This window comes from Pagrus major, chromosome 24, assembly GCF_040436345.1.
Source record: "Pagrus major chromosome 24, Pma_NU_1.0".
NCBI lineage: Eukaryota > Metazoa > Chordata > Actinopteri > Spariformes > Sparidae > Pagrus > Pagrus major.
In genome coordinates, this window is record NC_133238.1 from 20,069,840 (window position 1) to 20,139,432 (window position 69,593).

Consider the following 69,593-nt stretch of genomic DNA (forward strand, 5'->3'; position numbering starts at 1 on the left):
AGAACCACTTCCCAGTCATGTTGGTTGAATTTGCATTAGTTGTGATCACAACACCACAATCTCTCTGGAGGGACTGAAAATAGTAGAGCTTAAACGATGATTGATTGATTAAGTGTTAGTCAATAGCCATAAAATTAATCTGCAATCACTTTGATAACAAAATACAAAATATTGGAAAGGACCAGCTTCTCGGATACCAGGACCTGCTGCTTTTCTTTGTCTTATATGATGTAAACTGAATATCTTTGGGGTTTTATCACACTGGGGAATGTGACTTATTCGATTTATCACGAAAATAACCGGTGGATTAATCAATAGTGAAAATAACAATCAGTTGAAGCCTAAAAGTTTAAACCACAGCTCCAATACGTCCTGACCCAAACCACCCAAACCACTGCAAATCCCAGTTTCACGATGTTACTCATAAAATATTATTGATTACAAATGAAGTTGTAAACTGCAATAAAAATCAGAAGGCCCAGCGACATAATAAAAGTATAAAAGACTCTCTTTTCTATTTTTTGTTTAACGAGGGGTTAGAAATTCTTAAGAAAGTCTTGTTTTACCGCATGCTTTTTTCTCACCTATAGTCAAACAACTTCTACTACATGTTTCAGCACTTCATAACGGTCTGTCGGAGAAAAAATGATGGAAGACTGATCAAGTAATCAATCTCCCAGTCGCCTATGGACGTCTCTTCCCGTGAGTCCACAGAGTCACAGCGAGAATTAATGACTCTGTGATCACCTAACCTGACACTGTCACCTCCTGGAAAGTCAAATACATTGTGTAGTCTGATCCTGGCATATGTGCCGTTTGGTCCGACATGTGTTCAAGGTGCATGTAGAGTCACAGATCAGGTCAGGAGAACAACAGGGTCCTAGTGCCCTCATCTTCAAGATAAAGCTGTGTGTCATCAACGTATTTTAATGCTCATTTTGCAGCATTGCATCCAGAAAAGCTTGATGGAAACACAAATTGAAGCGCTTGAGGTGTTTTTTTTGGCTTTTTTTAAAAAAACAAAACAATTGAAAATAGCTGATGCGCTCTAATTAGATGGAACTACTGTAAGAATCAGAGAACAAACTGGTTTTCTTGCATGTTGTTCGACTGGAGTTGTTATTCGGTGCAGGTGAAATTGCTTTAGCCATGCTTGATGAGGCACTTTGTGTTCGCCTGGCTTCTCTCAGACATTCTGATGAGCAAAAACATCATGCAGAAGGAGTTATGAAGTCATATTGTAACGCTGTAACCCGTGTTTGTCTCTCAGATGTCTGGAATGGCCCTGACATGTTCCCCGCACAGAGAAACAGTCAGAAAGGGCCTGTTTTTCGATGCGGTGGTTATTTCTGTGCTGTTGAGGGCGATTCGGGGGACACTCAGGCATTCAGGAGGAAAACATTCAGAGATGTCTCTCCCTCTCTGTTTCTACAAAAATAAATTCTTACAGTTGTGTTTTTAGGCTAAAGTACTGCAGAGAAGAGAATGTATGAAAGCTTTCCTGACTCATGATTTCTCTGTTTCTCCTCCTTCAGGTCACCACGTCATGTCAGACAACTACCAACTATGAGCTGGTGAGTGTTATCATGTGCATGTGTGTGCGTTTGTGCAGTACGTGTTAGACCTTTTGTACAAATGAGACCATCGCAAAAGCTTTTAAAGAACTTCTTGGCCTGAAATCACCTCCATGATGCAGCAATCCTTCCTGTAATTGTGGCTGAGCCACACACAGGGAGTCCTGTGCGGTCGTAGCTGGAGGTCAAAGGTCAGACGCTATAACCATAAGAGCTTCCTCTTTTTCCTCAAAGGAAAATCCTGTCGGTACAAGTCGAACAAGACACCTTCTGCGTCCTGTTTTCAGCTGCAGAGGTGATAAGACTTTTGTGTTGATACGGTGATGAAGAGCAGTTTCTGCGCATCCAATTAAATGTGGAAAATGAACTATGCACATTACAATGACTGCACCGAATAAAAAAACTATATTTTCTTCTGTCGTAGAGCAACAAACAAGCGAATCAAACTGTGACTTTTAATGTAATTCAGAAATCTCAAAAAATAGCCAACAAAAGTGTTTCTGCAAGGACTTAAAGGTGCTCTGTGGAGTTTCCTTGTAAACAAACTTTCTGTTTACATTTACGGTTGCTCATTAAAATGCATCGTGTACATCTCTGAGGTCTAAAATCTCATTGAATTCCTGCCTCATTAACATGTGCAAAGTTTTTTTTTTTTAAAGTTTGAATCCTGCGTTGTTTACATCCTTCTTTACTTATCGGCGTTCTTCTTCTTCATTGCCTTTGTTGGCACATTTTTGCAGTTCTTGGCACGTTATTGATACAGATCAGTGAAAAGGGGTGAAAGGAATTTGGCTTAAGTAACCGACACCCTCTTTTTAACATGCATAAATAGTTTCCCTCCTCTTATGTGTTGCAGTGTTTAGCACTTTTGCATCATTGTTGCATTTAAAAATCTTAACATATTTACATTTTCGGACCTATTTTCTTTTATTTGAGAAGATACTGGACAGTAACATGGACTGGGAAAAAGGACCCCAGCTAGGTTTGAACAACAGCCCGACTGGTAATCGATTTTTGAAGCCAATACCAACACTGATATAAGGGAGTAAAGAAATCTGATATCTATACGTCAGCTGATATATATTATTTGTAATGGTACCATGACTTTTTGCATTTTTTGCAATGATCCTTCAAATGTGACAAAGATTTGTGATGATTCAGGATATTTTAGTTACCAATAAACCTTAAACTGGTAATGTAATCATTATAAATCAGGCAAAGCATCTTTTACTACATTATAATCCCAAAAAAATGTTCATATCAGCCATTATATATGCCGATAACAATAAATCTCTAATAGACCAATAATGACCGGTAATATCAGCCCACAGAATAACTATACGGTCAGTTTGGTTGGGAACAGCAACCAAGACAAAGACAAAAGTATCCACAGACCTTAAATCACTATTTTGGTTGGAGACTTTCTGACACTGTATTTAAATGTTTCATTGAGTAGAAGAGGACAGATACTGAGCTCCAGTCAAAGTGATTATTTCCCTTTTCCTCCAGGGGTTGCTCCTTTACAAGACAAAAATGTGATTTATGCCCCGCAGCACCGACGCTCGAGTCATTTTCACTTTAATGAGCCTCAAATGAGAGTTGTCATTCACGTCCATAAAGAATGCACGCTCGGCGAGCGGCGGGACATGATTAGAAAACCAGCAGGAACTGTGATTTGATCATTCTCCTGATTACTACTCAATATCCTTTAAAGTCAAATAAAATGCGGTGCAGTCGGTCCTGTTTTATATTTCAAGATTAACCGCCGATGATACGACCAAATTAGGGACATTCCAAGCTGCAGTAACTACTTTTTAGTTATTTACTTTGGACGCTGGCTTCTTTTAAATGACTGCAGCAGCTTGTTAAACAGTCCCTGGTATTGTTTATAGAGCTCGCATCAGCCTCAGACGCTGTGCTTTAACTCCAGTAAGACATTTTCCTTAACACATGGATCACTGTCAAGCTCTGTCTGTGTGTGTGTAGTCAGGCAAACACACTTTCTGTCCTGGTTGTGTTTCTCTATCCCTGCTTCTCCCGGTTAGTTTTTTAATTTCTTACTTTCTTACTGATTCTATTTAAGCTTATGAGAAAACGTCCTCACTTCTCACTTGATTTATTACCTCAGTAAACAGTTTCCTAATGAGTTTATGGTCTCAGTTGCCAGTTCTTCAACACAGCATGATGTTAAATTTGTAAATTATGGTCCCATTTAGAGTAAAATAAAAGATAAAGGAGGGTATGTTTTAGGGTGTGACTACCTGATTGACACCCTGTTTTCTTGGGTCCTCAGTCAGATCCAATCAGAATCCTTCCTGGCTTCACTCTCTCGTCCAAATATGGTCACTTCTGGCTCCAAATAACCGAGATGGCAACGGACGTAATGCCAAACCCGAGGCTTCGAAAACAACTATTTCCCCCTGAAATTCATGAATAGATGCTATCATTCGAATAACCATTTATTGACGGTAAAGCGTTTCAATCCACTGACTTGAGGTCATTAGATGTGGTTGAAAGCACCCGAAGAAATATAGTAAGGCAACCTTGAGTCAAATGAGTGCTTGTTTGTCTTTAATATTTTATCCCTACAAACCTTTATTTCAAAGAGTTACAGAGACCCATAATGTTCCTGATAAGTCCAGTTAAGCAGAGCCCTCATGATGACTGTATATGTATATCAGGCATCTCAGAGACGGGGGATTTTCTTCAGGGTTAACAGAATGACTGTGTGTCTGGTGTCTCAGCGACAGCCAGACAGGAAGAGAGAGGAGGACGTCTGTAAAAGATGTCGTCACTCCACCTTCTCCCTCCCTGATTTCTCATCCTCTCACTCACCATGTTGTGTCTTCCTCGGTGTGAATGAAACAATGACTAACACGCCGACTCTGTCTCGCTTTTTCTCCGCAGCCTCCCACTCCTCAGCTGCCATTAAAGCATGTAGATACACCGGTAAGTAACTCTTTCTTCTTCTATTCACGTTGGTGCCAAGGGGACATGGCCAAATGTATATGGACACCCTTTTACATGTATGTTTGTGTACTTTTAGTTTGTGCTTTTACTTAAAAATACCATTTCACAAAGACAGTGTCCCTGGGCACAAAGCCAGCTCCATAAATAAGTGGTTTTCACAGTCTGGTGTGCAAGCAATTGACTTGCCCGCACAAAGCCCTGACCTCAACCCCCCGTCTGACACCTCTGGGATGAACTGTGAGCCAGGCCTTGTCACCCAACATCAGTGGCTGACCTCAGTTAAGCTCTTGTGGCTGAATGGGAGCAAATCCCTGCAGTCAGGTTCCCAAATCATGTGGAAAGCCTGAAACCAGAAGAGTGGAGGCAGATTAATGCCCATGGTCTGTCCAACAATCACATACTTGTTCTGGTGTCCGTATACTTTTGGCTAGTGTAGTGTCCCTTCCTTCTCCCTTGAGTTTCCATTAAAGGAAATGATTAATGTTAGAGTGATTATCCATAGCCAAAAAGAAGTGACTCAGCTGCCATCCTGAAAGATGCTATATTTGCTGTATCGCCTTGTTTAGCCGAGAAACATCCTCTCACCACCTGTTCCTGCACACTGCAGAAGGTGGCAGCAGCATGCAGTACATACTGTACCATCGAGCCCATGAGTGGCCGAAACTGAAATTCACTGGTCTGCTGAGGGCAAAAAGCAAACAGCTACTGCAGCCTATTTGATTGTGAAGATGCAGAATATGTGGATTTCCTTTAATTTGCTGAAAAATACTCAGTTATTAGGGATCCTGCATATTTTTTTATCTTTTAAAGGAGACATAAGCTCATTTTCAGGTTAATAAATTATGTTGGGTAACTAGAAATGTTTTCAAGTGTTATTAAATGCATCAATTTATGAATTTATCTTCATTAAACGGTGAAAAAGTCCATGATTATTCCAGTAGCACGGCCCTGACTCAGTACAACCAGGTGGCCCGAGGTAAATGTTTTATCCCTCGCTCTGTTTGGTGCCAGTGTAAAGAAATATTTGGTGCATACCTCGCAAAATGAGAAAAGCTGCCGTGACATCTGTTGCTGCCAATTCTGTGCAAATTGTGTCTCGTCTGTGCCATAAATCGCTGCCAAGGCCTGGCTCGAGACTAGGCGTGCATGCATGTTTAGCTTGACATTGCTAAACTGTAAAGGGCGTGGGCACGGGCAGTGGGTTTCCAAGAAGGCAAGATTCCAGAAAAATAAGAGAGGAGAGAATAATGTAAAAGGACAACAGTTTATTCAAGGGAGCAGTCACGCAGGCCAACATTTGTTGGCTTGTTTGAATTGTTTTCAGATTACAAGGGCTCCCGTGTCTTTATTCTCCCTTTCATGAAACCAGAAGCAGCATTTATTCAGAAGATAAAAAGCAGCACTGATGTCTTGCATCCCTGTTTTCTCTCTCCTCTCTTTTGTGAGTCAGGACGATGAGTCAGTGTTTGCGTCAGATGTCGCCTGAATGTTTAGATCGGCAGCAGAAGTTCGGCGGTGACTCAGAACAGGATTATAAACACAGATCGGTCTGTGTACACCAGTCTGTACGGCGATTAATTCACAGTCTGTCTGTTTTCGCAGTGAAAGAGAGAAGACATAATAGTGAGCAGGGACAGATATCTGCAATTTACTGCAAAGGAATACTAAAGCAAAATATGTTTTCAGTCTCACTGACTGTAGCCTCGAAATGTTAGCGTGCTAGCTTATTTGTTATTAATCCATATGCTGATTTTTTTTTCAAACTTTCCCAAAATTCAACTTGACTTTATTAGCCTGCTTAGTTGGCTGTTTGCTTTTCTTGTCAGCAACCAGTAAGTCTACGCAACAAAGGTTAACAGCTAACCGTGCTAGTAACGAACAGCCCACTAGTTGGTTTTTAGCTTGCTCACTAGCTTATCTGCTGTCCATCCACATGCTGATCATGTGAATTTCCTTTGACATCATTGGCACATTACTTTTCTACCAAGTGCACATGTTAGATTCTGCTCACCCTCTTAAGTCAATTGCACAACAGCAAAACGATGGATTGACGGTCGATAAGTAGCGACATCCTCTTTTGCAACAGCAGGCAACAGGGTTTATGGGAAATGTGGGTGTGATTATGAGAAATGCGAGCACTAAAAATACCAAGGCAGAGGCTACTAATTGTCTTGACCATGGTCTTGTTTTTTTTTTACTGTAATTACAGAAAGTTGTCACAAACAGTCTGACAGTGATATAGTGGTGTTTAGGAGTACAGCCACTTTTAAGAAGCCACTTCCTATAAAAAAAAAAAGAATTAATTGCATCCTCAGCTGAGGTCATAATCCTGACTCATTGGTTCAACTAAAAAGATATTTGTTGTCTTGATCTGGAGTCCTTGGAAATCACCATCCTATGCTGTTCTCCATTTATGTTCGAGTGTGCATTGCACATGGCCCAAAGGGGGGAAGTGCTCGTTGGAATGTTTATTTGGTTAGTCCGTATAGGAAAAAGTACATCCATGGTGGTTTTGAGTCGAATCGCCCCATTGTGACCGTAATTGAGTCAATGTGGGGGCCTGTTTTATGGGGATTATTTAAATCAGTTTCTGGCTCAGGAGAGGATAGAGAGCGAGTAGAGTCGTGAATGTGAGCCCCAGGCGCTGTCAATCAAAAATACTATTGTAGATTTTTTACGACGAGGAATAAAAAGTTTTATCCAATTTCACAACGCTCGTTCTACATTTTTACGCTTTGGCAACCTATCGCCTCTTCAGCCGCTGGATTCTTACAAGTGATTAAGGTCAAACACACGGGAACTATACAGTACACAAACACATAGCTTGGGAGAAAAGGGAGTCAAGACGAGAGGGGGGGGGAGAGAGAGTCAGAAATAATGAGAGATAATGAGAGCGTGGGAGGAGTAGTTCCAGAGAACACAAAGTGGGCATGAGGGAGAGGACGAGAGACAGCAGGAGAAAGTAGGGAGAAGACGGTCGAGGAGGAAGAATGCATCATCATATATTACATAATCAAAGATGAAGTTTGGCACCAACAGCGCCGAGTCTGGGATTTTCTTCTAGCTTGAGGATGCACTTGAAGATGAAGCAAACACATTGACGTTGGAGATACAACGCCAAGTGTGATAGCCCTAGTGTTTTTTAATCGAAATAGTGAAGCATTGAGAGGTTGATAGTCATGCCTCTGGGCAGCTCCATTCGAAGGCGTTTCGCCCACCTGCGTTCATCCTGGAGGTGGAGCACCGGGCTCCTGTTCGGCAAGGTAGGCCACTCCCACACAGGAAGTCTAAAATACTGCAAAATGTTCTTTGTTTTGGTAATCTAGTGCTTAAAATGTGTGATTCTGAGCTGGAAAGGCAGCTGCTCTTGAGCTTCTGATCATATCACATGGTCTTCCTCAGCAGATGGATTTGTTTTTCTGTCTTTTATGAAATATATCTTAAAATGCGCAGCAAATAACTTTATTTCTTTAAAGCATATTGTAAGCATTATTCTGTGTTTTTCTTATAGTCAACATATCTCATAAAACGACCAAATTAAACAAAGCATTGGTCTGTTTCTCAATACTTTCAGGCTCAAGTCATACTGGATAAATAGCAGATATATTATAATTCTTCAAACGTGACATGAATATGGTGTTAGACCAAAAACAATTCATTTCTACTGAGCCTGAAAAAAGGAAAGAATGGTCACAAATACATAGTTCAGTAAAATAAAACTGCTCAGTGATTTCCTCGAACAGCTGGGCACTGTCGTGTTTATCAAACTTTACTCATACAGGAGTTAGTAGCTAATTTGTTGGGGACTATTTTCAGCTGCGGATGAATACACATTTAAGAGAGATAACCAGTTAGCCACTTTCCCAGCGCTCCAAGTCCTCAACTGAGTAAACTAGCGAACGGCAGTTACACTTTATACTTCTACTCAGATTTATTTCAATAACACAAAATAAAATCAACAAATAAATCATGATGTGACATTATATATATTCAAATAAAACTTTATTGATCCTCAAGGGAAGATTCACAAACTATATAAAGTAGATAAACCGCCTTCGCCAGCTTCAGTATTACAGTGATGAACACAAAAATATAGTATAATATACATTATTATGACATATTTCATTCTATAGCTTAGCTTATTTAAATTAATGACATTTACTTTAATAAAGTGGTATTTCTACTACTTTCAATTAAACAGAAGATCTGCGTACTTCTTCCACTTCTGGACTTCACTTTGTGGACAACAACGTGACCTCTATGGCACAGAGGAACAAGATATATCAAGCTTTGGCTACACAGGAGATATATACATTATTAATTTAGGTATTTTCATGTTTTTTTTGCGACAATGAAGAGCCAGCCTTCAGCTGTGAGAGCTCAGCTTTCTCATGTGAAAAACCCATTTTTAAATGGACTCCACTTTCCATGCGGCATTGACTTTCACGAGGCGTTCACGCACCCGTGTTGCTACAAGACAACAGATTGTTCCCCGGGATGTGAAATGTAGCGGCGTAACACCCCCGAAGCCCCCATGCGAACAGGCTGTTTCACTTTGCAAGCACCAGCGTCCGCGGTCCGCCTAGCATCTGGTTCCTGTCAAATCACAGAGAATTATGCTTCCCATTTTGGCTCTTGGGGGTGGGATTAGCTTCATCTGTGCGGCAGTATGGAGAGCTCCGGGGTGTGTGTTTAACCTTGCGCCATGATTAGAGACCCTTCTTTTCCTATATCTCTGTTTAAACCACTTGACCAGCAATACGGAGCGCTCACTCTGTTTGACGTGGGAAAAAAGTGGAGGATGTCTGTGAAGATAAACTGAGCTGTCATTCCATCTTCTCGGATGGCTTCATCTATCTGATGGCAGCCGACTCACAGAGACAAGTTCCCCCCCCTGGGCCGACAAACAGTAAGAGGAAGAGCCAGCTCTGCATCTATTATGCAGCGTTTCCTCGACAGTACAGCATATTTAGTAACATTTTCTTTCCCTCTGCAGCCCCGTCGCAGTAAAACTACTTCCACTCCCTCTCCTGTAAATAAGCAGATACAGGACAGGATAATTAAAGTGTGTGCTGAAGTCCTGACAAGACCCGAGTCAGGGTGCTTTCCTCCTGGAGCACATTGTGACTTGTTTTTCTCCTGCTTCCAATTCTCCTCACCTTTCTTCTTCTTCCTCGACTATTTTTTCTTCTTTCTTACCGTACTTCTTCTTTCTCCTCCTCCTTCTCTGTTTCCTTCCTTCCCTTGTGCTTCCCTCTCACTCTTTCTCCCCATCCACCGTTCTTCTTCTGTTCTCCCTTCGTTTTTCTTCTTCTTCTCCTCTGTCTTCTTTCTTACATCCTCTCCTCCTGCTTTATTTTCATCCCCTTTCTTCTTCTTCTTCTTCTTCTTCTTCTTCTTCTTCTTCTTCTTCTTCTTCTTCTTCATCTTCATCATCATCTTCCCCTTTCTTCTTCTTCTTCTTCTTCATACTCTTTCTTCATCATCATCATCATCATCGTCATCATCATCATCTTTTCTTCATCTTCTTCTTCTCTTTTTACTTGATGCTTCTTCTTTTCTTTCCTCTTTTTGTTTTCCTTACCCCTAACCATGCCATTCCCTTTCTTCTTCTTTTCCATCTTCCATTCCTCTTCTTCTTCTTTGTCTTCTTCTTCTTCTCTTCTTTTTCACATCTTTTGTACTTCTTCTTTTTATTCTCACTCTTATCCCTCTTCATCCTCCTCTTCTGCTTCTCCTTATTCTCCCCCTTAACTACTTCCTCCTCCTCTTCGTCTTTCGCTCTCTCCAGAACAGTTTCAGTTTTTGCTTCTGTGATCTGACTTTTTCCCTAATAGGTCATGTCAGATTGTAATTCAATAACATCATCATCATCATTACCAGATGGAGTTTGCTTATGAATCCTTTTCTCCCCTCCCTCCCCTCCCCTCCCTCACCCTCTATTGTGTGTTTGCTCTCCAGGGATCGACGAGGTCCTGCAAGAGTGTGGAGATATTGCGAAAGCAGTCGAGGTAAGACACAGCGTTGTCATTGATCACCTCGACATAATCTGAGAAGAGTTTTCTCCAGAAATGCAAAAAAGCGCCTCTGATTGCAAAAAGGGACTAGGACAAAAACTGAAGTCCCTAAAATGCATTGTGATGAACATGAACATCGAAAAATGATTGTTTGTGCTGGATATTTCACTGTTTTTCCAGGAATGTAAATTATCCTTCCACCTCTCTGTTGTCTGTTATTCTTCAAGCATGGACGTTCCTCATGCAGGGCTTTACTGTATGCTCACTGGCCAATAAGCCCCGATCACTGTTTGGCCGGTGAAATAAATTGCATAATATCAGCAGAGGTCATGTCAACAGTCGGCGAAGGATTGTAAATCTTTTCCTCTCCAAGAAATATAAGAGTGAGCTGCGGGAGTTTACATTTGATCAAGTGGATGTTTGCGATGAACTCTGTCGTTAGTCCCTGAGAGAAATCGGAGAGTTTAGAAATGTTCTCACAACACGTGTAAAAAGAAAAAAAAGACTCGTAACATCTTGTACAGATGATAATCACTGGAAATTGGAATGCAGCGTGGAGCAAACAAACCTGGTGATCGTGACTCTTATGTCGAATTAACGAAAGGGATGAGAGCTGCGTTTACATTTACATTTACATTTACATTTACATTTACATTTAGGGCATTTAGCAGTACATTTGTCACAAGTCTCGAGGGTAGAAAGGACAAATTCAAACTTCTGATACTCTACTGCACTGTAAAAGAAAAGAAACCAGAAAGTAAAACATAAAAAAAAAAATGTCTTGCAGCAAAATTGTTCAACAGTTCCCATAAAATTATAGTAAAATATTAAAGAATATTCAGCAATGATTGACTGTAAAGTTACAGCTTGTCCCTGTACCACATTTTAGTAGAATTACACATTTCTATTGCATAATGAAGGTTGCTATCTTTAAAATAACAGCATAATTATGTTATTTTATAGGATTATTCTACAGTCTTAGTCTAACAAATACATTAACACTCGAAACTGTTAAAAAAAATGTACAATTGTGATATAAAACAGTGGATTCTTATCATTCAAAGGTACAGACTTTGACTTTTACAGCAGATTTATTTGAGATTAAAGACTCTCTTGTCATGAAAAAGACAGAAAACAATCAGTACTTTTTTTACGCTGTGGCCCCAGTGAGCATTACTTTCATCGTTTGTACATCAGAAAACATCTAGACGGCTACATTTGGCTAAAAAGTGATGCAACAATATGTTTCTTTAACTGACCTTGTCTCAGGCATATGGTATGCCTGAGAAATAAACACAGCGATGCTCGGTTTGATCTGCTGAGATACATTTGTACCAGATTAACAGCTCTCGCTCCTTCTGCCTCTCCAGGAGTCAGAGTGTGGTTCAGGCCATGGAGGAGAGCTATGAGGTGGACCTGGTCTACATCACAGAGAGGATCATCTCTGTCTGCTTCCCCGCAGCCGCCGAGGAACGCAGCTACATCGCCAACCTCAAGGAGGTGGCGACGATGCTGCGGTCCAAACATGGCGAAAACTATCTGGTGAGAAACACCTTGAAACGAAGCCAAGACATACGTATCACTTTTATTACCATGTGTGTCCTTTGCTGACAGTACTTCATGATTTCAGGTGCTCAACCTGAGCGAGCGGAGGGCTGAACTATCAAAGTTAAACCACAAGGTACAAACACCTCAGCAGATACATCTATCAAGTGACCTCACGTTTAAAAGATATGAAAACCGAAACCAAACCCTCCTTTAACTGGGTCTTTTCCCTCTTTTGGTCCTGATAATCTCCCTCAGGTTCTGGAGTTTGGCTGGCCAGACCACCACGCACCGGCGCTGGACAAGATCTGCAGCATGTGCAAAGCCATCGACACGTGGCTGAATGGTGACCCGCGCAACGTAGTGGTTCTACACAACAAGGTAAAGCAGAGAAAGGGAGTTGAAGTCGTTTTATCTCATTTGTTATATCTGTACAAATCTGTAAAACCAGATATGCGCATATGGATGTGGAATCTGTAGGCAAGAGACAAGACTTTGGCATTGAAAGTGTTGCGGTTTCCATTTGTAGTCCGTTAGATTTGACTAATTACTTTTGAGTGAGCTTTGGTTGCACGTTGGTAAACGGTACATAAATGGACGTCAGATGATTGGCTATCATTATGGTGATGGTGGAGCAGGGTTATGGTTGCGGTTTGAGGTTGGGGCTGGGAGGAAGGTTGAGGTTGGTGTCGGGGTGAGGGTTGGGGTTTGGGGTGGGGTAAGGGTTGGTTTGGTCTGGGTTTGGGTTTGGGTTTGGTGTTCGGTTTAGGGTTGGGGTTGGGGTTTGGATCGTGGTTTGGGTTGGGATGAGGGCTGAATCACTGTCAGACGACAGCCAATGGGTTCTGAGATTGAATATGTACAAAAAACTAAAGTGTAAAAATGAGAGGGGGTTTCGGACCATTTCTTAGTCAGGAGCAGTGGCTTCATGTAGTCTTTGTAACCTTAAGGCTGCAAGAACTCCAGCGGACACTAAAGTGTTGTTCATAAATGGTTTTCCTTTTTAAAAATGTCCTTATTTTTGAATCTACAGCACCATATGAATATGTGGTTTCTGACTTCTAAAACTCAGCATGAATCCTTGTAGCTGATCACTTCTTGCAGTTATAAACTTGTCTTGTTTAAACAAACATTACTACACAGTATTTGCCCAATGCTGTACAGATGAAAAACATTTTTCCCTGCTTAACTTGTTTCTCTTTAGAGTCTGACCGGTCACTTTTAAATAAGCAGCGGGATCAAATATTATTTTATGTTATTTATGCTTCCAGCTTTTCAAACTCAATTCAAGCAGCTTACTGACCAGTTCATCACATCTGAGGATTTGTTTGTTCTGCTCTCTTTCAATGATTAATGCAAAGTCTTTGATCCCTTTGAAATGATTCCTGTTTCAAAACAACTTTTTAATTATACATCTTGAAAAACTGTAACTGAGGCTTGTTTTGTCTGTGGCACAGGGCAACCGAGGACGGACAGGGGTGGTGGTGGCTGCGTACATGCACTACAGCAACATATCCGCAAGGTATCAAACATTTTGTGCTATACTGAGTTTAAATAAAGATAATTCAGGCTGTGAGTAGTTGTGAAAGTGTGATTTAGTCCATCACATCTCGTCCTCACAAGGTTTTGTAAGGACAAGAGCACCTATCAATCACAGTCAGGCCTCGAGGTCTGGGACTTGAGCAGCCTTGAAAATTAAACACCAATGTGATTATTATGGCAAAACACTCCGTCCTGGCAAGCTTATTTTTCTGGCTCTGCGAGAAGAAGCACTCCAGAAATGTCATCATTCTTTAATGCAACCAGATGTTAATAGGTGGGAAGGAGCCAGGAGGATTTAAAAATGCTCTGTACACGATGAAGGCTAGGGGGTAATTCTAAATCACAAACTTGGGGGAAAAAGTGCAGCTCTTCCACAATCGATTATTCTTTGTATGTGACTAACATGTCGGGTGTTGTGTCACGCAGTGCTGACCAGGCGTTGGACAGGTTTGCCATGAGGCGCTTCTACGAGGACAAAGCACTTCCTGTGGGTCAGCCATCACAAAAAAGGTCAGTTATTACCTCACTTCCTGTTTGCTGACATCTGCTTGATGAGTCTGACCTTTTTGAGAGCACTGTTTCTGAATTTTACTCCAGAACAGAAGAAGAAATTTGCTAAACTTCGTCTCCTGTTAGCTACCGTTGCTATGCCCGTCAAGCTTTCCGTTCTCGCAGGATAAAGGTGGAAAATTTACCACCTTGAGTCATTCTTGAAAGCTAGCAACTGTTGAATTTGTAAGCGGAAATTTCAACCCTTAAAAAACTAGCAGCTTTTATCAGCTGTAGCTCGCTAGCTACTTAGGCTAACCCGTTTGATAATCGATTGTAAAAGACATGAAAATACAGAAACAGCTTTGTTCTCGGCGCTAGTAAGTCCTAGTACTGTTTTTTCTGCATTAAAAGGGGAAACTTTTCATGCACTAGCTTACTGTTTACATTTTTAATGTTAGCTCTCTCAGCTAACAATTTTAGCTGGATATGCTGGGGCGTAAATGTATCCAAATCCAACAGAGCAGGACAAAGATGCTAACATTAGCCTTCAACATTCTGATATGCATTAAGGGCCAGCTCCCACCCATGGGAAAATACTACAAAGTGGATTTGTTGGCTAGTATTTTTTTAACATAACCTTAATCCACACAAAATAATGTACCAAGAAGTGTTTCTTGGCCTTGGGAGTCGTGTTACTGGAGGGAATAAGCTACCTAGTTGGACGTGCCAATGTTTTGCTGCACGTGACAGCAGACAAAGCAGCCTAGTCTCAGATATATTCCATTCAGTTTTGGTTTTTAGTTTTTCAGGATGAGCAAAAAGGAAACCACAAAACTCTTTACATGCAGAGAATGGCTTTTAGGGGTTTCTATGCTATAATTATAATAACACGGGTGATTAGCAAACATTCAACTGAAGAACTGACCAACAAGACAAAGATCCACACCAAACTTTGTTTTCGAAACAATTCACATCGGAAATTCCTTCCCTTTTTTTCTCTTCTGTTTATTTGCTATTCAGCTTTAATTGGGATAATTGTGTGTGAACGTCACAGCACGGAAAGTGTAATCTATCTTGTCCGTCTGAGAGATTCCACTGGTGTCCCTCGGGAGGCTTGGTGGCAGTTCATTCCTGTCTCTGTAGCATATCAGAGCATATTTTCCTCCAATTATTCCCCACTTTTAGCATTGAGCGTCGTGAGATAATGTCCTTTCCGTGAACAGAGAGCAAAACAGCGGTGTAAATTCCAAAGCAGAACGAGTCAAACCAATCAAGAGTGGTTGAAAGGTATTTAAACAATTTCTTATGTGGATTGCAGCTCCCTCTAGGAGGAGTGACACATCCTTCTTTAAGTCATAAATCTTCTCCTAAAATATTATTAGCTCCCTCTGCGTTATTAGACAATCAACTGCTTAAAGGCCTGCCCTCTCACCGTCTCTCTTCTTCACCTGCCGAGAGAGGAATCCTGATCCGAGCGCTTCTCGGAAAGGATGAGCAGGACAAAGGTTGCAGGGAATGAACGAAGAAACACAGGAAACAGCAGGGGACTTAACACCACTTCATTTCACCACCGGTGAATTAGACATCCAGCCATTCTCTAACAGGTCTATAGGCTTGCCCTCTGCCCCGCTGCTATTTCCTGCTTCGGATATAATTATCTCTGCCCCTGGAGTCTGCCAGTATTATGGTCTGGAATGTGTGACATTAACATCAAGAGTGGGAGATGAGCTCAATCTGCTGCCGGTGCTGTAAAAGCTTGTAAAAGTTTGGATTAAAGGTGTTACTCGTAGCATTTTAGCGCCATTAAATGATTACCATGTTGGATGGATAATGTCAGCTACAGTACACAAAGTGATCCCTTGCTGGGAGGATTGGCCGCCTCTTATGTGCCTCTATAGGTCAGATTCAGGTGGAAAATGTGCTGAATTGAATGATGGCACAAACAGGATGTTTGTAGACTCCATCAACTTGTTTTTATCTTCATTTTAAAGTTGCTCACAAGAAAATTTGAACGATAACTTGGGCAAAATAAGGAATTGTTACTTGTCCTTCACAAAAGTTTAAATAGTGTCAACTTTAGGTATGACTTCTTGACAATGTGACTTTTTGAAATGTGTTGCCGATTAGGTTTCTGTAAGGATGCATGTCTGGATGACTGCCATCAAAGAATTGAGTTTGTAATGAGGTGAAAAAGTTAAAATTTGAATAAAAGAAAGATACCAAGATGATGGAAGGAGAGATTTAGATACGATAGTGATGCTTTTGGGCCATGTTTTCCATTTTTCCTTTATTTCCTCAATTTCGTTAAGGAGTCAATCAGTTGGAGGTGTGTAACAATATATAACAGAGAAAGACAAGCAATTACTGCCATGAAGCAGCCTCATAAGGTATAAGGTATGCCCATATGAACATGAGTGATAGAAGAGGACTCCCAGAGTTCAGACGCTGGCAATCATGGAGTAAAACCTGCAGGATGATGGAAACTCTCAACTGAACCAACCAGAACAATCTTGAGGACATGGTGGTGATATGGAGGTTGTGGTTGCGTAATCATAGCATTGAAAGACAGAATGACAAGATCGCTGATGATTGATCAGATGCATTTGCATTGTTTTTGGAAGGAAACATAACAAGCACACAAAGACAACCAAGGACAGGCATTTCGTACAACGTATACAAGTTAATTCCTCGATAAAACCCAGAACATGATTACATCTAATATCACGCACGCACACGCACTGTAAATACAAGCCGTTTCCTCCTCTCAGCGCTGCTCTCGTGGCGTCCCCGCTCAGTCTAATTGAATTAGAAAGAGGCTAAACCATCTGGCCACTGACAGCACAGCAAAGGAGGGGGGTGTCTGCATGTGGCGACCCCACGGTCAAGGTCACGGTTGGTACGATCATCATTATCATCATTAACAACCAGACCACACTAACTCAACAGACCCCCAACTGGCCTCTGCACACACCGATTCAGTCTGACATTTCCCTCCGCGGATAAAGGTTGTTTTATAGTCGGAGTGGGATTCAGTTCTGGCAGCTGTTGGAGGTAAAAGTGAACCACACAGGATGAGGGTTTTTGTCCGCATGAATTTGGTGTGTAATCTAGTCAGAACGTCCTGAGAAGACATAGTTGTTAGACGATAGTGATCCCAGACCCTGTAATCAAGTGCCACCATCACACCAAAACTTCCTGTTGATGACTTGTTTGTTCTAGAGCAAGGTTTTTCTAACAACCAGAGACTGGATTACCATGATATTCATCACTACCAAAAGGCAAAAATGCATGCTTGTGCACCACTGAGCATTCATCTCTTTGTCTCAATGCCAAAAGCTAAAAAATCTCATCATTTATTTGGCAAAGTGACTGAAAGTCTCAGCACAAGTGATACTGCCAACGGGATAAAGTCCTGATTTTAATGACCAATGTGGGTCTTAGAAAACATTACTTTTATTTGTTTTATTCCCTTTACTCATCTGGAAATTGGTAGTTTTTTTAGGGTTAGGTTTAGGTTCGGGATACAGATCCCAGAAAAGGTGGGGCAAGAAAAATGGGGAATGACATACAAAAAAGGTTGTTTGTTGGACCGATGTTGGAGTTGTTGTGGTTCATGGTCGGCACCTTATTCCCAAAACCGGATTATTCAATCTTTGAAAAACAGCGCTGTCTTTTTATTTCTTCTTTAGCTCCTGTTGGACAGATTGTGGATATATGAGTCTTATTCCCAACTCGTCAAATACTGATGCTCTCAGATCGCAAGATTCTTGGAGCCTTGGTGCTCTATAAAGGATGTGTCAGACTGAACAGACTTACTTTCCTTCCTCTGCAGGTATGTGCAATACTTCAACGGCCTTCTCTCCGGACACATAAAGATTAACAACAAGCCTCTGTTCCTGCATCATGTCATCATGCACGGCATTCCCAACTTTGAGTCCAAAGGAGGTGAGTATCTTCTTCAACCAAATGAACAGTTAGAACATTATCTTTCTGCAAAATATTTTATTTCCCTTGTTTCTTTCCCGTCACAGGCTGCCGTCCTTTCCTGAAGATCTACCAGGCAATGCAACCAGTCTATACGTCAGGAATATAGTATGGACACTTTTATTCCAGTTTCAGTGTGGTTTGTGTGAATCCAGGGCAAAGATGACACTATACTGAATCAAGTTTTTGAATTTTAACAAGACATCATTGTTTTTATTCCTACAGCAATGTTCAAGGAGACAGCAACACCAGTATCTGCATCACCATCGAGCCCGGCCTGCTTCTGAAGGGAGACATCTTGGTAAGATTTTAAATATCAAGTAGATATTTCTCTCATATGTAGAACGATATTGCCTGACTCAGTCGATGTATTGATCTTTGACAACCCTTCTCTCCCCTTTCTTTCCATAGTTGAAGTGCTACCACAAGCGCTTCAGAAACCCAACCAGAGATGTGGTGTTCAGGGTGCAGTTCCACACCTGCGCCATCCACGACCTCGGGGTGGTCTTTGGGAAGAACGAGCTGGATGAGACCTTCAAAGGTAACAATCCTCCGGGTGGGTGTTGGTGCCTTTTATCATTGTGTGTTCATAAGAAAGAAAAACTGTATTTAAACCCCAGACAAGTACAGATAATGGGAGCAAAAAAGTTGTCACTGCAGTAGTTTTGAACTGGTTTTCACTGGTTTCCAGTATGGAAAAGTGCTCTCTGTTCCTGCTCTTCATATTTTTATAGTAAACAGGGTCCTCTGGTGGTGAAGGCAAACTCAGCAATCACTTACATTCAGTGTTAAGGAGTAGTGAACTACATGGAGTTAAAATCACCCCTCTGGTTGTTCAGTTCAGAGTGATTCAAGTTATTAAATGACTTTTTTTGTTTGTGGATTTTAATACTAAGACAACAAACAAATGTTGAGCCATTAAAGGAGAGGTGAAGAGGAAAACTTGAACATATCAGCTGTCAATTAGTCACAAGTATTGATTATTGTTTTTAATTAACAAACGCTTGGAGAAGTTGACAAAGATTGTATATTTTATTTCTTACACCTGTTTATATTACTCAAAATGAATACAAACAAATGCTAAAATGTATTTTTTGGAAGTTTGTTGAACTGAAATCGAAGTCTGATCTGTGATTGTCACTGTAATGCTTGATGCAGGTTAAAACATATATTACATATTGTGTCTGTGTTCATTCGTGTCCATTTTTTGACATCAGTCTTTACACCATGTGTCTCTACAGATGAGAGGTTCCCAGAGTACGGGAAGGTGGAGTTTGTTTTCTCATACGGGCCAGAAAAAATCAAAGGTAAACTATTATTTCTGACTGAAAGTTAAACATGTACAGTATATGTGTCTATATAGTATATTTAGAATATGTATAATATTGAAAATAGATATATTCAGTATCAGATCTGATGTATTGGCAACCATGACAATATTCAAAATGCTGATATGACAGCTAATACACTCCGTGCAAGTACTCCATTACCCATAATGCCATGTGTTCCTCAGGCCTGGGCCACCTGGAGAACGGGCCGAGCGTTTCTGTGGACTACAACACCCAGGACCACCTGATCCGCTGGGACTCGTACGAGAGCTTCAGCCAGCGCGGTGAGGACGCTGTGGACGGCGAGCACGGTATGTCCACACACACGTGCACACAGTGTGATGGATGGGTTGTCTCCACTCATCCACACTTACTAATAGAGACTGTCAGACTCACATGCTGTCCAATTTTAGACGTTTCTGAAAAAATCTTAACATTCAGCGGACATAAATGAAATTCCTCAGTCGCCACCACAAGTCGAGATCTCTGCACTCTGTTGAGGACAAGATACATCTGAGTCTTTCTACTCGTCACTCACCTCTAAACTCAACATCTCTGAGCTGCCCATGCATGCCCCCAAACCCTCCTCCCTCCCGAGGCCTGTCAATTAGTGCTTTAAATAGCCGCTGCAGAAATAGGGGGGCGTCAGTCGCCCTGCTACTGGCTGCCCCCCTCTGCAGGGGGGTTGTAACCTGAGAAGCCACCAACCGGCAAGTCCCACAAACCCACCTCCATCCACTCCTAGATCCTGCTTCTGTACCAGGAGTTCAGGAATTTGAAATCTGGGCACCCTGTATCATGTCTCCTACCTATTCAGTTATCCTCAGACATATCAGTGCAAGGAATGAATGCTGAATACCCAAAATATAAAATATCTAGTTCATTGCAGCTGCCATTAGGGGTTTTGTTGCTGCTAACTCGGTTGGAAATTGTCCCAGTGGCTCGTCAAAAATATCTAGGAGTGTTTTTCTATGGCTGGAAAATATCCTGAATTCTTGTGAAAAACATCCAGTGTTGTTGCCACCAACACAGCTGGAAATTGTCAAAAATGTCAAAAATGTCCAGTTTTGTTGCCACTAACACAGCTGGAAATCTTCCTGACGTCTCATCAAAAATATCTGGAAAATGTCCCGACATCTTGTGAAAAACATCCAGTGTTGTTGCCACAAACACAGCTGGAGATTGCCGGGACGTCTCGTCAAAACTGTCTGGTTTTGCTGCCACTAACACGGCTGGAAACTGTCCAGAAGTCTTTAAATCTGCCCTCTGGACTGTTTCTACCATTTGTCACTGATTTTAAGCAGTTATGCAGTAAGAAATCAGTTGCAGAGGAGGCAGACACATTACAAAGTCAAGTTGCATTTTTGTGATTTGTGCAAATTATTATCATCATAGTTTGTGTCTGAATGAGTAAATGGGATCACTAAACAGCAGAACATAATCATTACAGAATCATTTGTGAAATAAGCATTGATGACATCATAAAATATCCTGTCTCAGACTTTTTAAGACTGTTACCTCTTTCAGTGATGATGAGATGCATTATTACTGCTGTTAATCTGAGAAAACAGGAGGACGCACTCACCCTCCGTTGAGTCAGGACTTGGCAGCCATCGCAGCGCTGCTGCATCCACTTTTATATATGGGATTTTTTTTCTTCTCTTTTTTACGGCTTTGCAAAGACCCATTTCATTTTTATGAACATCCCCCGAGAACCGTTGCGGTAATTGCTGTGTTGCAAGAAGGTCAGTGGGAATCGCCAGGATTGCAAGTTTGATCCTAATTGAATGGGTGGTGGCGGCGTTCTCAGCACTCAGCAGAAAGAAAAAGCTCTCGGCCAGTTTGCTCATTTCTCTAATTGCGGCCGTCGCTCTTGCACTTGGACGTGAGAATCTGAGCGTTCAGAGGAAGCTGGTGCAGGAATACAGTATCTGTTATTATGAGGAGGGAACAGATAAAGAATAAAGCAGATTTTACTTGTATTACAAGATCTGATGAGATCATCGCCAAAGAGAGATTCAACAAAATAACCATCAGCAGTAGTTTTATTCCGACAAAAAAGACTTGTTTTGTTGTCGTAAAAAGTAATAAACTACCACTGGGAAAAAAGATATCTATTAAAGATTATTAATAGGCAGTGAGAGAATGTTAATCAGGTGTCAAATACACATTTGGGTGATGCCACATGAATGACGCTGATAAGCCTCCATGACGGAACGCCCTATTTTTACCCGCCGCTGTACAGCGGACGCTAATCACTCATCATCAGGTATCATTTGGGGAATCCAGACTTGTTTATTTGTCCGGGTGTTAAACAAATGATTCATCCTCTGGGGCTCGGGGCAACTCATCCTGACGCCGTTTTTAACAGAGTCCAGCGACCTTGGAAATCCCGTCGAGAGGACTCAGCGAAAGATGGGTGTCTTAAAAGGGTCGGCGGGATTAGGCGGCTTAGAGTTGTGTGCATTTCATACTCACGGGGAACGCGAGGAGAGGCGTCCTCAGCTTTCTTTAACAGGAGGTATTTGGGACGAGTGTTGCACTTAAGCAGTCACTGAGGTGTGAGTTTGAAGGTGTTGGTCCAGCTGTTATACAGTATTTTTGCACTATATGGGCGTCTGTTTATGCCTGTAAACTTACTTATTATTTGTTCAGGTCTTTTGCAGTTTTTTATGTGGTGTGTTTAAGTGTGCGTGAGTGTGTGTGAAGCGCACCTTGTGTTTGTCGGCTCGCCTTTGCTCCACTAATAGCCCCGCTGTGTGGCGGCAGCTGTCGACCCCGGAGGTCAAAGCAGTCAGAAGGCCACCGTTCGGGCCAGCGAGCAGCCGCAGAGCAACTGCAAACCTGCTTTTTAAAAAAATGACAGATTATTTTCATATTCTCATTTTAAACACTGGAATCAACACAATATCCAATTTTATCCCCACATATATACATATACATACATATACATATATAACCCCACAGTGGTCGATTGTAAATATCACTTCTAACTATTTTGTTCATTTAAAGCAAGAAACTAAACATTTGGTGAGATGCCAAGGATGAAGGTCAGTGGATATTTTGTCTTATTTTGAAAAAACAGCGACACTAACAGTATAACTTGGTGTGAGAAAGAAAAGATCTCAATTGTTTATGGTCCTTAACCCAAAGTATAGTGATTGAAAACACTAAAACTCAATGCTTGTGTTCAGAAATGCTTCATGCAGCATCTTCATCATATCAAGTGGATGCTTTATAATGTTTCCAACTTGAAAAAAAGTCATAAAAAGTACTGAAGTAACCACTTAAACTCAAATATTGTTAAGTATATTTCATTATAAAGCTATGAGCTGCTATCTTGAATGAAGTGCGTGTTCAAGGAATATAATGTTCCCTTGAGAATAACCACTAAACGTAGTGTTTTGCCACAGGAGAATAAGTGTGTGTGTTCCAGTGTGTGTGGTGTACAGTAGGGCAGCGGGCCCAGTCTTCCTTGTTTACCGCCCACCTCCCATATTTGGCTGGGGCTGAGCCCTGAAACATGTCTGGAATAGCTGGATAGAGGCAGACGGAGAGACAGAGATAGAGAGACAGGCGCAGAGAGGCAGAGAGGAGCAGAGACGACCAGACTTCTGCCAAAGTGTAAAGGTTTTTTTTTTGTATATTGGTGAAGTTTGAATGAAGGAGAAAGGAAACGGACGGAGAGATTAAGGAATGAAGTAAAATCGAAAGGAGACGGAGAGCAGATAAACAGCACTGGTTGGTGAGTCCTTCAGATTACTAATGGTAACTTTCCTTACAAATTAAAAACATGTTGATTTCAAATATCCATGTGTGACCGCCTTTAACATGCAGTAAATTCAAGTTTTATTAAATCATGTGAAAAATATATTAAATATGTTTTATTTTTGCAGCGGTTAAATGGTTTCTTGGCAATATTATGCAGGTTTTGCCCTCTAAAACGTCTTTCGTCCATACGAAACGACAAGACTTTTTGTTCATCGGGTCCCACACACAAGAGTCTGTTTGTCTGTTTATTGCGTTTCCATGTCAACACTGTTGCATCTTGTGTGTTTGGCACCTATATGGCATAAAATGAGTCATGGAGCGAGCAATTTGTGTGCGGAACATTTTATGAGCGGGCTGCAATTTGGGTACACCAAAACTATTAGGGAGCTTTGGTTGGTAACTTCGTGTGAGCTCCAGAGAGCTTGGACTGGGACAGAGTACATGTTGGAAGGTTTCCTGGAGACAGTATTTGAAAAGCTGAAACCTTTGGTTTGTTGGTGTATTGATATGTATATATCTTACGTATTTGTGTATGTTTCTCCGTGGTTGCTGCAAGACAACAGAAGGGAACGCGACAATATGAGATATCATTGAAAAAAAAAGGCCCCTTCTGGTAGAAACGACCGAAAAACAAGTATCTTGAAGGTCATACATCGGGTTGACCACCATCCCAAAGCGTCAGTAAACCCAAAGAATCCATATTTGACGAGTTCGAAACCCAAAGTGTCAGTCTTTGACCAGTTTGGAAACCCAAAGTGTCAGTCCTTGACCAGTTTGGAAACCCAAAGCGTCAGTCTTTGACCAGTTTGGAAACCCAAAGCGTCAGTCTTTGACCAGTTTGGAAACCCAAAGTGTCAGTCTTTGACCAGTTTGGAAACCCAAAGCGTCATTGGGAATGTGACTCAAAAATCCATTTTTTATCAAAATGGGCCTTTAAGTTGCTGTCTGACAAAATATTTACCCCAAATAAGTTTAGAGCAGTTCAATTACATCATTAGTTGATTTATTTCCAAATCCAGCCCTCAGTGTCCAGCACTCATCTTGAAAAAATAACTTCATAGCTTCAGGAAAAAGGGAAGCTTTCAGTAAAAGTTACATTTGTCTGAAGTCTGCAGAAATGGCGAGTGATCAGGTATTTCCAGAGCACTTTGTGTGTGTCTTGCACAAGCACATAATGCTTCTAGTTAGACCTCGTGCTGACAGCACAGTGAGCTGTAGCAGCAGGTTCAAATCCCAGCCGTGGAAACCCCGCTGAGCCAGTCCTCATCTCTTAATGCCTCCTTTCTCCTACTGTCTGTCTAGATGTCTACATATGGATTTATCTCTGTCTCTTAAGGTCTGTTGGCTGCTCTGCCTTTGTCTTTTTCTATGAGCGCGTTATTGATTTCAGTTAACTCGACCACATTTGTACTTTTCTGAAAGTATCTGTCAAATCCCTTCTGAAAAAATACGAGACAAAATAAGTTTAAGTGACTGTTTTGTTGATTTTGTATTTGAAGTTTGTCAATTTAACTCCTTCCAAAGTTGCCCAGGAATGTATTCATAAGAAATACAAATTTGTCATTAATACAGCTATAAAAATCCAAATGCTTTGGATTGTTACTGTAACTCTTGTGCACTTAGATTGAACTACAGCACTTACAGTAGGGAAAAGGTTGCCGTCTCTGAGAGTTAAACGTGGCACCCCAAAGCTCTCAAAGAGACGGAGATGACAGACCGACATCTAGGTAGAAAGCAGGCAGACAAACTTTTATGACAGCTACTAATCCTCTTGAGTGAAAGACATATGGACGGACAGATGCACAGAAAACCAAGCTGCCAGCCGGGAGACAGCCAGACGTGGAGACAGAGGCAGACATTCAGGCCAGAGAGTTAGCCTGACGTGATCCTGCCGAAGCAATTTTATGACACACTGGTGGTGTAATTTTGTTCTTGTTCATATGCAAAGATGCCAACTTGACCCCTGAGGTTTTGAGCTGATATCAAACTAATATTTTCAGGCTGAAGCAAACGTTTGGTTCCATTATACGGCTTGTTTAACCATGTACTTGACAAATTATGTTTAAGAAAATGTGGAATGCGTTAATCTATAATCATGCATTTGTTTGAGGCAGATTTAATATCAGATTCTACAGATTGTGACTGATGAAGAAGACGACACCTTATCTAATATATCTATATCTGATAAAGGTGCCTTTTAGAGTTACTCAGCAAAACACCTTCAATGTACTTCCCTCCTCATGAAACAACTGCAAAGCCATTTTTTTTAAACTTATTTAAAACCTTGCAATGTTTACATTAGAGATGTATTATTTAGAACAGGATACCAGACTCAAAGATGGCACCTATTCAGTCCAATGAGAGTTAGTCGCCTGGCTCATATGCCAAAAAGGTTTCTAGCTTCTGGATTTACTTCCTAGTTATGTGGCCCAATAAGTATGTGCAGTAGGGTTCTGCCCGCTGACCCCGCTAGTGAGTTTCCTGGTAGCCAAAAAGGCTACCTTCCGTCAAAATGAAATAAGTAATTGGTTAAGGTCAGGGTTCAGATAGGACAACATCTGGGTCCAGGTCCAGGTCCGCCCTTATGTAGGTTTAGGGGAATGGAGAAGGATGCCCAGTCGAAAGGTGGGATCAATTTTAATCATACCCTCTCAAATCGCTGACTGGTTGCAGGGGAATTTTTCGCTGTAATACCATGAGTGGCCAATGGGCAAAATTTGAAACAAGACTGAGTGGCGTTGCCCTATCCAGTCCTAAATAATATATTCATGAGTTACGTGCATGTTGCTAGCTTGCAGCCTTCTTCCTCCTCGCCTTTGTTGGCACATTGCTACATTTCTTTGCACGTTACCACCATCCAACTGTGGAACTTGCTTATCAAAACACTGCTCTGTAGCACTACTAGTGGTCGATAACTCCAAAGGGTGCCTTTAACCTTTTAAAGGGATTTGCAAATTGAAAAATGTTATCACTATATATCATATTATATTAGCCGTTTTCTGTCTCCTGTCAATGATTCTGGACGGACAATAATTGTAACTTCACTTTGGTTTTATAGACCAAAAATCTATTACAAACGCGACCCAGCTGAAGATCTGATATGACAGAGAGAAAGGAGCCGACATGAATCAGACGCGGAGTGTAGCTGGATGTCAGTCAGACATGGAGACAGTCAGACAGATCGCTTTTTATGACAGTCGCTCAGATGACAGACAGGCGGATGGATGACATCATCCTGAAAGCAATCTTGGGGACAGACACTGATACAGTCACGTCACGTTACCTCAAACGGTGACAGCTGGACACTGGGTGATGGATGGACTCAGAGGCAGACACGGCAAATATAAAACCGCGACAGTTTTCCTTGTGCCAGTCACTGATACACCAACCATGACACCTTTTTCACTGATGGACTGTCACATCATCCCTTATGAGGATGTCTCTCTTTCATGCTCTACTGCAAAAAGTGTCCAACCTGAGTCACCCGTTTGCAGCCTAGACGTTTTTCTTTGTATGACGTGAAATAGGTCTTTGGTTTTTCAGAAGAGTGTTGCCCTAAAATCAGTTTGTTCACTCTTTGAAAATACAAACAAAAATGAATTTATTTGCACTGGAAATAAGAGGAAAAAAAACAGTTTCAAGGAAAAGGAAGCTTTTAAGACCAAGTGCTGAAATGAGCGGCTTAACGAGGATATTTTTGCAGTGTCTCCACATCTCTCACAGGTCTTTAAGACTAGTCAGTCAGTTGTCAGTCAAACCCAGTCACCCACTGCTGGCACGCAGACTGGCCGGCGTAACAGTGATCTGAAAGCTGTGAAGGTGAATGTCACATCCTGCTGTGAGATACCCGATGGCTCGCTGACAGCGCCATGCCTGCCACTGCATGTCAGTGTGTATAATTGTACATCTAAGAGTCTCCAACTGGCTCAAAAATGTTGATCCACGTGATGAAAGGGCAGTTTGCAGCAGAAAAACACAAAGCGACAACAAGATACTTTGGGTCACACTGGAAAACATATCCATCTGAACCTGTTAGTATTACTGATGGTTAAACCTTTATCCTTGAGATAATTTAAAAATAAGAAAGTTGAGTGAGTTCGTTAGACATGATGTCAAAAGTCCAAACAAGCATTTATTGGTCAATCAAGAATTCGTTAAAGAGTCAAGAAGTCTTGCCAGAAACAAACGTTTTAGTTTAACTACAGCAAAAAAAAACATCCTTAGAAGTCATTAAAATCCAATAAATCTTCCACTTTCTTGTTAATTTATCTTCTTTACACTGCTTGTTCCAAGAATGATCTTAAATGTATCTTAAGTCTTGATTTATCTGCATCATTCTCTCTATCTCAGAGGGAGTGCACCATTCTCATCCCGTTCCTTCAAGTTTAAGTTTAGCATTGTTTTGGTTTGTCTTTAACGAGCCGTAGAGAACAAATGGTTCTTTTCATCCTTGCCTTCTTCACCCTCTTTAAAAGCAGGGTGCCTCACTTTCCCAACCTCCCAGTTTTACTGCTCTCTTGCCCACTCAGTTTCCCCCTAACCCATGGACCTTCTTCCAACTCCCAAGAGACCTTTCTGGCATGGGTCAACCCACCCACTTTAAATAGCCCTTACTGTAGATGTCATGTATGCATGTGTGTGCGAATATGCATTTATACATTTACATGAAATCATACACCGCATCCAATAAAACGATCGTTCCCAAGTCACACACCATGGGATCACCGTTGAATTATGTGTAAACGTTAGTTGTGTTTCTATATTTATATGTGTCTGTATTTTGTAAAAATGGGGTTGGCCCTTTTAATATTTTATAAGGTCATCGTGTCCTCTATAAGAGTGTAAAGCCCGGCTTGAAATTTCCACCACCCTTGGAAACTAGCAGCCGACAAGAGGACCCAAAGGAAAAACACAACCAAAAAAAACAATTTCAGGATTTTAAGATAAATAGGTGCCAGTTCCACAGAATCTACTGGTACAATGGATGGTGCCAAGAATTAAGAAGTTACTATGACATAATATAAGATAAATTGGTGAAAATCTCTTGTACATTGAATATTGCCAAGAATTAAAGGTCCAATTTGTGAGAAAGTTGATTTTTGAGTCTCATTCTCAACTCAGATTGACCTAACCCACAATCGCAAAGCGTCAGTGTTTGACAAGTTGGGAAACTCAAAGTGATTGAGACTCAAAAATCAACCAACCTTTAAGACGTTACTTTAACATGGAAAATAGTATCATCTGGATAATAATTCCATTTAAAATGTTAAACACATTAAAAATATGAACTTGTAAGGGAAACAGAAGTGGTCCAAGAACAGAGCCTTGAGGAACCCCTTTACGTAATCCTTGGGAAATCAGCGTTAGTTATTTTGGTCAACATCAGTGAGTATTTGACAAGCTGGGAATGAGACAACTTGTGGACCTCAGAGTTCAAATAAATTACTATAAAGATAAAGTACATTTAGTTGGCTAAACCTGTGCAATTAAAGGATTGTGATGGTTTTCTCCCACATCAGTCCTAAACTTACACGGTTTCATACACCAAGAACCCAGGGAGTAATTCATAATGCACGTGTACACAGTGTCCAGCATGTTCTCACTACTTTATAGGTGTGTCGACAGTGTGTTTGTTAATCTCTAATGTAATAACTATGTATATAATCCACATCCCAGGCGGTGCATTTGATACAGCAATAACAGTGGTTGTAGCACATTGTCTATTTATAATAAACCATTGGCCACAGGTGTTTAAATGGCTTTTTAATGGCCTCCAAGGCTGCGATGTGGCAATGAAACACTCAAGCGAACACTTAAGAGGATACAGCCAAGAGGCAGGTGCTGTGTGTGTGCGTGTGTCTGTGTGTTTCTGTGTGTAGAGTGCTGTATGAGCAATGCCTCTGGCACTTTCACGAGAGAGGAAAGAAGCTGTCACAAGAGAGAATATAGAGAATGGACAGGTGTGTGTGTCAGAGAGACTAATATTAGTGCTGAGTCAATGGAAGGGACAATTAAGATGCTAAATTTAGTTTTTTTATTAGTACTTTATGTACAGAAATCTCTTGAACCTGGTTGGGATTTTACTGAATATGTAAAAGAGTGGTGGTAAATGTGGCTTTGTCCTTAGAGACAGAGAGGATGGCATGTTACACCCGTTAACCGCAGTAGGAAACAAATTGTTAGCCATTTGTGTTAGCCAAGCCTCAGTGACTCAACCAATCTAATTTGAGGTCTTCTGCAGCTATTTATTGACATATGAAGAAAGCTATTTGTTCTATTCAGATGGAGAACCGCTTGTTTGTGCCATTCAGATCATGGTGACTGGTTTTGTCATCGTGCATGGATCATATCTGAATCACTGTGTTTATAATTCAATGCGTGTATGTTCGCATTGAAGTGTTCAAGGAAGCTCAGACAGCTATAACCATAATAATACGAGAAACCAAACCAAACCAAATTCACTTAATCCTTTCAAAGGGTGTCCATGTTGGCATTGTGATGTATTTAGCAACCAGCAGATATCCGGTTGTTTATCCGGTTTCCATGGAAATGTTTGGACCACTTGAGGACTTCTCGACCAACAAAAGCTCAAGAACAGCTACTAAGTGGACTTGAGTGAGATGGCTGTGTCCTCACCACAGGGTTTGAGTCCAACCTCTGGTCCTTTGCTGCATGTCACCCAATCTATCTTTCCTCTTTCCTGTCAACTTTATAGTTGTCCTTTCAAATAATGGCAGAAAAAGCCCCCCAAAAATGACAGAATATGGTATGATATGGTTTGTATTATGGTTTGTAGATGCTGTGTCCTCGCTGTAGGATTTAGGTCCAACTAGTGGCCCTTTGCTGTCATCCCGTCTCTCTTTCTTTCAACTTTCCTGTCAACTTTATAGCTGTCCTATCAAGTAAAGGCACAAAAATGTACTTAGAGCATATTTTTATTACAGTATATCAAATAAAATTATCCCTTTTTGACACCTGAAGCATCATATTTGATTATTTGTGAATGCTTCCAGCATTTTAGCACTCATCTCTGTAGTTCTTCATGTCCAGGATTAACAGAAATAGCACCTCCTGAAGCTGCTAGGGATTCAGTGTCTTGCTCAGGGACACCTCAGCAGGTCAGATTTTTGCAGGCAAGCACGTTTCTCCCAGCTTACGCACATGCCATGAGTGTGGGGCAAATGTAAAGGTTGTGACCTTGTGAACGCTTGTCTGGTAAGTTCCCGTCATGCCCGGCGTTGTTTTGCACTTCCGTCCTTTGCTAAGTCGAGAGGATTGTGCCAAACTGACAGGCCTCTGTTTAAGGAGGTGAGAGTCATTCACACTTGACCTGTGAGTCAGCCACTCCTGTGACGTTTCTGTCTCAACTTTATCCTGTCGGCATACCTTGACAAAACTTCAGCGGGTTCAGTTTTTTCTGAAAATATAAAATTATCTTTTATCAGATTTGGATGATTTGGATTTGGAAGATCAGCTCAAGTTTTTAGTGGTGGGTTTGTTCGGTTGGTGATTCAGTGGAGACTTTTAAGGCATCATCCCTAGCAACAGTACCAAATCAACAAATATTAAATAAATCAAAATGTTCCCTGTTACAATACCGCAGCAATGTCGCAGGCCTCTTACCCCAGAAAAACGTTGCTTTTTGCATTTTTTAGTCTGTCTGTTTCTTTCTTTCCTCTATGAGCCATGACATGCCAAATAACAGCGTTCGCTCCCCTGATTGAACCTCAGGATGGGGTTAACCAGCAGCTGGAAAAAGTGTTGCCCTGGCAAACTTGAGTCGTTTTTGTCAATGAAAGATCATCTTTTATGGACTGGAACAAGGGAATTCCCTATTCTCTGAAAGGTCAGGGCGAAAGAGACAGAGCGTCAAAGACAGATGGAGCTCAGCTGGTGGAAAATTTAAAACCACAGTTCTGTGAAAAATTTTGAAATACTGTAGATTAACTAAAACTTAGGCCTTTAAGGATTTATGCCATGTAGTGAGAGCTTTCTCTGCAAAAAGATTAAACTTTGCCTTGTACAACTTGCAGATAGTAATGGGAAGGGTTATCCTGAGTAAGGGGATCCCCTCTGATGACATCAGCAGGCAAGGGGGCTACAGTCCCGGGCAGACAGATGGCGTGGGAGTTGTAGTTTATTTGTGACGACGCTGCTTCACATACAGCTGGGAAGTAGTGGTGTCGGTGGTGGTGGAGTCCCTCCCCCGCTGCCGGGAACAGTCGAAGATCATCCCAGAGTGCCAGCTCACCCCTTTGAGCAGCTTCAGTGGTACGGCCCCGCCTCGCTCCAGCAGAGCACATGTTGGGTGATGAGGAGACATGAATCAGAGAGGACACAGAGAGTGAAAGAAGCTCAGAGGCTGAAAGTTCAGTCACTGAGAGGCAACTGAAGGACTCTTGATGTATAGACTCAAATTTGGCTTTTTGATTTCAATATAACTGGCTGAAGATGAGGGAATATTCCATCCTTTCTTGATCGTTTTGGGAAGAATGACGTAAAAATACAGGTAAGAAGGATGTTTGATGCCATTACCTAGAAATATAATTATGATTTGACAGATTTTAAGTTTAAATTAAATAGAATAAAAGTTGTTCACAGTGATATAAAAAATTGAAAATCAAATATCCGGGATTTGAAGAAAGCTTTTTTATTTTGTCTTCAAAATAATTATATTTTTGAAAATATAAATTACACCTTTTTTCTCAAAATTTCTTACTCCTCCTAAATTAAACCAGACGCCAACCAAAATGTAGCACTAAACCGCTTAATTTACTTCCGTAACGTTAATCCCCTTGTCATCATTAAAAACAAACCACAGGAACAAACTGTGTTTACAACTTCCTCGCCTGCCCTCCCGTTCCTGCTGCTACTGTGCCTGTGAGTTGTTGTTGACATGGGTTTTGAAATAGCTGTGGTCCGAGTGATCCGCCATCTGTCCCCCGGGGGTCGCTCGATTTGGAACATCCCACATATGAGCCAGCCACGTTGGTCAAGTATATGTTGTGTATCCTTTTGCAAATGTTTATTGGATCCGGGAAGCCAGCATCGGTGTATTATTTTCTTCTTGTAAGCATACAGTAAGTGTTTCCACAGAATGAGCTGTTGCACGTGTGATTGTTGTGTTCCTTGGAAGTTTGGAGTAGTACCTTGGGCTATAATTGAAGCACACATTGTATCCCCCACTGTGTGAATTACAGTACTGGACTTGACTTCTGTTTATGTGTCTTTTTCCCACATTTTTGAGGTATTTTTTCACCATCTTTGCACCTGAATTTCTTAAAAAGAACACATTCCTGAGCTGTACGTCCAAGGAATGTCAAATGAGTTTTTACACACTTCTAATACTATAAACAGATGGAGATTTTTCCTCTGTGATTAATGTTTTTGATTGCTATTGCCAGGAAGGAGCGGTATGTGTTCAAAAGTCTTGTGAACGTTTACAGACTGTTTTGAAAGTTTTCTTGTTTTGAAAGGTAGAGTTACTCTTTATTCTTTAGTTTGAAGCACAACCAAGCCAAAAGAATTTGCTCCAGTTTTTTAAATATAGCCCATAAGCCACAAACTAAAAAACACAACCGAAAAACAGACCATATTTTGATAAGGACACATTCCTGTGAAAGAATCTTGTCAAAACTTTGATTGTGTAACATCAAGGCATTCAGTCTGACTATGCCGGCATGATTCAGCAGCCAGAAATCAACTTGAGGAAGACAGCCTGTCCTCTCTTAGTCCAGCTCTGGGCTTTCAAACTGGCACTGCTGCTCTTCTCTTTGGCTCACACAGACCAGCTGTTTCCGTGTCTTGGACCGGACCCACCCTGGTTCACGTCAGACCATGTGGGCCTGCACTGACGCAACGTGACAGGAGCTTTAGCCATGCAAATTGGCTATTAATAGAGCTGGAAGGAGCTGTGTTGCTGGTGGCTGGGCTACAGGCTGCACCTCAGGGTAAAAAAAAATGGGTGCAGAGGGGGGTCAGTGTGCTGGTGGTGTGAGTGATCCTGTCCCATGCAAATGGAATTTGATGATTGGAGCCAAGGAAACCAGTCTTTGTGGTTATGGTTAGGTTTTTGTCTCATCCGCAGCACAAAAAAGACAAACACGTGTCCTTAATTTCCCCTTGTTTTTTAATCTGTGTACAGTAGGAACTGCATAAAATGTGAGACTAAATTAAAAATGTCCCTTTGCATCTCTTTCAGATGTTGGTCACACCCAGGGTCCCCTTGATGGCAGTCTATATGCTCGAGTCCGCAAGAAAGACTCCCTGGAGGGAGTTGTCACCATCAATGGCCTCCCAGTCCATGAAAACCCCTTGACAAATGCCGAGAACCCGTTAAGACACCCCAACCACCCCCTCCAAACCACTGACCAGACCCTTCCTGTGACAGGCCACGCCTCCCTCCCTGCCGTTGACCACACCCTCTCTGTGAGCAGTGATTCCGGGAACTCGACTGCATCCATCAAGACTGATCGTACTGATGAGCACAGCCAGTCCTTGCAGAGCGCCGTGAACCACAACAACCCAGCAGCGACTCACCCGCCGCTCAGCCCACAGGAGAAACGAGAGCTCGACCAGCTTCTGAGTGGCCTTGAGGCACCAACCCGACAAGCCTACCTGTCCACATCCACAAGTCCAGGAGGAGGTGTCCGACACCTGGTCCCAGCGCAAGTGCATGTCAACGGGGGCCACACGAGGCTAGTTGGCGCCCCTTCAACAGAGGAGCGTGAGACAGATATTCTCGACGACGAACTGCCCAATAGTCAAGAGGGCAACAGTGTGGACAGTTTGGGCACACTTTCATCCCTGGAGGGCCAGGCAACACCAGGTGACTACTACCAATCACAGACGCCCATCAGCAGGCAGAACGACGGGCCTTACCTTGAGAGAGTTGTTCTTGGAGACAAGTTGAGCGAGATGCCCGTGCATGGAGTACGAACCCCCACGGTGATGCAAGAGAGGTCTGTGGACTCTGCATCGCCACAGGGGGGATACAACAACTACCAGAACGGAGGAGGGATGTACCGTTCACAGTCTTTTGGGAATCCCCCAAACAGCAGCCCTGAGACCAACCCTAAGCTGATGCCCAGGGCCCCAGAAAGGAGCACCAGTAGCCGGGAGGCTGTTCAAAGAGGCCTCAATAACTGGCACCAGCACAGCCTCCCAGATGATCCGTTCGGCCCTCCTCTTCAGTCAACCCATAGCTTGCCCCACTTCCCCACCTCAGCTTCCCAGCGGGACATCGAGCAGTCCATTGAGGCTCTCAACATGCTCATGCTCGACCTGGACCCGATCAACTCGCACATGTCCAAGTCCCACAGTGCACCTCCCGGGGAGAACAGCCTCAATTCATCCCAGGCGCCCTTCTCCCAGACCCTTGCAAGACCCTCATACCAAGCAGACTCTGCCATCCACGGTTACAATAACTCTGGGTCCGTCAACAACTCCCTTCATCAGCCCATGCGGCCGGCTGGGAGAGTCTCAGCACTGCCCAACCAGAGCCCTGTTATGGAGTCCCCGATGTATTCTCCCCAGAGGACCAACACTGGCTACCAACACCAAAACACCACCCCGACACACACCCCAGAGCCCTACCTCCACACACGCCAAGCAGCCCACCACTACCCCACCGACCCCTCCTCTAATTACAACCAGCAGGTGCCAGGGAAGCCTGTGAACTCGTACCAAGGCGGCGGGGTTTCCCACTCCCCGGATCTGCAGGGTTCATCTCCCTATCCAGGCTACAGTGCCTCTTCTTCTCCTCTGCCTGCTCTCACCCCACAGCCCAAGGATACATCTTCTTCATCTTTGCCTAGAGAACAAGATGCAGAGGAGGAGACGCTTAATTTGGAAGGACTGGTGGCTCACCGTATCGCCGGTAAGGCTTGGAGTTGACTGAAGTGACTGAAAGAATGAAAGCAGGAAGGGTTGAGTGAATTTTCAGTTTTTCTGAATATTCTTTTCATATTTGTTTGCCACAATTCATCGAACCTAATCAAATTTTATTCTCTCTGTAACCGTTTGTGGCCTACAATGTCTGAGTTGGTGCACAGATTAGATTAAGAATGAGGGGGAAAGGCTGCTCTTTTATTTATGTGGCCTACATCCAATGTTTCATTTCTATTTGCCAGTGAAGTACACTTTCATTCTTGATCTGGAGATGAAATGAAGAAGTGCATTCAAAGTTTAGAACAGACATGGGTCAACAAACGCAAGTGCATATTTAAGACATAGTGTAGCTTTTGGGTAAATATTAGTTCATATACATTATTGGACAACACCAGTTTGTTGCATCTTTTCAAGTCAAGTCAAGACGAGCTTTATTGTCATTGTGACCATATAAATTAAAGTACACAGACACAGACAAGTAAAACATATAAGTGAAACACTTAAACTACAAAACCCACAAAGATGCACAGAAAATGCACAATGTTCGTGGTCCGGATGGGCCTTTGTTTCCATTTACTAGCCATTGAACTAGACTGTGTTCAGAGATAGTTTAGTAAAGTTTCAACCTCAAGCTGGAAGCACCTTTAGTCTTAAACACCGGGCAGCACGTGAGCAGTGCAGCTTTCAGCAGTTTCTGTTACAGATTCATCATGGGGTGCCGCACCAGAGGAATGACCCGTAGTCGTAAAATTAGCTCTGCAGCTGAAATAAAGCAGAGCTGGTGAGAGTGGAGATGGGATGAGAGTAAGAATAGCCGAGCGTTCAGAGGCTCCAGCTTCCATGCATTGTCTGCATTCATGTTTACCTTTATGTGAAACCATGTGGCAGCTCTCAGGCGCCTCCCAGTGGAACAAAGCTGTCAACTCCTCCTGTTTTTGAACATTATATAATCATCAGCCCTACAGCAGATTCATTTCTTTTGATACATTTTCTCTTCACTTTCATTAGATCCATTTCTGTTCTGATTTTTCTTCTCCTTTTCTGTTTGATCCATCCCCCTGCTGTATGGACAACCCTTCCCACCATTGCTTCCTCCTCTGTACTCCTCCTCTCACCTTCCTTCTCCACCTTTCTCCTCCTCCTCCATCCACCACCCCGACCTCCCCCCCGGGATCAGAGTACAACGCTCGTATTCGGGGCATCAGTGAAAGCATGTCACCGCAACAATCTGACCGCCACCGCTCCTATTCCTTCTCTGGTTTGTCCACTCTCCCTCGCTTTTTATTTTCTGACTTTGTTTCATTTATTCCTGCATTTTAGAAGCTTTTTTCTGCTTCCCAACCATGTTTCCAATTATTTCAAGATCACTTATAATTGCTTTTTTCATGGCTTTTTCAGTTTCTGCTGTGTTTCTCCTTTTCCACTGCTTTTTATACCCTTCATTTCACATCTTTACAAACCTCTTTCACTCTCCCTCTTTCTGTCTGGCTCTCCTGAAGGTTATGTCAGGGTTCAGCTTTCAAAAGTTGAGAATAAACCTACACAAAAATGTTCCTTTACAGATAAAAGATTATTCATCTATCTTTGCCTATGTATGTTGTTTTTCCACTTTTGATTTTAGACATATAAAAAACTATACCTAATGAGTTGACAGTTCCACACGGTGAATATTTCGGGCCGTTTCAGGGGTGCGCTCCAGAGGAATGACCCCAGAAGTGACGCAGGAGACGGGTCGGCGTCGGACCACCAGTGAGGGACAGTACCAGAGCAGCCACGAAAACACACCGATGGTGGATTCACCGGACTTCGCCCACAATCTGGCCCTCAACCCGGGAGGAAGACCCAGAGAGGTCAGAATTCAGTTTGAATAGTGTGAAACCAGATTGAGCTTCAGCTGTGAGCCCCATGCTCCAAAACATAGTTTTTTGAGAAAAGAATTTCCTTTGGGATTAATAAAATCCAATCTTATTTTATCTCCTTCTCTTTCAGGGTCCCATGCACAGCTACCGGGAGGCGTTCGAGGACGACGAGGCGGACAGCTTTGCCAACAGTCCCGCCTTCGGAGGAGGCGGTGGTGAGATTTCCCCCCAGACCCCCAGCTTCCCTGTGTCGCCACAGACTCCTTACTTCAACATGTGTAGGTTCACCCTGCCTGCAGACAGGGGGCGCTATCTAAACCTCCAAATACTGAATATTGACATGAATTACTCTCTTTTCTCTTTTACTTTTATTTTAGAAATGTATTCTTTATATCAGGGCTGTCCAAAGTGGGACCTGTGGGCCAAAGTCGGCCCGTCATAAGATTCAATTTGAATGTTTTTAGTTTAAAAAAATAATATTAATTACAAACAGTTATACATTAAATCACATTTCATGCTGTTTTATTTGTTGTCAGGTTAAATATGTAGGATCTCTAATTATCATTTATTTTTTATTTATTATTTGATGATCTTTTTGTTTAGTTTAGTTTTTTTAACTTAAGAGAACTCAGGATCCTGATCCTATTTTGCTCCTTAACACTGAAAAAAAATAAAACAAAATTAAATTTAAAAAAAAAATGATATAGGTGACCCACTACTGAGTTTCAGATTTGCCCCCCCCCCCCCCCACAGGAAAAAGTTTGTGCACCCCTGCTTTATTTAATCTGCAAATGACAGTATTAAGTGAACAAGTCTCTTTTCTAATGGATAAAAAATATGATTTTATTTATCCTCAGCGGGAAATTCATGGGCAAAGACTTAATAATGAGAACAACAAAAAAAAAATATTGTATTGATTTAATTAAATTGTACAATAGGAATAAAAAGATCAAACACAGCACAAAAAACATGTTCACACCAAAAAAAGCGCTAAAAACTAAGCAAACTACTTTACATAAACACTCAAATATTAAGTTTGAAGTTTAAATAAAAATATTAAATAGTAAGAAAAACTATCAGTAGCAAATAAAATGGAGTCTCTCCTCACAGTCATGAGCCTCCCACACACGTACTTCTACATCTGCAGCCGCGTCACCTCCCCCGAAAATATTCGCCCTTTTAGTTGGTCCAAAGCTGTCTATATTATCAGTGTGGTACACCAACGCCCCCGCTGTAGCATTATTGACCAGTACAGGGTTAGTACCGCTGCTACTCTGCCTCCTTCCCACCACCTTCAGCGCCGCACAGTACATCTTGACTTCGGGACACTCGGGCTCGCCCTCCTGACCCCAGGCCTTGTAGCTCAGCGACTGCTTGTCCACCCACCGCCAGCCCCCGGGGAAGAAATGCAGACCGATCCAGACGTGCTCCGTGGTGTCATTTCTCGCCAGCTCCTTCCTGATTAGCATCATCTCCGTGTCGGACGCCACGCTGGCCAGGTCCTTGTGATGCTCCCTGCAGTACTCCAGCGCTTCCAACCAAGTCTTCTTCTCCCTCACCACGTGGGCGCTGTAGCAGAAGAAGCTGTTGGTGTAGAACGAGTTTGCATCGTGCCATGTGTCGTAATAAGTAACACCATAGTTCTCGTTTATTCTGTTGTCTGGCTGATGCCATGCCCAGAAAAATCTCCTCACCTCCCCGCCTCCTGACCACATCCACTTTTCCCTGTCCGTGGAATTCCTGATCAATCCGATCCAGAAGTAGTCTAAGACGCTGCCGCTGACCCGCTGAAGTTTCCTCATGTCGCGTTCGTTACTGACAGGAGCCAGGTCTGTGTGATGCTGCCGGCAGTACTCCTGAGCCTCGTGCCATTTGTGTCTCTCCAAGATGAAAACGTACTTACAGCTGAAAGTCGCAAAGAAGCTCAGCAGGAAGAGGAAGACGGTGAAGGTTCGATCCATCGCTGACTTGTGTCAAAGGACGACGTGCAGCACACTAAAGGGGTTTTGATGCACATGCTGCAGTACGTGACCCTCTGTGTTTTGCATAGGTGGAGCTTCTCGTTCACCGGACCATGATGTCTTCACACAGCTGCAACCACAAATCAATGAGTCGATGGACAGAACATCAAGTCTCAGTCAAAAAAACCCCAACAAATCTGTTCATTCAGCTTCTCCAGTGTGAGGAAAGTTAATAAATTACCATTTTCTGGCATCATATACGGTAGAATAAACAATTAAGCGAGAAAAGAAATGTCAGGTCTACCCAAGATTGAGTGGCACAAGCAAAGATGACCTATGAATTTCAAAAAAAGGGCATTTCAGATTTCTACAGCTGTAACATAGTCCTTTTGTCTGGAGAAGATGGCACTTTTCATCCCATCCGGGTCAAGTAAAGCCGACATTAACATCAAATTCATACAGCCTACGACAAAAAAAGGTAGAAACCTCAGGAAGAGCGACAGAGAATGGGGAGAAAAGCAATGAAATATATAACAAATATTAACATATATGTACAAAGTAGACAGAAATACATCAGCATTACTTTGTAAACTGTACACTGTTTGTAATTTACAGCTTTATATGCACCACTTTCCCCCTCAGAGTCACAAGAACTGGTTTATGGAAACACTCCCAGAAACATTTACTTTCAATAATCAGTAACTCTTTAATTAATTTATGTACAGAGACCCAACATTTCCCCAATGAGCTTGACGACAGTGGCGAGAGAAAACTGCCTTTTAACAGGCAGAAACCCCGAGCAGAACTACTTCTACTTTATTCATGGTTACACATGCAGCCAAACAAATCCCTCACTTTTGGGGGTCCTGGTCTTACGATAGTTGTGAACACCGTCTCAGAGACACCACACAAACAAATTTTTAAAATTTGCTTCAGGCAAAACAGAGGTGTTGCATGACTTGACAACAAACGAGAGCAGCGAGCAGGTGTGTGCAAATCATGTTTCTGAATAACAATCGGGAGCAGTTTGTCATCTTGTCATGTTTGTTCCTGGAAGAGCAAATTAACACGGGAAATATGTAAAGAGGAGTGTTAAACACACAGGGGCGATACGGAAACACATGTCCACGTCTGTTTTCTTAAATGTCGATATCTAAATCAAATGTTCGCTCTTGCTATCGGTGTACAGCGTAAGACATATATGAAATCAAAGTTGTAGCTGTTCTGTCCAGTGTTGCATGATGTCAGGTTTGCTGGTTTCTTTTTTTTGCATTTTGAAATGAAGGAAACGTGAAAGGAGAGCCTGCACACACACACACACACACACACACACATACACACCTGATTTAATATATTACACGTTCGACCGAACCCCCTTTTAGACATTTCTATTAGATTTCCAGCCACTGCCCGCCCTGTTTGACACTGTGTTGACTGTGAGGACTCCCGCAGTCACTCGTGAACACACAGCTGTTGCAGTAAGAATCTGCTCTGTGGCACAAACCTCCATATTTACCCCCTCTCACCACCCTCACCCCTCTCCACGGCACCTTAAGTGAGCACTGGGCCTGAATCCCTGTCACGCTGTTGATCTGGATTCATTTATGAGTCACGAGATAACGAAACTGAAGAGTTTGTTTCCGCTGGATGCCTTTTACTTGGAATTAAATCAACCAATGTCTCTTCAGAAGATTTGATTATGGAGTTACGTCTCTTTTTCTATCTCTATAAATCGCTACTTTGTCTCAGATAAGATGGCGTCTCATTTTGGAAAATAACTCCTCAGCTTTTCAGTGACGTTCCCGTGTCTCCTCCACCCCTCATGGCAACATTAACACGACCCCCATATTCAACCTTAATCCTGTGTTTTTGATCCATCCCACCACAGTCTAACCTGGACCCAGTCACTGTGTTTGGGCAGCAGCATGCTTTAAATCTTCCGTACTTCGATGTTCATTGGCTCGTTTTCAGCTACATCATTTAATATTGGGCCCAATTCCATTTAAAACCTTTTTTTTAATGACAAATATTAACATTTTGGACTTAGAGGTGATACTGATACCTGACATTTACAAGTAATGCAGGTTTAAAGGTGCAATATGTAAGAATTTAAATTTAAAACATTAAAAAAATTAACTAAAATTATCAACAGAATGTGAAGAAATAACCGTTTTGACGTCTCTGTACTGTGTTGAAGAGATATCTACTAAAGTTAGCATGCTAACCAGCTAGCCCCAGGCTTGTAAACCTCTTTCTCACTGTGCCTGTGCTCTCACTCCCCTGGTAGTCCGGCTAGCAAGCTAACGGTAGCTAAAGTAATTGATGTATGAACAGAATACAGTTAGCAGCAGTTAGCGGGTACTCCAGTGGCCCCTATTTGTCTGAATTCAAGGTGGACAATTCTTACATATTGCACCTTTAATTCCTTCAAAATAAAAGACTGATTACACCCAAACATGTAATTCTACCATCCGATGCACTTTCATGTAGCATCGTACTGATGAAGTGAATTATCGTGTATTTCCTGCATCACGTCGATCATTTTACATCCTTGCATGGCTCTCTTACGCTCTCATCTTGTCGTGGTTGTGCATGTTTTGTTGTAACATTCCTTTAAATCTCTCTTTCATCTCTTTGTCTCTCCTGTAGCTCGCTCTCCTCCAGGTCTGGCCAAGACTCCTCTGTCGGCGCTGGGGCTGAAGCCTCATCAGCAGGGCGGATCAGGTCAGTTTGAACACATCAGATACACATTGTTTCAACTTTATTTAAACTGTTTGTTGGTGTGGAACTGAGATATTGTGTTTCAGGAGATTAAGTTTAATTAGATTACTTTAGAAGCTACATAAGAGGATCAAAAAGTAGAATAGTACATGTGTGCAGCGTCTCTGCATTATGTCAGACTGTAGCTCTGAGGCTGAGTGAGCAGGAAATGTCTCCAACACTGTGACTGTAAGTGTCTGCTGCCCTCTAGTGCTCAAAACCGGTCTTTGCTTTGCACTCAAGTTTGTCCTCCTTCTCTCCTCTTCCACACGTCCTCCTCCTCCTCTTCTTTCGCTTTCTGTCTCTTCTACTGCTGTCAGACTCTGATTCTAATGACGGAGAGCCAGGTAAGGGCATTTAAGTGTGGACACACTGTCTCTGTACCCGACACCTCCTCTTCGTCTTCTTTTTGTCCTTTAACATTTTTGTTTCACTGCAACCAAATGTTTTTCCTTTTCAGTTCTGCATCCCAGAATGTCTGTCGAGTAATTCTCTATTTCTGTCCAACTCCGACTTTGTTGTTTGGGTCCGTCGGACGCCTCATAACTGCATCCCACACAAGGCGTTGTTTGTTTTGTGAACTCCAGACTGACTCAGCGTGTGTGTTTCTGTGTGTTTTTGATGCTTTGTGATCTGCAGATAATCGCGGTTTTGTCGACTCCAGAGCACAACAGTTCAACGCTCCTCTCTGCTCCAGCAGTCCCATCCACGGCACTGATGGGTGAGCAGTGAAAACACATAATTAGCCAATGACTTAATCAATAGTGATTCGTTTTAGATCAAAGTTCGGCATCAGAAGTCGCCTATTTTATTGATTGGTTGCTTTGCTGCTGTAAATACAGTGAAGTCAGTGTCAAGTGTTGACCCTTGACCCCTCTGAAGTCAGACAGGGTAATGACAGTGATGTCGCTCAGCTAATATACAAAACATGCCTTATATTTCACTCACTATTTCAATAAGCTTTTATATTTAACGACTTCAGAAGTTATATTAAATACATTTTAATACAACTTCTGCAAGCTTAAGTTATACATAAAAACTTCATCTGAATAATTTAAAGGTCCCATATTGTAGAAAGTGATATTTCCATGTCTTTTTTGATTATAAAATAAGTCAAGACGCTTTAAAAATACTGTGAAAGTACCAAAACTGTGCCTTTAAACAAGCTGTCAGGATGTCTGTAACGTTGTGATGTCACAACTATACAGTCAACGCCCCCACCAGCACAACCAAGACTGCAAAAAACAAAACTGGCAGAGCTGATACTGTACGGAAACACAGTGGGTGGGGCCTGCAGGAGCGCATGAGAAAAATAATGTGTTTTTTGAACATTAAAGCGTGTAAACATTTTGTAGTCGACAAAATAAATGTATGAACCTGAATATGAGCGTAATATGAGACCTTTAATACTAAAATATTCTACTTTAGAGTCACAAAAAGGTTTTGTGATCGTAATTTACACTAAGAGATAAATCGGCGATGTTTCCTTAAATACTGCATAATGTCTCTAAAGTGTTAAAGTCAACATGACAACATTTTCTTCATATTTTGCAACAGATTCAGCGTATAAACATTTATCCTGTCTCACATGTGTTATTTTTTCCTTGTAGACGGAGGATTGGTTCTTCAGATGTCGCCCCGCACAGCCCCACCCCCTCCTACCCCCACAGACCTGCCTCCCCCGAAGGCTCCCAGGTCAACATCATGGGCGTCCACACCGTCCCCGGCAGCCCCAACACCCTCCACCGCACAGTGGCCACCAACACGCCTCCCAGCCCCGCCCTCCAGAGACGCCTGGGTCAAGCCAGCCCCTCCCTGGGCAGACACCCGTCTCCAGCCGGCGTCCCCTCCAGCCCTCTGATTGGCCGAAACCCTAAAATGGCAGCCGCCGGCGTGCCCCCCAGCCCTCTGATGGGGCGCCGCACCACGGCGAGCGGCCACAGCACACCCGATGAGCTGGGGGCTGCTTCTCGTCAGGGGAGCGTCCTACCCTCCACGCCCGCCTTCCCCGTCTCCCCGCAGCTGCCGGAGAAGAGGCACATGTCGAGCGGAGACGCGGAGAGGACGGACAACAAGAACCTGACGCCGACGCCGGCCAGCGGTGGCAGCACGCCAAACCTGTCTGGCACGCACACGCTCCCAGACGTCTCAAAGTCCATATATGGTGAGGCGGCTGAGACATGAGAGGATGTTTTAGCTCGCAGAAGGTTTGTGTCCTCTGCTGTAATCGTTTTTCTTGTCTCCTCGGTACAAACAGATGGTTATCCAGACATTAAGATGAATGTTAAGTTCGTCCAGGACACCTCCAAGTACTGGTACAAGCCAGACATCTCCAGAGAGCAAGGTGAGACTCAGATGTATGAAATCAGCCAGAGTTTATTACATTCAAAATAAAAGAGAGTGAAATGAGAATGACAGCAATCCTCTGCTTGATTGTGTATTCTCCTGTCTTCTTCTTCGCCCTTCTGTTTGTCCTCTCGTACATTTTATTTAATAAACGACCCTCATGTTCCACATCTGTTCCTTTCCAATCTCCTCCTCCTCCTCCTTCTTTTTCTCCCCATTGTTCGCCTCCTTTCTCCTTCTTTCAGCCATCAATCTCCTGAAGGACAGGGAGCCCGGGGCGTTCATTATAAGGGACAGCCACTCCTTCCGCGGAGCTTACGGCCTGGCCATGAAGGTGGCCTGCCCGCCGCCGACCGTCCAACAGACCAAGAAAGGTAAAGAAACAAACTCTGGCAGCGTAAAATGTTTATTTTGTTTTAGGATTTTCTGACTTTTGAAGTAAGAACTGACCCTTCTGAAAAAAAGCTAGTTTTTTGCAATTGTTGCAAAATACAGATGATAAACTAGTGATCTTGAGATAATAGCATAGCATCTTGGCTTCTGTATGTTTGCATTAATTAATATGAATGTTTTCTGTAGTTGGTGACCTGACTAACGAGCTGGTGAGACACTTCCTGATCGAGACCAGCGCCAAAGGCGTCCGTCTGAAGGGTTGCCCCAACGAACCTTACTTTGGTGAGTGTATACCTCCGTTCTTCTCGTCGATCAGCTTCTTCTTTCACATCCAGTTTAACAGAGAGTTAACTTTCTGTTCGTAGGTTGTCTCTCTGCTCTGGTTTACCAACACTCCATGACCCCACTGGCTCTGCCCTGTAAGCTGATGATCCCCGCCAAAGGTCAGATCACCATCATTCATTTATGACTTTAAACTGTAAAAACTCAAAATCTTACCAGATATATTTGTCTAATTTCTTACAGATCTTTCCAGACTTTAATAAAATTGCAACAACAGTTTGCTTCAAATGCAAATACAAGATATTCATTGACAAACTATTAATAGATGAATGTTAATGGTTTTAATTGAGATTTAAACAAAAATAAAACTCTTGTCTGATATAAATGTTTTGTTTTTTCACTCACAGACCCGAATGAAGAAGCGCTGGAACTCGCCACACCTACCGATCCAGTTGTCGAGCTTCTGAAGCAGGGAGCAGGTAAGCAACAGGGGCTTAAAATGAAGATTAATAGATGGTTTTCACAGTGTTGCAGCCTATTAAACTACAGTCTGATACATTTGGCAAACTAAGGCGAGGACCCAACATGCAGTCACAGCGGAGGCAGGAAGACATAAGAAACAGCGAGCTTTAATGACAGCTGTTCTCCACGACCAAAATCCAAAAACCAAAATGCAACAAATAAAAATGCAGGCAAATGATTATCCAGAAGTACTACAGGAGGCAGGAGACAGATGTGTTAATGAAGATGAAGAAGAAAACACAGGCTTAAAGACAGAAGGAGACACAGAAAAAATACAAAGAAAGGAAGTGGGAAGTGAAACACGACACACAAGGATTTATTTACCAAAATAAAACAGGAATCACAACTCTCTCTCATCAAGATGAGCGACAAAATGAGGGAAAGTTCTGTTTATAAATGAGAAAAAGCATAATAAAATAGTCAGACAGAAGCCAGAGTACTGATCACTACTAACTTTAAACAGTTTAACAGTTTAAGAGTATGAAGTTGACAATAAAAACAATAAAACATCTGTGAAAAACAGAGTCCTAAACATATTTTTGATGGTTTCAACTTAAACTCTTTCATTAATCGGTCATTTGCTCACCTTTACCTTACAGTTCAGAAGGTTCCTGAGGAGGCCCATGGTAAATACTGTTTGCACTTTGACTGAATATGAATGCTGTGATGCTCTAAACAAGATGTTCTTCCGTGTTTGTTTGCATCTGAGAGCACCTTTCAAAAGAAACCTCACAGAGAAACATATGCATGCACGACATATATTCGCGATCCGCAGTCAATCTGAAAGTTACCAACTGTGCCGAGCATGAGAATCTTACTCACTGCGAGCTTCCACTGCAACCCTCCATCACCTCACATTAAGCTGCATGCACGCTGATTCCCTCCCCGTGTCTGCTTTTGTTCAACAATCGCTCTGTTTTTTGTTTTTCCCCTCTAGCGTGCAACGTCCTCTACATCAACTCCGTGGACATGGAGTCCCTCACGGGGCCTCAGGCCATCGCCAAGGCCATCACTCAGACGCTGGCCACCAACCCCCTCCCCGACGCCACCACCGTCCACTTCAAGGTGTCGACGCAGGGCATCACGCTCACCGACAGCCAGAGGAAGTGAGTCGGAACGAGGACAAAACAGCTTTCCTTGAGTTATTTGTCACGTTTTCTCCCATTTTTTACATCCAAAGACTAAAACAAGCAGAGTTTAGAGAGATTAGACGGAAGTGGCACAAATTGTAGCCTGAAAAATGAATCAACCTTGTGTCGCAATTGTAAAATGTGACAATAAAAGCCTAAAATGCAAATAAATGTGTAAATCTATTGAGGAGATTCACACAGGTAGCTCATGTTGTGTTAGTTTCCAAACCTGCGACCCCTGTCCTTCAGATTAGCTTTCTGGGGAAACGTAACACAAAACCCACTTCAGTGTTACTTTGGCGACACCGAGTGGTGATCCTGAAGAAGACACTACGGCACAGACTTCAACCGACAGTACAGATGGGCTGATGATGCTGAAGCTTGTTTCACGCGGTCTTGAAGTGGCTGCTTTAAGTTTTATGAGCCACCAGATGTCACTGTGTTTGCTTCAGATCTTTGTCAGCACAAATAGGAAGAAAGCCTGACAGCTTCATAAGGCTTCATCTGCCCATCACTAACACAAAGCTACATACTGCTCACTGAAGGTGTCTCAATAAAATCACCATCCCGCCACTGAAAAGATGCAGAATCCAGATTTCAGGATGAAGAAGTTAGTTCAGAGAAGTTAACAACTGTGAAATAATAAATGTTTATTGGGTGAAGAAACTAAGATTCATATTTTGTCAAGATGCACAAAACAAGCTGACATCGAGTTTGCAACAAACTTGTACATTTATCTGTAACCCAGTGAAAAACAGGCTCAATAGGTATCACACCAAAATAGAAAACCTTGAAGTCAACATAGTGCAAATGATGAATGAAACCACTGAAAAATCTGACAAAGTGACACATACAGCTTGAATTTAATAGTCTGCTTTAATTGGTAATTCGGAGATGATCAGTTTCCTGACTTTAAAATAAGATAAAGTCGACTTTTAAAATTTAGTGTATGAATCAAACTGTTGTGTGTATTAAAACACAACAGCAGGCAGGTAAAAAAAAAAAAAAAAAAGAGCTTTAATAAAGTAAGAGGACTGGCGAGGAACAAAAACAGAAGTACAAAAAGTACAAAAGGAAACAGAAAAAAAGTCGGGAAAAAGACAAAGACGGGAAGTGGGGGGTAAAACATGACACACGAGGATATAATCTACAAAATAAAACAGGAAATGGCAAAACAAAAACCCCAAACCACGACATGACCCCACAAATTCAACACATGGTGGCTTTAATAGAAGCAGAGTGGCTCTAATAACCTCCTACATGCTGAATACCTTCGATAACTTCTTTGTTTCATTTCCTGCAGGCTTTTCTTCAGGCGACACTATCCCATCAACACGGTAACCTACTGTGACACTGATCCCCAGGACAGAAAGTGAGAAACCCTCTTTTAGTCCCAATGTCAGTACCTGAAAACTACTTTCTGATTGTTTAACCTTCAAAACAACCTTGTGTTTTCTCTCCATAGATGGGGCAAAGAAGGCGGAGGCTCAGTAAAGTAAGTCTGAATAAGTTATTGTGTAGTTGTTGTTCGATTAAAAGCAAACGCATGTTAACCGATCTTCCTCTCTCCCGTCAGGCTTTTCGGATTCGTCGCGAGGAAACAAGGAAGCACAACAGACAATGTCAGCCACCTGTTTGCCGAGCTGGACCCGGATCAGCCCGCCTCCGCCATCGCCAGCTTCGTCTCCAAAATGATGAAGCGGTGAAACTCCCCCGACGTCCGAATGGCAGCGGCCGTTTTGAAAATCTTGCGTCTTTTTCGCCAGGACTCGACGATGTCCTTCTTTTTGCGTTTCCTGTCGGTTTGTCTCTGTTTCCCTTCTCTCTTTTTTTCCTCTCTGCCTTGCTGGTTTGTCTTTTTTGGAGAGGGAGGAGTCTCTATTTGAAGGATGTTAGTTCGGATCCAGAGTGGAGCTAGAGGATGTGCGGTGTGGAGCTGTGAACGTGACAAACACGGAGGCCGTCGAAGGGAGAAAATTTTACTCGCAGGGTCGCCTGTGCTAGAAGAGAAATGCTAGCTAAAGACTAAAGGAACAATGCTAAGTTCAGTCGGGGAACACGTAAGGACTCGTACGTTTCAGGGTTTTCTGTTGTCGTTTTTGTTGATTGATTTACCAAAGGTAGTTGCAACACAAGTGCAAGAATGATGTAGCTATTAAGCCATTATTATTTCCTCTTTTCAAAAGATGAAGTGTCGAACAAAAAAGAAAAAAGAAAAAAAAACAAAAAGAAAAGAAATACGGTTTCTTCTTGAACTCGTCTTCAGGAAAAAAGTTGGCCTTTGACGGCTTTTAGCAAAACAGTGTCTGAAGACCTTATGCATGTTAGCTTGATCTTTAAGCTTGGTTCTTCTACCTTCCACAAAAAAAAAAAAAGTCATTGTGAAATCCTTAGAGTGGTCATTTCCGGGTCTGTTGTGTGTTGGAAAGGGCTCTGCAGTGAAAACACGACTGATCTAAACTGCGCATAGCAGACCAGACTCCGAAAAAAAAAACACAACAACAAAAAAGAAAGAGAAAAGAAAACGCCACGCTAAGGTCACCGCACTTTGTGTCAGTGCAGCCACACTTTGCATCACCTCCGAGTCCAAGCCTGATCTCTCTCTCTTTCAAAAACTCGTTGGATTTACTTTGCAAGCTCCTGACAGCATGGCCGACAGAGAGAGGAAGACTGTTTCGTCCACAAGATGGCGCCACTCACTCAGGCTTGGACCCCTTTTCCCTTCCCTGACTTGCCCATCACCAACTGCTTGCAGTAGTGGATCTGTTGATAGACGCTGCCACTGAAACACACTGGAAATCACCAGGGACTGGCCCAATGACCTGGACCTATGCACTGTTCTTTATGCATGTTGTTGTCCACGAAAAATGCACCCACCCCTCCCTTCATAGCTACATTCAACATCACTGAAAACATTCTATGCTTCGTGCTAAAAACGACTTAAAAACCTTTAGACAAGCACACCGAGGTCGTGCGACTTGTCAAAGACTGCATGAAATAGACAACATTTTTTTGTACTCTTCCTCACAGAGTCCTGAAAAAGAAGTAGACAACCCATTGTTGAAGTAGTCACATGATGGTGAGATGCTATATTTTTACTTTTTTCTTTATTTTGGTCCATTTGAGCCAGGGTTACCTTTCACTGTATCGAAGACAGTCCGGTCTATGTTTTTTTTTTGTTTGTTTCGATTTTTTTTTTTTTTTTGTTCCACAGTGTCGTCAAAATTTACAGTTTTAGGGCAAATAAGAAAAACGATTTTAAAAAAAAACAACAACACAAGGAGTTTCCACACTGTGCGCAAATGCCTGCTTGTTGAACACACGCTCAACCATTCACAATAAGCTAAGGAAAATTGATATTGATATAAATGTACATAGATATACTACTTTGAAAGGTGACATAGCGAAAAAGTATTTATTTTTGTTGCTTTGGTCCCTCATGATTACTCATATATACATATATTGTACAGTCTAGATAAAAGAAGATTACCTAATGGGGTTGAGAAAAAAAATATATACTTATTTTGGCTAATGATTTCAAAGTCTGACGATTTTGAAATGTGTTTGAATATATGGTGTACATTACTTTGTACATGTATATGTTTGTTTTTGGCTCGTCATGTTTCTTCATTTGTTTTTTTGTTTTTTTTGCGTTCTCTCAGAACGAGGTAGGGCATGAATGAGATTAGAAGTCTGAATTTGCATGGACAGAAGCATTCGAGCGCGTTTTTTCCTGCCGCCCGAAAACGCAGCTCACGGGAGCGAATGCGTCGTAGCCGGTAGATTTTAAAAAGGTAAAAGACGTGCCGATTTTAGAAAAAAAACAAAGGGAAGCACGGTAAAGCTCAGCAGCCAAACCTCAGATGCAATATGAAAACAGCTGTATGCACCTCATGACAGTCACGATTTATAATTTTGCCAAAGATTCAAACACTTTACACATCTATGCTGACTGGCTGCATGTCGCTTTTTTTTTACGTTCGACCGCTACTTCCATCTTTTGTGTTCCGCATTTCACATTAGCAGCAGATTTTAAGAGCCAGGACACACAAAGACATTTGTGTTACCGGTCCTTGGATTTTACAAGTGAGACGGAAAAGCATGGAGTTTTTAAAAAAAATAAAGTTTCCAAAAATGTGTCCACCTCCATCAAGAAACAGAGCAAAATGCCCCAACTGGAAGTGTGTAAACAAAGCACTTATATTCACAATACCGACATAAATTCCATGTGGGCGTCAGCGCTGGAGGTAAACAAAGTGAGACGTGTCTCACCGTGATGCGAAAAAGCTCGACAGCTGCAGCTCTGTCGGACTGCCAAAGGTGTCTTTTTTCTCTGGCCCTCTCGAAAAGTCAGCTAATGATTTATTTATTCTTATTTATTCTGTTTTTTGTTTTTTTCCTGACATGTTTTTAAAAAGAAAAATCCTGTTTCATCGTCGCATTATCGCAGTTTTTACGGTCGGTGTTGACGGATGGAGGAATGTACGGTGGCGTTTTGCTGAAAGCGAAGAAGTACGGTGCGATTTGATTGACTGAAAGAACTGAAGAAACAAAAATAAATCCTCTAAATTAAAAATTGCAGCGTACCTGTTGGCTTTGAGTGGAGAGTCGCCTTGTTTCAGCGAAAAAGAAGTGATTTCTGTGACCCGTATGTACAGATGGGACTTGTTGTATGAATGTGCTACTATGGATGTACAAAAGGGTCTCAAATTTTGTTTGCGCTTATCATTTACATTATATTGTCATGGCTTACCTGTTCCTAAGGAGAAAAAAAACATTAAAGCAATACAAATCAGTTACATTAAAGCAATGTGGGTGTTCATTTGGCTTTTTTGTGTCTCGATAAATTGTTTCAGAGCAAACTTGTGCTTATTTTTGGACTGCATTTGCATCTTTTCCTTCATCTACATTTAGTTTTCCATTGATTTTGGCATCCAAGGCCGTGGAGGCCACCATGTCGAGTCCTTTTTTATCCTTACGTAACTTTAGCATTCAAACACTTCCTGGCCAACGTGACTCTTTGATGGTGTTACACGCTACAATAGGAAAGACGTAAATTCATTCTGAAATATCAACACACATCTTGGACACATTTCTTTAAGCCTAGAAGTGAAACGCACTGGATGTAATCAAATGGTAATGTTGGCCAGGAAGCTTGAATGCTAACAGTAGCTAATAGGTTATGTTGTTTTGGCCTGAAATATGGCTTGATGTCTTTTCACTATATATCATTTTTTACATATGCTCAAAACATTTATGGTATGTTCGCTATCTAATGCACAGAATTTATGCTAGCTAGCTAACCTACTGACATTAATTAAGCATAAAATTGTGAGACAATAACCATTAATATTATTATATATCATTTGTATAACACACGCAGAAGTACAGTACACTGTAATACTACAGCTGGTAATGCTGCTAACTTTATGCACAGCTAGCTAGATGACTATGCCCAGAATTGGCTGTTCGCTAGCTAATGCACAGAATTTATGCTAGCTAACCAGCTAACATTCTGACTGAAATTTAGCATAACATTGTAAGACAATAACATTTAAGAAATCATTTTGTAAGACTTTACAAAAACTGTCACAATTGACAGTGATAAAGCTACATAACACTTGTATAACAATCAAGTTTTCCACTTTTTAACACATTCGAAATTAGCCTAACGTTTGCTAAGGTACGGCAAAAACCAATCGGAAAAACCAAATGCAAAACTGCAGTACACCAATGCTAGAACTGGTGGTAATTTGTTATTTTATTTGGTTAAGTTATGATCGTAATTACATTTTATCTTTATTATTGTGGACAGAGCTGTGTGGTTGCCTGTCATAGCACATCAATATATATTTAACATAGTTATTATACAATTTAAAGATGCCAGATCGGACTTTTGATCCTAATTGAAAACTGGGGAAAGTTTATTCAAAGAGTGTCAGAACAGTGTCTGTCACCACTCACTGAGAGGAGGTGAACTCCAGATGAAAACATCTGGCCTGAGATTAAAACCACGTTTTGGTCCGACAGTTAAAAAAAGGGAAAACCTTTGTTCAGAATCAAAACCTTCTTCTCATATGAAACAACTTTGCATAAGAATTGAGCGAGTTGAAGGCACGTGTGACCGTTGGTTCACCCGCTGCCCTTTCTCGCATTTACTTCCCCCCCGCCGCCGCCGCCACGTCATTTTACTGTCAAACTCCTGCCTGTTTTTAGTCGGTACTTCCTCAGCAGGACGTGATTTATCTTTTCATTCCTGTTAAGTATTTGCATTTTCACACGTATTGAATTGCTCGTTACGCCGGGCTGAACACGGTTTTTGCATGCGACCCTTGGAAAAGCACAGGTGTGATTAGGAAAATAAATGATGGCTGGATTCCATTTAGCTGCGTCAGTTTCCTGTCCAGTTTAAAGGGTAACTCCACTAATTTTACACATTAAAGTGTGTTTACAGGTCTTGGGGAGTACTACTGGATATGTGGAAAAAATAGTATAAAGTCCTTTGTGGTAGTTCAGAGAAAGCTGCATGTAATCTGAAAAATTCCCTCTTCACTCAGTGTCCACAGTTGCATTGTGGGTAATGTAGGCGCCAGGGTTCTGCTGTATTGATTTTGATTATTTGTTTTTAAACTGTCCCACAGTGTTATAAGAGTGCAATGCTAGAGTAAGCTAGAGTGAGTTGCATCTTGGGTAATGTAGTCCCCAGGTTTGGAAATGCAGTCCACTGGTCTACATGACCAAACAAATGATCAAAATCCATACAGCACGCTTTTTTTCTTATTTTTCAAAACCTTGCGCCTACGTTACCCACAATGCAACTTAGCCACCGAGTGACATCACTGGAGCCAGTTTATCAGATTAAATGCAGCTTCCTCTACTACTTCTTACACACGTAATACTCTTTATTCATTTACTTATTTTGATACTTACTGTATTATCCAAAATTTGCAACTTTTGATTTGAGCATCCCGACAACTTTGGTTCTTTTCTTCAAGTTGTTATTGTTTTTCACCGATTTAACTCCAGATTGAGCAACTTACTAATTTAGTCGTGGGTGACCACAACGTGAAAATCAAATACTCCAAAGCTGAACTATCAAACGAGAGCAAACAGATTGATAACAGGTGTGCGTTTGTGGTCGAGCCACTGAGTCACTTGGGGAAATCCAGAGAGTCAACAAGGCAGCTCTCCAAGCAGTAGCCCGGTCTGTTTGTTTGTTTCGGGGTCCGTTTCCAAGTTTAAGGCCCAGCCGAGTCCCACCACTGCTCAGAGTCGGAGCTGTGAGAGTCCGAGGCTGGCAATAAAAAAAATAAAATCAAAACTGGGAGGTTCTGACGGCTGCAGACAGTGTTCAAACTCGCAAGTATGCATGACACACTTCCCCCCTGACAAATTACATACGCACTGTCGCTTTCTGCTTCGCCGTGGCACATTACGAGCTGTGAGGGAGGTACACGCTCCCACCAAGTGCATCATGGGTCTCTCTCATGGGTCCTGGCTTACTTCATAGACACCAGAACGTATGCATTCACCCTCAATACGGACAGATGTAAAGGTAACGGGCTCACGGTCCTGTCGGCAGCCACCGTGATTTGATTTGATTTGACAACTTTATTTGAACAAGGAAATCCCATTGACAGCAAAGTTTTCTTGAACAAGAGATCCCCTGTGCGCAGAACACGTTTAGCATTTCAATAACATGAAACAGAGAGAAAACAAAGCAAACTCAAAACACAGAATCCGTCGAGGCAATAAAAACACAGCGAAAGTTCAATCGTCAGATCAGCCGCGCGGCGGTTAGCGTCCACCCCGGTACCGGGTAGCCCGGGGTTCGATCGACGGCCAATTCATTGAATTAAAAACGAGGACCATATGCCTCTCCGCTTTGAAATCGCCTTTGAAGGAGGAGGTCTGGGAGTCTAAAGGCTGGTCCGCTGAAGGTGTTTCACGCCAAAGGAACAAGAAAGAAGAATCAAACGTCTGTGGCCTGCGACCTGCCGAGGTTCAAATACACCTGACGTAGCATTCTTAGCACTTCCTTCGTCGACTAAAACACTCAAGCTCGTCTTCAGTTCCAAGAGATCTGAGCGATAAAACCTTCAGTTTTAAGGAGTTCAGTAGCCACAGACAGATTTATTTCAGACACAGTACAGTGATGTCTTGTTGAATTGTCGTGAAGAAGTTTGGACCCCATACTACACATCAAACAGCTGGAAAAATCTCTTTGAACAGGTACTTTTAGCCAGACATGGTTTTTTCATCTTATATTCCAAATTAAAGGTGCAATATGTGATATTTATGTTAAGTATTTTGGTTAAAAGTGCTCAAAAAAATAACTAAATTCATCAACACAATGTGAAGAAATATCAATTGTGGCACTACGTCAAAGATGTACGTTGTAGAGATGTCTACGGAGGTTAGCAATGCTAAACTGCTAGCCCTTGCCTGTCCTGTATCATAATACGGTGGGTTTGCCACATTTCATTAGCTTTTTTTTGTCCAATAAATCAAATAAACTTACAAAATGTTAGGAAAATAAATATTTATTCAAAGGAAAAATACAAACCAACACCTTCTGAGTTTATGTTTCTAACTTAAACTAGCTTAATTGTCTTGTTAGCTCATCCTAAAACAACAAAAGGCTTTTAATGCTCATTATGAATAACACAAGGTTGTAAGATGGATAGAAGTTAAGGTGCAAAGTCTGTCTTTGATCTCTGGCAGACGTGTTGAAGTAACTGTAAAAACAGAAAATGTTTATGGGTTACTATCTTAGTTCACCATGTTAGCATGCTAACACTTTTTGACGTGCAAGTGGAGAAAAGTATTGGCCAAATTGATGATGATACATCATCTGGGAACCACAAAAGTTGTGTCAGTCCATCAGGTCAAGGTCATGTCAAGATATCTTGGGGGCTTTTCCGTTGGATCTTTTGGTTGCGGCAAGTCAAATCACCTGGATTTGGGTTTCCACTACTAGTTTAGAGCAACACAAACACTGAATGCAACTTTTAAAGCGATTCTGGAGAAAGGTAATTGATTGTTGAGTGCCATTCTCGGGTCGTCACGTCGGCCTACCCACGCTTTCACCAGTCTAATGCGTCGGTGTTGCGTATGACGGGTCATGATTGGCTTCGTCATCGTTCGAGCGTGAATGGTTGTGTAGCAGTCCCATTGTGAAGCCTTAAAAGAGGTGGGGAATGGCACCCAGGCGAAACTCTGGTCTGTTTAGGCCCTATTGTATTTTCTTGGCTGCCCAATGTCATTCTAGTGAGGAAACTGTGTTCATTACTGAAACCCGAGCTCCTATACACCTTCAGTTTTGACATTTTATTTCACTGGGGCTTGTAGGAGCACATTTCAGTTTGATTATCCCCTGAAGAGGCATTTTTTATTGGTTTATTGTCCAAGTAGCTGACATTGGACATCCCCTCTAGATTGACATGTTTTTCGTTTATATCTTGATGCAGCTTGGTCTGGCTTGTAAGCATTTTACTGCCACCACAGATGAATGGATGCTTTCTCCTCTAAGATCCAGTTTGTCATCCTGTCAACGTTGTTCCAACAACAAGCGGTAGACGCCAGGATGGATCGTAACAGCCTGAAAATTCATGTCCACGACTCATTGACTGATTGGCCGGCTGGTGCCTAGATGAACAGAAGATCGATACATACCAACGATTGACTACTTTTCTTTAGTTCAACTTAATGCAACGGATAAAAGTACCAAATTGCCTCATGGTGCTTTCACAACGGGGACCCCGGCCGGGATCCAAGTACACTTTTCCCCAAAGTCCAGTTTGTTTGATTGGTGTGAACACAAGCGTACGAAACAATCAAACACAATGTGAAAACACCCTTAATTAAACCAACCAACCACGATGACCCAAGCTCAAGTGGTTTTAACAACTCCAGATTTTTGGTTGTCAATTCGGATATTCGATTTCCAAAAGTCAACCCTTTTAAAGGTTGAACTTTTGAACTGTGGGTACAGTTCATGAATTATTTTACTTTTTATAAAACCCAAATAAAGTGAATATTATACCTCTTTTTCTTTAAATCACATTCATGCAACACGTGGCCAAAACATGCACATGAACCTCTCAGTGCTGAAGTCAAGCCAAAGTATCCAGACTTTGGAAATGTGTACAGTGTGTGAGAGGCATCTCACCCAGGTATGACCTTCCTACACGGAGCCTCAGTCGTTTTGGAAAAACCTGACCCCTGCTCATGCAGATGCCACTGGACTGTAAATATTCAAATAAGGGAACGTTCCCACTCCGCTCTTATCAAATGGAAAAATCAACCTGCTTGTTTTGGTTCGCACTCCACCTCCTCCATGCTGTTTTTTTTCACAAAGAGGACTGAGACTTATTATTTTGTTGGACAGAAGACAGATTACATGAGAGTGATAGGTTCAGTCTTCTGTAGCTGCTCACAAAGAAGAGCAGCAGGTGCTTATTACGAGTGGCGCTGAATGCATACTTTCCTTTATGCCACCTTCAAACATCCGTGACATTGAAGTTTCGGAAATATTTAAAAGTTAATCAGTGATGCTCTCTTATTTCTGCCAGTTATAATCTCCTCAAGAAGTATTGATTTAGCCAATTTGCTGTGGAAAAACACACCTAACTCGACTGATTCACAGCTCCTGAGGATTTCCTAAAGATAACAGTGCCGAGTTCAGGCTAATTAGGGGGGGAAACGGTACATTAGGCTTCTCCTCGCATCCACATGTTGGTCAGAAAGAGGCTGGCGAGAGTCGGCTCTGAGACGGGCCAGCTGTTCTCACGCCAGAGCAGTAGAAACAGGCCCACGTTCGACTCCCGTCGTGTCCCCGCAACAGCTCACTGACTTCTTTTGGCTTCACGCTCGTGTGAAATCTCTCCGGAACAACGGTTGCGCATCAGAGTGCTCATCAGTGCTCATATCTGCCACGAAGACGTACGATTCAATCCAATTCAGCTTTTAAAGGGTCAAGTTTTATGAGACCGAGTGGAGACTGTGAGGCATCGCAGTGAAGCGTGGACGTAGATTTGGAAGGAAACGAGCAGGTTTCTTGCCTCCAGGATCAGGATAAGGATGAACGTTTCCTCTCATTTCTGGCACATAAATATATGTAAAAGCTGCAGTGATTTTGTGGTAATGTTTGAGTTTTAACAAGGCATATACTGTTTTATGTGACTGGCCAGGTCATTTGGATTATGAGGGAAAAGTTTGGGGAACATTTTGAGATTCAAACTTACTCACTTTTTTGCTTAAAGGTGCAATATGTAAGAATTTTTGTTTAAAACATTCAAAATTGTTAACTGAGCTTACAAGCTAACTGCAGCTACAGTTAGCAGCAGTTAGCGGCTACTTTGATAATATGCTGATCCATATTTGTTTGGAGTACGAAGTATGAAAGTTGGCCATTGCAGCTTTAAATGAGAAGATAGTCTTAGCTTAGCACGACAACAAAGCTAAGTGTGTGACACCCTCCTGACACCCCAACTTTTCATTGTTACTTTTTGTTTTTTGTTAAAACTAAACAAGATTTAAGGTAGGTGGATTTTGCTTCTTGGAAGGAACCAAGCTAGCTGAATTCCCCTGCTTCCGGTCCTTATGCTAAGCTAAGCTAAGCTAACCATCTCCCATCTCTAGCTGCAAATGACAACCTATGATCTGGAGCTAAACAGCAGGTGATAAAGTAGTAACATCACAGTGTAATGTGGTGATATATTTGGTTATGTAGCTAGTTAGCCTTGCATGTTTCTCTATTGTAAAACTCAGATCTTGCTGGAATCAGTTACAACTTTCTGTAAGCTCGAGGCGCAGGTGATTGGAGCGAACAAGGGTCACCCTGCTGATACTGGTGAGTTTTAGTATGAATTAATCACTTCTACAACTGATATCAATCACTGTTGTCAGCATGTCGGAGCTCTGTGTTATGTCCGTGTTTTACTTGGACAATAACCAGCCTTGAACAATATTTCTCTATTATAAAAAGCTTTCGCAGTTCACAGCATTGGACACTCCAGCTTCCAGAGCTGAGGCAGTACACTGCACAAAATGTCGTTCTGAAACACGAAACCTCTCGTGTGCAGTTTGTAGTTTTTGTGGTTAAAGGTGCAATCTGTAAGAATTTTACTTCAAAACTGTCAAAAAGTAACTAAAATTATCAACAGAATGAGAAGAATTAAGATTATTGATGTTATGTTTATATGTTTTGTGTTGAAGGGATATCTACTGACGCTAGCATGCTAACCAGCTAGCCCTGGACCTGAAAACTTCTGTCCTCCAGCGGTCCAAAGCTCCTGTGCTGGCAGTGTATACACCAACACTCCCCTGGTAGTCTGGCTAGCTGCAAGGCTAACTGAGTTACACTCATGGATGTATAAAAAGAATACAGTTAGCAGAAGTTAGCTAGTTAGCTAAGTTAGCCGTGCAGCTAGCGGTCCACACTGGGGAAGTGGTGTTTACACCGCTAGCACAGGAGCTTTAGCATGCTAACTTCAGTAGATGTCTCTGCAACGCAACACATAGACGTCACAACATCAAAACTGCTATCTCTTCACATCCCGTTGCTCAGTTAAGTTAATTTTTAAATGTTTTCAACTACAATTCTTACATATTGCACCTTTTTAAAGCACCTATGTGGAAATTCCCTCACTGTAGAAGGATATGAAAAGCTAACATGAAGTAGAAGTGATGTGTGAAAGAAATATATAATGAATAAACAAAGAGAGCATACCATGCTGGAAATATACAGTATCATGTATAAGATATCTTGTAAATGCAGAACTCCTTCTGAAAGAATTCTTGCTATGTTGGACTCCGGACAGATTTACAAGGTGGTAGACGTTTGCATTTACAGAAATGTGCATACCTGTCCCTTTGATTCTTCACACGCATTGATTATAAAGGGAAAAACACAGATAAGTGAGCCAAGTTTGGGGAAAAAAGTGTGTTTTAAGACCTAAGAGGAGATATAAAGATAGACACTTTTTGCAGTTTTCTGGCAGCTTCTTCTCTGAATGAATGTGTCGAGGGGTGCAAGTTCCACCGTGGAGGAGATCGTCTCGATTTTTATTACCGTTGGCAGAACTCATAGACTAAATAATGGTTGTGTAATGGAATCGGTGCTGCCTTAAACACAGGAAATAAATGGTGGTGGTCATGTTCATTCATGCTGGTAATTATCACTGGCTTTTCAGGAAGAGAAACCCACTCAAAGCAAAGAAATTATGAACTTTGGAAAGACACTGACCGTGTTGCGTCGATCCAAAAAATTTTAAAACCGCTCGTGTGTGTCTGGTGCACTCAACATTTTGATTCTGGGCAGCCATTGAGGAGAAAGCAGTCCTGCTCTGGGAGGATGTGTTCGCCTCAACAGGCTCTTTCCAGCCAGATGAATCTTCAAGTTAAAGGTTTCTTTTCCTTCTCGCTGCTCTCCAGAAATAAGATCTCAGAAAATTATGTGAAGACAAAAAGGCGCCTTGTATATACATGTCACATGAATAATATCACCGGAGAGGAATTTTAATAAAAGCATCTGAAACAAATTATTCAGGTAACTCCATACATTGACGGCTCTTTGGGAGATCCTGGCTCGTCAACGCTGGCCCGGGGACAAGCCCTTCCCAAAGCCCCGAGGCTCCTCGAGGGCCACGTCGTAAAAAGAAACACTTACGCCCCGACATGACTCAAGTTTGGGAGTATTCACATTTATGACAGTTTGTGTTTTCTCTCAAATATAACGTGCTGTACTCGTTTGAAGCAGGTGACCTCCTCTCCTTTGGCCTCTCTCTGGACCATCAGGTATCATTCCTGCGATGGTTTGAATTCTTTCACTTCTCAGTGTTGAGAAGCGCCGTGCGAGCCGCTTTAAATTGTGTGTTTTATGACGCCTACAGGATTGAAGGTTTCGGTTCAACTTCACAAGGGTTACACTTTAAACAGAAAATCATGCATGACTGTAAAATTTACCTTAAAACAGCTCAGGTATCATTAGTTGTAAGATGACTTTTTGACCCCTACTTTAAAAAGGTATATTTAGAAAGAACGCAAACGCGTTCGTTCACTTTCTTGCCAAGATACTTAAAAAGAAATACCATTGTCACGTCTGTGCCCTTTAATATGACGCTGGATTCAGCAAGCTTAGCTTAAATAATACCATGTCATTAGATCCATGGCTATGCCAAATTTTAGGCCTCAAAACGTTCCACAGACCAACTGTCCTTTAAACTTGTCTGATTATTTCTGTTTATTTCTATTTTTATGTTCTAACTTTGTTTTACTTGTGTATAATTTAAAGTGGGTTGGGTCCAAATTGTAAGAAAGTTGATTTTTGAGTCTCATTACCAACTCGTCAAATATTGAGGCTTTCAGATTGTAGGTCAGTTCAACTGCCATCCCAAAGCGTCAGTATGTGACGAGTTGGGAAAACCGAAGCGTCAGTATGTGACGAGTTGGGAAAACCGAAGCATCAGTATTTGACAATTTGGGAAACCAGAAGCGTCAGTACTTGACGATTTGGGAAACCCGAAACCATCAGTATTTGACGAGTTGGGAAGTGTCAGTATTTGGACGAGTTGGAAAACCTGATACGTCAGTATTGGGTGAGCTGGGAAGTGTCAGTATTTGATGAATTGGGAACAAAACTCAAAAATCCACTTTCATACAAGTTGGACCTTTTAATTATTGTTCTATTGGAGAGGATAGGGTTGCATAGTACAGTACAACTTGTTCAGTGCGCATATGACAAAATAATTAATGTTGAATCATCTGAGCTACCTTTGTACAGTGAAGACACAACATGAGAACATAATATTTCAGGCTGCAGATTGATCTTTTGGGAGGAAAGCAGTCATTTCTTTTCCAAAAATAAAAGTGCACTAGCGCAGATTTTGCAAGCCAGCAATCTCAGCACCTGGCAAAGTAATCGATGAATCACTGGCATTGGTCATCAAACCTGTCAATCCCCCAAAGATGAATTATCCAAACTCCTACTGTAGCCTGGAAACACACACACACACACACACAGGCTTGTGTCTGCAAGGTTGGACCACTTTATATCCCCAGTCTGCCTGGAAAACTCTGGGTAGAGGAAGCAAAAAAAGCATAACTCACTCTTCTCTCAACACTGACTGTCAGGAGTACCCTTGAGCAAAATACTCAACCCACCACTGAGCCAGTGGAGCTGCTGAGCGGTCAACAGTAGAAGACTGTGGTTTTCACCGAGCGGCTCCCAGGTGTGATGCCGTGAAACTTTATGAGCCGGGCGATGCAAAGAGGAGAGCGTGCCTGCTCAGCAAAACTTCTCTGGATAAATAAAGGTGAGAAAGAAACACATGAGTCATTGGAGAATATCTCCTGAGGTGCAACAAGACGGCTCCTTTGCCTGGAGGGGGCTTACAGTGCATTGTTGGTGAAATCCCTTTTTCTTACCTTACCTGACAAGGTGAAAAGAACCTCTAGTCGCGGCTGACGGCATCTTTGGCCTCTGTAACTGAACAAAAAGGTCAATTCGACTCTATAACGGCCAACCGTTCCATCAGCAGCTGCCGTGGTGTGAATTGACTTTGGATAAAGACGTCAACGTAACGCCTGGAAAAAAAAATCACCGAGATCATCTTTCTGAGGTAGACCTCATGTGGAAAGAAAGCAAGTGTAAAGCAAAGAGACGAGGTCGAGAGGTTCGCTAACTGGTTGACTTTACGTTAAAGTGGACGATGTGTTATTTCAGTCTTTTAGCGTATGACCCCTTGGAGCAACGTCTATTTCGGCCCCTTGTCACAGGTCATGTCTGAAATTTGTATAATCAGCAAGACTCCCCTAAAATATGTCCTTCTTCGAGTTCTGGTGATGTAAACGTATTCAGTAATTCACAATAAAATAATATAATCCTTTCCTGTGATGTCAGGCTCAGCTTGGTGATATCCTGACCCAACAGATGAAGGCCATTGGGGACAAAGATGTTCCTCCCCCGATAACATCACGAAGGTCGTGAAAGTTGACAAGCTATGAAGAATTTATGACTCCAATCTAATCTGACACAGTGACTATTTAACGAACTAAAATATTTAACCCAGCATTAATCCTTTTGCAAACCTTGAGTTTCATCTTTGGCGCAGTCCAAACCCTCCAGCTCAGAACCACTGCCTTGAAGTGCTAGAGTTTGTTCAAACATGTCAGGAACTGTTACGTTTAAATAAAATAAGGGACCGAAAATGACAGGAAGGTGAAGAAGAAGTCCAACGTCCAATGATCCAAACTCCAAAAATCCCAAATCGCTGGCAACAAGAAGGGCAACCAGAATCCAGGAAACTAAACCGTAATACAAAAACAGAGGGAAAACCATAAATCCATGGGGAAGAAACCCAGAACATGAGGAACGAGGAATGGGAACATACACAGGAAGGCAGGAGACATGACAAAAACAGACGAACTGTCAAAGTTAGAGAAAAACAGGCTTAAATGGACTAATTAACAAATGAAACACAGGTTAACAGGAAAAAAAGGTGCGAAAGGGACAACGGGAGGAAGCGATGAGCTAAAGATGAAACATGAGGCGAGAATTCAAGAAAATAAAACAGGAAATAACGACAACGACAGAAACTGATATTTTCTTGGGGTTTCAAACCTTGGCGAAAAATAAACTGATACTTGATATTTTAATAAATCATCTTTGTGCCACTTCTCCTACTCCCAAGGTGCATGGAGAAGCGTAATATGTTGGATCGGACCATATCGGGGGATTTAACCGTACTGAGATCGTCACGTATAAACCGTTTTTAAAGGCTAGACTCAAAACTTTGCATAAGAGGTTGTTGCACAAATTTGAGGATCTGTTCGTTTTCACGTATGAATGAAAATTTTGATATGAAATTTACATTTTCACTCGTGCACACACAGATTAAGATACGACTGGCTTTTGCACGTGTGTGTTAGAGTCTCCACATGTGGGATAAACCATCAAACCACTGACGGTCTGACAAAAATCAGGCTCTGGGCTACAGTCCCTTTTCCTTTTATCATCTCACAATTTAATGGACCATTGGTGATGTTTCAAAAAACATGAGCTTGTATATTTATGTCTTATTTTGTTCGTTTAGCTGTAAAGACTGCCCAGACTGCCCTTTTTACATGTATATATGTTGTTTACGACCACATCCGGACGTCTCTTCTGCATGCAGGTTGTTGGAAGTGTAGATATGGGTCACGTGAAAACGTTGGAGGTCAAAAAGTTCAGCATCATGTAGTCCAAGTTTTGGTCATGGGATGAATTCATTGTGTGTGATTGTTAGCAGTAGACCAAATAGTATGAACTATTTTTAACTCTGCTGTTGAAAGTCAGAAGTGAGCATTGTGGGAGGTGAAGGGGAGGCAGAAAAATCACAGGCCTCAACTCAACAACTCAACGATACGAGCATGCTTCGGCTGTTTTGTCTTCCCCCTGAGCCTCTTGCAGAATGACACCGTTGATGGAGTCTTTGATGACAGTGTTGGAGTCCACGCATGCATGCTCACCATCGGGAGGCCCCTCTTTTAGCCTGGACGGTAAACACAGTCACTTAAGCCAAGTGTCAAGTCAAGAATGCTGTTTTTAAAATGATTTATTGTCTGCAAATAAAACGTAGTTTGTGTGATCTGACCTTTTTTAATTATTGATAAGCCTGAAAGTAGGTGTCTGACTCCGTTCCCATTGCCATTCTTTGTCATGTTCAATGTCACGAACATGCCAGAAAACACATGGGAACAAATGCCATTAAAGACAAAAGCCAGATGTTTGTGGGGTGATCCCCTTTTCCTGCAGTGCCACCAGCAGGTTAAGGTATTTTATTGATTATCCTGTGAGATATCTCAACATCTACCTGATAAATTAACACAATTTTGGACAGACATTCATGGTTCCCAGATGATGAATCCTAAAACACTTTAATTCATGACCTGTAAAACTAAAAACATTCCCATCAGCCTGTACTTGGTTTTTAGCACTAATCAGCAAATGTTATCAGGCTAAACTAAGATGGTGAGCATTGTATACATTATACCTGCTAAACAACCATATGTTAGCATGCTGATATTAGCATTTAGCTCAAAGCACTATTGTGTACAGCTTTTGAAAGTTCTTTGTAATTTCCTACTACATTTATTTGTAAAGGACTAAACAGTAAAATGGTTTAATAGTGTCCTGAGAACACTGTAAACTTATAAATACCCACTAGTTTATTTCGTTTCTCACTATCAGGGAGTCGTGTAGATGTTCAGCCAATTTCCAGTCCTGTCCAAACCCGACAACAGTTTAAACCCGGACAAATATTCAGTATTTCTTGAGTCAAATGCTCAGATTTGAACCCTACTTGTGCTCTCAGTAAGGGACTTTCTAGACATTCATTCAAAGTAACTACCTGGACGTGTATGAATTGCACACTGAGTTTCCCCATAATAAGTGCCAGATTACGTCTCTGTACTTCTGTCCAGGAAACATTCTGTCCAACTTCTTTTTTTAGGAAATCATTAGAATACAATGTGACCTGTAAAATAAAGCTACCACTCTTGTTTCAATAGAAAAGTTACTTAAACTTCATGAAGTTCCTCAAAGTTAATCATGCGCCAACAGAGCCTGTGAGCTGGAACTGTCATCACATCCAACACGCTCGGCAGCCTTGTTTAGCCGTGAGAGTTTCCCCGCTCCTGCCGCTCTTCGGGGACGCACAAATTCACTGTTCGCACAAAAAAACAGCAGCAGTGTGTTGCACCTCTGCTGTCACTCAAGCAGCCCACTTGGGTATCATCTCTCTCGCACACCTCCACAAACAGATCTCCCTCCAAATCTTTCCATCAAAACAACACGACCCGGCCTCATCCATCATCCTGACACTGAGTGTTCTCCCTTTGACTGCACAGGATGTCCTCTCCTCACAGTTTGCAGGTAACGTCAAGGGAATAATGGCTATTTACGATGTGTTTATGTACAGTACTGCGGGACGATGTCGAGGGGCCCCTAGCTTTAGAGGTTCCATCTGTAAATTGACAGTTTTGACGAGGTTCGGTTACTTACTCCCTTTCAAGATAAATGGGGGTGACTTCTTCTTTTAATGGTTTCTGCCTTCAGAGTGTAAAAATACACTTCAAAGACCATGAATGCATCATGTTTTCAGTCAAACAGTATCAGCGAAAGGACCACCTGATGGAAAAACCTAGTTCTTGACCTTGGAAAGGCCTCCTACAACAAAATGTTACATCTTGAGTGTAATGAATACAATCTTCCCTCGTCCTCCTGCGCTGTTTTGCAGGGTTGATATGGTGTTATGCATGTTTAAAAACTCACAACCTCCCACACAACCATCTGCTATCACGCCGTGTGTTGGGAAGTATTCATGGAGTGCTCGGGCGATCAGATTCCTCTGATCCTGCAGAAAGTTTGTTCGTCGAACTTTGTGGAAAGTCACAAACTTTGACAGGGGATCCAATAAAGTAACTTTTGCATTCTGCCACCCTATCAGTTTTGAAGTCAAGAAGTAAAGATGAAGTGGGAATTACGATGCTGCAGCATGCAGATAACAAACCATCCCCTCCTCCCTCGCTCTGATCTGCTGTAAGAGGATCTGTGGGCCTGGATTTGGCATGGCAGCTGTACAAGGCACCAAGCTTCCAAGCACACCGTATCTGTTTGCTTTGGATACTCGTGTTGTTGCGAACCTCCCGCAAGAGGATAATATTTCTTTGTAATTAATAGCAGCCTGTTCTGTCTTTTGGCCGGGGAAGGAAGCTGGTTTGCAAACACAGAGAGACGGAAATTTCGCTTCCCTGCCAGCCGTGGTTGAGTTGGATCAGCTGGACGGAGGCAGCGAGGAGAGGAGAGCGTCCCTCGACTGAGAGAAACTCAGGTTCGGGCCCCCGTGAGCAAAGCTCTCTTGCCTCTCTGCCATCTCTTACCTGCAGTTCCCCTCACTCCTTTCTCAGTAATCCTTTGAAAACCAGCTGTCGTCTTTTCTAAACTACGTCATAGATGCCATCAGTCTGATAAATCGAGCGTCAAAACGCACCTTAATACAACAAAGCAGCAAAGGTGTGAGCGTAAAATCCCTCTTGTACTCACATCTTCTGCCTTATCTAATGTCAGCGGGTTCATTGCCTTGGCTTGAGCTCTATGTGAATTGGCATCAAGAAGAGTACAAGCAGTATATGCAGCATAATCCCCGAGAAATGCCACTGTCTAAAGCCGTAATCCTGGAAGGCTTTAAGACTCTCGCTTTGCAAATATACTACAACAAAAAGCTCCCCCAAGATATTAGTTTAGCTCCAAGTGCAGATGTCTCACGCACATTAGGAGGATCCAGGTTAAGATGTCACGTACGAATTTATCGATGCGTCTTTGCACCACCATGAGAAACAAACTTTAACCTATTTAAACCTTACAGAGAGAGCAAGCCCCTTTACACATTAGCCAAAACATCAGCATGCACGTGACACACATCCGGCTCGGGCCAGAAACAAGAGCGTCTCTGTATGTATAGTGAGGAAAGAGACGCATCCCTCTGACAGATTTCCATCAACTCCCCAGTGTGATTGTAAGAGCCTCATCTCCGCCAAGAAGAGTGACTCAGGCCGCGCTCATGACATGTCATTAAATCAAGACTGTAGTGTATTAAGACGTGTCAGTGACAGCTTAGTGAAAGGTTTGTTTTGCGTTGTTTTTCTTTTCAGACGAGTGCTGCACGCTGTTGTTGTCAGCAGGAGAAAGAAAAGAGTTGAGACATTGGGTCTGAAAAGTTGCAGGTGTGGACGATTTAAAGTGCAAAGGTGGATTATTTTAATCTTAAATCCACTAAGGATGCACTGATTTAATTTAGTCTTTCCATCAGGTTGCCCAGCACCTTTTTTAAAACAACTCAACATTTTGAGAAAGGCTTACTCACTTTGTTGCTGAGAGTTAGCTTGCTAGCTAGTTGGCTTGAGAACATCAGTAACACTCATATCGCTTCAACTAGCCACCATTAGCTTAGTTTAGCATTGGATTAAGCTAATGGGATCCTAATAAAACCTAAAGCTACAGAGGTGATTGTAGGCAGACTCTTTTTTTACCTTTGGAGAAAGCCAGGCAACTGTTTCCTCACATTTCCATTTTTTTTATGCTAAGCTAGGCTAACCATCTCCTAGCTGTAGATTTATATTTAGGGTACAGGCATGAGAATGGTACTAATCACAATTATTGAATTAAATGAAAGCCTCACATAGCTTAAATACAGTAAAAAAAATAAGCTTGAACTAGCCACCATTAGCTTAGCTTAGCATAATGATTAAGCTAAGGGAATCCAAATAAAGAATCAAGCTCGGTGCTGGTAGACAGGCTTATTTTTCCTTTGGAGAAAGCCAAGCTAGCCACTCAGTTTCCAGTTTTTTATGCTAAGCTAAGCTAAACATCTTCTGGCTGTATGTATGTTTGTTAATGTTGGTTTTGCACAAAAGCAAATGAGAGTATATTTCGATATTTCAAACTATAACGTAAAGAGACTTGTTGACATTTTTTTGTCGACTTTCTTGGAAAGTTGTTCGATCTTTCTCTTCACTATCTTCAGATTTGTTTTGTCTCTTCCAATTACTCCTGCGCTCATCTTTTTAAACCATCTAACCAACCGAAAGTGTCTATCTCTTCAAATCTCAGCAGCAAAACCAGTGGGTCCCTCATTCACTGGTAAATATGTGCCCTCACTCGCCGTTTGTGAGTTTCTTTCTCAACACCCTCTGACTCAGTCCGGCCTGACAATGCCCTCCTGTTACGGTATCGCATGTCTTGCAAAGAGACACAGCTCTGGCAGCGGCTGACAGATCACCAAACATGAGAACAAGAGCTGCAATCCAGCTGATTTTGGAAGCTGCTGCTCTGCGCGTATCTGATACTTGACAGATTTGGAAAGGTGAGGCAGACTGAGACACAGACGCAGGTAGAGTTTTTTTTTTTTTTCTCGCAGGAGACACATTCATCGTGCACATTTCCATGATTCTCATCAGTGTACGATCTCAGTATCTCGGTGTCCAAAAATGCGGAACTGACAAGCTCAGCACCTCTTGATAGGAATCTGCAACGCTCACGGAAACCTTTTTTTTTTTTCTCTCGACCCTTATCATGCCGGTCTCCTTGGCCTCTCACATTGCCATGTAACGCAAGATCCCCAAGGACACTGACGAAAGCAGGATTTCTTGAATTGTTCAGATGACTTACCTGCATGCGTCTTGTGCCAGGGTTGTAAAATAAACCCTTGGATTGTACTCCCACCGCAGATTCTCCACGTAGAGACACATCATTATACAAAGGGGAAAATTGTTGAACATAATTAACCTCTGAGGGTGTAAAACCACAGTGTACCACTGTTTATACAAGCCCACACCCACTGAAGGGTTGATGCAACAACAGAGTTTTGAGCACTGCAAGAAATCTTCATCCTGCCGTGTTTCTTTTTTCTTGAAATTAAGCAAAACCAGCCAATGCAGTGAAATACCTGAACCCCTTTTCCCAGAGAAATCGACTTGTTTGAGGGCCTGTGTCTGGAAACGGGAAGGACTAAGGCAGGTCGCTTTACTAAAATCAAGAAAATGAAACTTGATTCAAGAAAATATTTGCCGTCAGACTCGATTATGGACAAAAATATCTTTCAGTGGAGTCTGAATTTGGAGAGGCATGCATTTGCGTAAGTGTTCACGAGGTTGCCAGGGCACAGATCTTCATGTTGCATCTTCCCCAAAGTTCGAGGCACATTCTTTTCTTCATCTCAAGCCGAGGGATATGCCCCCCTATATAATACCATACTATAGTCAAATAACATTAAATTAGGGGTGTTGCTTTATGAGCGTTCAAACCTGACATGTTTACTGCTTGATTGAAGGGTTGCAGCGAGGTGTGCGAGTGTTCCCTCGTCAGCAGATTTCAATGAATGATTCAACTATTTCGTACCAAATTACTTAATCGAGACAGGAACCAACGTGATTAGCCTGATTACACAGTTGCTTTATTGCATCAAACGGAGGACACAAAGTCCCGCATTGTGAAGACACAGCCTCTGGTTATTTAAGGATTGGTGCAAAGATCGAGGGCGTAAGGAGGTCCTATTGTTTATTGTTTTATTGGGATTGCCTTAAATCGTGCCTTGGCAAGGACGACTCCTCCCGGAGTCCATATTAAAATAAAACATGTTGTCAACAATGTTTGCACTTACACTTCATACAGTAAACAAAGTGGGCAG

The 69,593-nt window shown here is 42.0% G+C and overlaps 1 protein-coding gene across 1 annotated transcript; it reads left to right on the forward strand.

The window, feature by feature from the left end:
• Positions 1–11,931: 11,931 nt before the first annotated feature.
• tns1a (tensin 1a) lies at positions 11,932–49,888 on the forward strand. The gene is made up of 28 exons (XM_073495538.1): positions 11,932–12,103; positions 12,192–12,242; positions 12,365–12,487; positions 13,564–13,628; positions 14,075–14,158; positions 17,973–18,085; positions 18,172–18,232; positions 18,350–18,425; positions 18,536–18,665; positions 19,366–19,431; positions 19,638–19,754; positions 33,425–35,101; positions 36,290–36,370; positions 36,799–36,962; positions 37,102–37,249; positions 41,582–41,656; positions 42,332–42,413; positions 43,303–43,856; positions 43,950–44,036; positions 44,284–44,412; positions 44,618–44,713; positions 44,797–44,874; positions 45,121–45,192; positions 45,835–45,861; positions 46,173–46,341; positions 47,669–47,737; positions 47,831–47,860; positions 47,942–49,888. Exons 1-28 carry the CDS (start codon positions 11,954–11,956, stop codon positions 48,069–48,071), a joined length of 4,704 nt encoding a protein of 1,567 aa, XP_073351639.1. The 5' UTR covers positions 11,932–11,953; the 3' UTR covers positions 48,072–49,888.
• Positions 49,889–69,593: the final 19,705 nt, after the last annotated feature.

Excerpts from the sequence above, each read along its gene's own strand:
- tns1a (XM_073495538.1), top strand. The coding sequence starts at position 11,954 with ATGGAGGAGAGCTATGAGGTGGACCTGGTCTACATCACAGAGAGGATC. Across the intron at positions 12,104-12,191 it reads AACATGGCGAAAACTATCTG|GTGCTCAACCTGAGCGAGCG; the intron begins GTGAGAAACACC and ends TCATGATTTCAG. Across the intron at positions 36,963-37,101 it reads CGGGAGGAAGACCCAGAGAG|GGTCCCATGCACAGCTACCG; the intron begins GTCAGAATTCAG and ends CTTCTCTTTCAG.